The sequence below is a fragment of the Trachypithecus francoisi genome, unplaced genomic scaffold, assembly GCF_009764315.1.
Source record: "Trachypithecus francoisi isolate TF-2019V2 unplaced genomic scaffold, Tfra_2.0 Lachesis_group12, whole genome shotgun sequence".
NCBI classification, from domain to species: Eukaryota; Metazoa; Chordata; class Mammalia; order Primates; family Cercopithecidae; genus Trachypithecus; species Trachypithecus francoisi.
This window is the reverse complement of record NW_022681457.1, coordinates 10834923-10903243: the sequence shown is the minus strand read 5'-3', so window position 1 is coordinate 10903243 and position 68321 is coordinate 10834923. Positions and strand designations below refer to the sequence as shown.

General features: G+C 56.1%; 5 protein-coding genes across 8 annotated transcripts in view; 2 read left to right on the top strand and 3 right to left on the bottom strand.

Moving 5' to 3' along the window:
- The window catches only part of SBK2 (SH3 domain binding kinase family member 2), a 9004-nt gene extending 6496 nt beyond the window's left edge, over window positions 1-2508 (top strand). Inside the window, exons 3-4 of the mRNA XM_033224491.1 lie at window positions 510-712; window positions 1523-2508. Coding sequence (XP_033080382.1) covers window positions 510-712; window positions 1523-2113 — 794 coding nt within the window. The 3' untranslated portion in view covers window positions 2114-2508. The remainder of the gene's footprint in view (window positions 1-509; window positions 713-1522) is intronic.
- A 10822-nt stretch (window positions 2509-13330) lies between these two features.
- SSC5D (scavenger receptor cysteine rich family member with 5 domains) lies at window positions 13331-40184 on the bottom strand. 3 transcript variants are annotated; one of them, XM_033224485.1, is made up of 14 exons: window positions 39994-40183; window positions 39420-39446; window positions 38789-39097; window positions 38455-38595; window positions 38098-38208; window positions 37453-37761; window positions 34612-34929; window positions 33749-33922; window positions 29373-29690; window positions 27156-27752; window positions 26764-27078; window positions 26364-26531; window positions 18477-18638; window positions 13331-15127 (listed from the first exon to the last, which is right to left on the bottom strand). In XM_033224485.1, exons 1-14 carry the CDS (start codon window positions 40016-40018, stop codon window positions 13425-13427), a joined length of 4677 nt encoding a protein of 1558 aa, XP_033080376.1. In that variant the 5' UTR covers window positions 40019-40183; the 3' UTR covers window positions 13331-13424. The 3 variants fall into 3 exon arrangements, with proteins under 3 accessions (XP_033080376.1, XP_033080378.1, XP_033080377.1); XM_033224486.1 differs by having other exon boundaries at window positions 13425-15127; window positions 38455-38568; XM_033224487.1 differs by lacking the exon at window positions 29373-29690 and having other exon boundaries at window positions 13346-15127; window positions 39994-40184.
- An 838-nt stretch (window positions 40185-41022) lies between these two features.
- NAT14 (N-acetyltransferase 14 (putative)) lies at window positions 41023-43929 on the bottom strand. The gene is made up of 3 exons (XM_033224490.1): window positions 43361-43929; window positions 42835-42954; window positions 41023-42182 (listed from the first exon to the last, which is right to left on the bottom strand). The coding sequence occupies exons 1-3, from the start codon at window positions 43826-43828 to the stop codon at window positions 41634-41636; spliced, it is 1137 nt and encodes a 378-aa protein (XP_033080381.1). The 5' UTR covers window positions 43829-43929; the 3' UTR covers window positions 41023-41633.
- Window positions 43930-44076: 147 nt separating this feature from the next.
- On the bottom strand, window positions 44077-51716 carry ZNF628 (zinc finger protein 628; the record flags this gene model as incomplete). Its single annotated transcript, XM_033224489.1, has 2 exons — window positions 44077-47376; window positions 51554-51716. Coding segments are annotated over 2 exons (3348 nt in total), but the record flags the coding sequence as incomplete, so codon positions are not given.
- A 13025-nt stretch (window positions 51717-64741) lies between these two features.
- ISOC2 (isochorismatase domain containing 2) overlaps window positions 64742-68321 on the top strand; it is a 10217-nt gene continuing 6637 nt past the window's right edge. The window contains exon 1 of one of the 2 annotated variants that reach the window (XM_033224484.1): window positions 64742-64964. The gene's annotated coding sequence lies outside the window, so the exon portion shown is untranslated. Of the gene's footprint in view, window positions 64965-65282; window positions 65560-68321 lie in introns of those variants that run through there. The other variant, XM_033224483.1, reaches the window with a different exon arrangement.

The window sequence follows — 68321 nt, the reverse complement described above, 5'->3', positions numbered from 1 at the left end:
TACAGGCACGCGCCACCACAACTAGTTTTTTGTGTTTTTAGTAGAGAAGGGGTTTCACCATGTTGACCAGGCTGGTCTCGAACTCCTGACCTCAAGCAATCCACCCGCCTCAGTCTCCCAAAGTGCTGGGATTACAGGCGTGAGCCACAGTGCCCGGCCTTTTTAAAACTTTTTTTTAGAGATAGGGTCTCACTGTGTTGTCCGGGCTGGTCTTAAACTCCTGGCCTCAAAGGATCCTCCCGCCTCGGTCTCTGAAAGCATTGGGATTTCAGGCCTGAGCCCCCGGCTGGGCCCCAGTGTGCTGTAACTATTGGCACTGCTGGTGATGCTTGGGTGGCTGTGCTGTTAGGGTGGGCTCTGGAGGGAGGTGGGAGTTGGAGGGGGTGGAGATGGCCTATGGGAAACAGTCCAAGCTGAGGGGCCATCGGGGGGACCAGAGGGGAACAGAGCAGCTGGCCCAGGTGGCCCTTGGCTTCTGCACGCCTCCCACACTTGTCCCTCTGTCCCAGGCACACCCCTGGCACTGAAGCAGCTCCCGAAACCCCGCACGTCCCTCCGCGGCTTCCTGTACGAGTTCTGTGTGGGGCTCTCGCTCGGCGTGCACTCAGCCATCGTGACAGCCTACGGCATTGGCATCGAGTCAGCACAATCCTACAGCTTCCTGACGGAGCCCGTCCTGCACGGGGACCTCATGGCCTTCATCCAGCCCAAGGTGTGTAGGCAGACCCCCAAGCCGCCTTCGAGTGCCTCTCCTGCCTCACAGGAACATCCTGAGCAGCCTGGGCCGCAGGAACCACAGCCACTGCGATGGGCTTCCCCTCCCCTCCCCTACCCCCTGGAGGCTCCTCATGGGGCCCACAGGACTCGTGGAGTTGTTAGGCCTCTTTGGAGTTCATAGACATCACAGAACCCACACGATACACTATGGAGACTCACCAGGCAGCATCAGGTCACACTGGACCCCAATCAAGTCACAGGCCCTACAGGGTCACCCCAGGCCCCACTGAACCCACAGGCCCCATGGGGTCACCCCAGGCCCCAATAAACCTACAGGCCCCATAGAGTCACACTAGGCCCCAATAAACCTACAGGCCCCATAGAGTCACACTAGGCCCCAATAAACCTACAGGCCCCATAGAGTCACACTAGGCCTTATGGGGTCACTCTAGGCCCCCTAAACCCACAGGCCTCATGGGGTCACCCCAGGCCCCACTAAATGCACAGGCCTCATGGGGTCACACTAGGCCCCAATAAACTTACAGGCCTCACACGTCACACTAGGCCTCACCTGGTCACCCTAGGGCCCCATTACACCCACAGGCCCCATGGGGTCACAGTAGGCCTTATGGGGTCACCCTAGGCCTCCTAAACCCACAGGCCTCACAGGTCACACTCGGCCTCACCGGGCTATTCACCGTCTTCCTTACCGGCCTCCTTAGTGTCCTGGGCCTGCTTCCTGGGCAGGGGTCTCGGTTGCCTTCCGTGGCCTCAGGGCACTGGGCCGTGACCCCTCTCCCCGCAGGTGGGCCTCCCACAGGCCGCAGTGCACCGCTGCGCCGCCCAGCTGGCCTCCGCCCTGGAGCACATCCACGCCCGCGGCCTGGTGTACCGCGACCTGAAGCCGGAGAACGTCCTGGTGTGCGACCCGGACTGCCGGCACTTCAAGCTGACCGACTTCGGCCACACGAGGCCTCGCGGGACCCTGCTGCGCCTGGCCGGGCCGCCCATCCCCTACACGGCCCCCGAGCTCTGCGCGCCCCCGCCCCTCCCCGAGGGCCTGCCCATTCAGCCCGCCCTGGACGCCTGGGCGTTGGGCGTCCTGGTCTTCTGCCTCCTCACGGGCTACTTCCCCTGGGACCAGCCCCTGGCCGAGGCCGACCCCTTCTACGAGGACTTCCTCATCTGGCAGGCGTCGGGCCAGCCCCAGGACCGTCCTCAGCCCTGGTTCGGCCTGGCCCCCGCGGCCGACGCGCTTCTGTGGGGGCTGCTGGACCCTCACCCCCGAAGGAGGAGCGCTGTGAGCTCCATCAGGGAGCACCTGGGGCGCCCCTGGAGGCAGCGGGAGGGTGAGGCTGAAGAAGTGGGAGCGGTGGAAGAGGAGGCTGGGCAGTGAGGAGGCCCGGGGGGATGCAGAAAGGGAAGCTGCCCCATCGAGGCCTCCAACCCCGAAGGCTTTTGGTTTCTCCTCTGTGTGTTTTCATCCATGGGGCTTGGGATTCCCCTCTGCGTCCTCCTCCTCCCTCCTCTCTGCAGGCTGCATGCCTTCCTGGGTCCATGGGGGCCCCAGACCTCTGCATGTCCCTCCATACCTGCCACCACCTTCGCCAGGGTCTCAGACCTCCACGTGTCTCTCGGTACCTGCCGCCACCTTCCTCAGGGCCTCTGCACTCGCTGTTTGCTTGGGACACTTTAGGCTCATCCCCTCATCCCTGCGTTTTCATTTTCTTTTTGAGACAGGGTCTCGCTCTGTCTCCCAGGCTGGAGTGCAGTGGTGCGATCTCTGCTCACTGCCGTCTCGAAATCTACAGCTCAAACAATCCTCCTGCCTCAGCCTCCTGAGTAGCTGAGACTACAGGCATGTGCCCCCACTCAGGCTATTTTTAACTTTTTTTTTTTTTTTTTTTTTTTTTGAGACGGAGTCTCGCTCTGTCGCCCAGGCTGGAGTGCAGTGGCCGGATCTCAGCTCACTGCAAGCTCCGCCTCCCGGGTTTACGCCATTCTCCTGCCTCAGCCTCCCGAGTAGCTGGGACTACAGGCGCCCACCACCTCGCCCGGCTAGTTTTTTGTATTTTTTAGTAGAGACGGGGTTTCACCGTGTTAGTCAGGATGGTCTCGATCTCCTGACCTCGTGATCCGCCCGTCTCGGCCTCCCAAAGTGCTGGGATTACAGGCTTGAGCCACCGCGCCCGGCCTTAACTTTTTTTTTAGAGATGGAGGGATCTTGCTATGTTGCCCAGGTGGGTCTCAACTCCTGGCCTCAAACAATCCTCCTGCCTCAGCCTCCTGAGTAGCTGGGACTACAGGCGTGCGCCACCATGCTCGGCTAATTTTTAAAATTTTTTTTAGAGATGTTGGGGGGTGAGTCTTCCTATGTGGCTCAGGCTAGTATCAAACTCCTGGCCTCAAGTGAGTCTCCCACCTCGGCCTCCCACAGTGCTGGGGTTACAGCTGTGCATCCTAAACGCTAACTGCCTGCCTCCTCATCCCCCCACTCTATTATTTCTCTAGAACATGCATCCTCTTCTCATTGCATGGCTTACTTTTTATGGTTATTTTGTGAGTTCCTGGAGTTGAGGGTCTTTGCCACCTCCCATTTGCTGACGGACTCATGGACTCAGCCATGGCCTGCAGCAGGGGTCAGGAAATGTCTGTTAAATAAATGAACCCGTCTGGTGTGGCGCGGCCTCCCCTCCGTCCCTGTCCTCCTGCCGTCCTCTCTCCTTCTCTCTGGCTGGGTCTCCCTCCCACGTGGCACCACCCTCTCTGTGATGTGTTTTGCCTTCTCTCGCCCCAGCCACTCTGCAAATAAACTCCGTCTGGCACTCAGATCCCAGTGCTGCTGCGAGTCTGTCTGCTCGGGAACGAGAAGGGGAGTTTGCATCAGAGGGCAGGTGGAGGGGGTGGGAGGTGCAGAGGTGGAGAGACAGAGACACAGAGAGCAGGGAGAGATGGAGAGAGACAGAGACACATACACAGAGAAACAGAAATGGAGAGAAAAAGAAGGAGAGATGCAGATAGAGAAACACACACACAGAAAAAGAAACAGGTGGAGGAAGAGAGAGAGAGAGTGTCAGAGAAACAGAGAGACACAGACACATACAGAGATAGAGAAACAGGGGGAGAGAGAGAGAAACAGAGAGATGGAGAGAGACAAACACACAGAGAGATGCAGACAGAGAGAGAAAGAGAGGAAGGGGGAGAGAGAGACGGAGGGGCGAGGATGAGCCGCCTGAGCTCATGGTGCTGCCTGAGCCTCCCCGCTGTCCTGTAGGGTATCCTGGCCGCAGAGCTGTGGGCAGGAGGGAGTGAGCCACTTGCTTCTAAGAATCCCTTTCCTTTACCAAACCAGTTTGTGTGCTAACAATGGAATGAAAAATACGGTCCTCAAAGCTTCCATCAAGGAACTCTATATGCATGTGTGGATAAGTGTGTGAGTGCGTGTGTGTGTGTGCATGTGTGAGTGTGAGAGTGCGTGTGTGTGGGAGTGTGCGTGTGCATATGTGAGTGTGCACATATGTGCAAGTGTGAATGCCATGGGAGCATGAGTATGTGTGCACCAGTGTGTGTGCATGTGTCCGTGTGTGTGTGTGTGCAAGTGAGTGTGCATGAGTGTGCACATGTGCGAGTGTGATTGTCCTGTGGGTGCATGAAGTGTGTGCATGTGTGTGAGTGTATGTGTGTGCATATATGAGTACAAGTGTGCACATGTGTGCAAGTGTGTGTGAGAGTGTATGCATGTGCATGTGTGAGTACAAGTGTGCACGTGTGCAAGTGTGAAGGTCATGTGTGAGCACGAGTATGTGTGCACCAGTGTGAGTGTGCATGTGTCACCAAGTGTGTATGTGTGCATGTGAGTACGTGTGCATATGTGTGCAAGTGTGACTGTCATGTGTGAGCATGACTATGTGTGTGCCAGTGAGTGCCTGTGTCTCCACGAGTGTATGTGTGCACATGTATGAGTGTGTGCATGTGTGCAAGTGTGAATGTCGTGGATGAGCGTGTGTGTGCGCGCACATGTGTGCAAGTGTGTCATGTGTGAGCATGAGTACGTGTACACCAGTGTAAGTGTTCATGTGTGAGCATGAGTATGTGCGCGTGTGTGAGTGCATATGCATGTAAAGGAGGGAGGATAGGGTTGTGTCTCACTGCGCATGGATGATAATACAGGTTTGTGCCTGTTGTGTGTCCATGAGCATCTGAGTTTGTGTGTGCTGACGTACTTGTGTGTATGTGGGGTGAATGTGACTCGAAATGTGTGGACATCGGATCCGTGTGTGTGCGCGCACATGTCTGTCAATGTGTAGCCAGGGTGGGAAGGTCACGCAGGCGCCGCGGGCGGGCGCCGCCTGGGCCCTCTCTCCTTCGCACCTTCCTCCTCTCTCCCCGGCCCCTGCTTGGCAGCTGCCCTGTTTGCAAACACTCTGTCTTCCTCTCGGCACCCTCCTTGGCCTCAGGCCCAGAGCAAGGCTACAACTCGGAGCTGGATCGTGTGTCACGCACTGCCTGGCCCCTGCATACCCCGCAGGGCCCCTGCTGTGGCCACCGAGGTGTTGCCTGGAGCAGGACTGACAGCAGGTGTTCTCCTGTGGAGTGACCCCAAGGAGCCTCTGAATCCAGGTTCGAGCCATAGCGCTGGGCTCTGACCTGGACAATCCGGGTGAGCTTCCTGGAGTAGGGATCATTGGAGAGAAGAAGACAGGTGTCAACAACGGGAGTGGGGGAGTGGGGGGTGGGGGTGAAATATTTCAAGACCTCCTGCCCCTTTATCTGTGAATGTGAAATAACCTGAGCTGTTAGGCCAAGAATGTGTCCCAGAAAGCTGGAGGTGGCTGGGATGTGGCATGCTGGGTGGGAGTGGAGACTGGGCAGGGGGCAGCGGGGGACGGGGTGTTGATTGCTGGCGGCAGCTGAGGATTATCTGGAAGGCGATAATGACCAGCTTGTCACCCGGTAAAGCGCAGGGGAGGGACATAAACTTCCCAGGAAGGGCCTGACACTGACAGGCAGGCAGGGATGACACTAATTAAGTAATGGTTGGTGCTGGCCGGAGGCTGAACCCCAACCAGGGATCTCAGAGGTCACACCTGCTCCCCGACCTGTCCCCAAGATGGTGACGGGGGTCCCTGGGCTCACCCCACGGGGCAGCCAGGTTCCTGCCACGCCCACACACCAGGCCGGGGGCAAGGCCCGGAGTCCAACCCAGCTGGTCTCCCATGCATGGTCCCTGCTGTTAACCTGCAGGGATGTCCTGCTGCACTCAGCGGGAGGAGGGGCTTGGGGGCGTGGGGGTGAGGGTGTGTGTGCGGGTGAGTGTGTGTGAGCGTGAGGGAGCTGTATGTGTGGGGGTGAACATAAACGTTTCAGATGGAGTATGGGTGTAGGTGTAACTGTGAGGGTGTGTGAGATTGTGAGATTAGTGTGTGTGAGAGAGACCAAGACACTGTATGAGAAAGCATGCATGTGTGTGAAAGAATATAAAAGCACGGGCAGGCGCGGTGGCACATGCCTCGAATCCCAGCACTTTGGGAGGACAAGGCAGTCAGATCACAAGGTCAGGAGATTAAGACCACCCTGGCTAACATGAAGAAACCCTGTCTCTACTTAAAAAAAAAAAAAATACAAAAAATTAGCCAGGCATGGTGGTGAGCACCTGTAGCTACTTGGGAGGCCGAGGCAGGAGAATGGCGTGAACCCAGGAGGCGGAGGTTGCAGTGAGCTAAGATCGCTCCACTGCACTCCAGCCTGGACGACAGAGCGAGACTCCGTCTCAAACAAACAAACAAAAATAATAGAATATAAAAGCATGGGCCGGGCACGGTGGCTCACGCCTCGAATCCCAGCACCTTGGGAGGCTGAGGTGGGAAGATGGCTTGAGGTCAGGAGTTTGAGACTAGCCTGGGCAACTAGTTTATTGAAAGTTTGTATTATCTTTTTTTCTTTTCTTTCTTTGTTTTTGTTTTGTTTTGTTGTTTTTTTTTTTTTTTTTTGAGACGGAGTCTCCTCTGTCACCCAGGCTGGAGTGCAGTGGCCGGATCTCGGCTCACTGCAAGCTCCGCCTCCCGGGTTCATGCCATTCTCCTGCCTCAGCCTCCCGAGTAGCTGGGACTACAGGCACCCGCCACCACGCCCGGCTAATTTTTGTATTTTTAGTAGAGACGGGGTTTCACCATGTTAGCCAGGATGGTCTCGATCTCCTGACCTCCTGATCCGCTCGCCTCGGCCTCCCAAAGTGCTGGGATTACAGGCATGAGCCACCACGCCCGGCCTGTTTGTTTGTTTTTGAGACAGAATTTTGTTTTTGTCACCCAGGCTGGAGTGCAGTGGCGCAATCTTGGCTCACTTCACCCTCCGCCTCCCGGGTTCAAGTGATTCTCCTGCTTCAGCCTCCCAAGTAACTGGGACTACAGGTGCCCAACACCACGCCCAGCTAATTTTTGCATTTTTAGTAAAGACAGGGTTTCACCATGTTGGCCAGGCCGGTCTTGAACTCCTGATGTCAAGTGATCCTCCTGCCTCGGCCCCTCAAAGTGCTGATATTACAGGCGTGAGCCACTGCACCTGGCCTTAGTGATTTTGCTTTTAAGTATCATTATTTAGGAAACACATTTTGTAAGGCTATAGGTGCCATACATAGTGATTCCTCTGATGGATCTGGGCAAAGTCAATTGAAAACCTCCTGGAAAGGATTCATCATTCTAGATGTCATCATGAAGGACATTCGTGACTCAGAAAAGGAAGTCAAAATGTCAACATTAACAGGAGTTTGGAAGAAGCTGATTCCAACCCTTATGGATGACTTTGAGAGGTTCAAGACTTCAGTAGGAAGTCACTTCGGATGTGGTGGAAATAGCAACAAAACTAGAATTAGAAGCGGAGCCTGAAGATAGGATTACATTCCTGCCATCTCATGACAACACTTGAACAGACAAGGAGTGCTTCTCATGAATGAGCACCAAAAAAAGCAGTTTCTTGAGAGGGAAAGTACTTCTGGTGAAGATCCTGTGAATGTTGTTTAAATGACAATAGGCCGGGCGCGGTGGCTCAAGCCTGTAATCCCAGCACTTTGGGAGGCCGAGACGGGCGGATCACGAGGTCAGGAGATCGAGACCATCCTGGCTAACATGGTGAAACCCCATCTCTACTAAAAAATACAAAAAACTAGCCAGGCGACATGGCGGGCGCCTGTAGTCCCAGCTGCTTGGGAGGCTGAGGCAGGAGAATGGCGTGAACCCAGGAGGCGGAGCTTGCAGTGAGCTGAGACCCGGCCACTGCACTCCAGCCTGGGCGGCAGAGTGAGACTCCGTCTCAAAAAAAAAAAAAAAAAAAAAAAAATAAATGACAATAAAGGATTTAGAATGTTAATAAACTTAACTTGATAAAGTAGAGGCTGGGTTGGAGAAGATTAACTCCAACTTTTTAATTTTTTTAGAGTCAGGGTCTTGCTCCATTGTCCCGGCTGGAGCACAGTGGCGCAATCATAGCTCACTGCAGCCTCCATCTCCTGGGCTAAGTGATCCTTCCATCTCAGCTTCCCAGGTAGCTGGGACTATAGGTGCACTCCACCACACCTGGCTAATTGTTTGTTTGTTTGTTTGTTTGTTTTTGAAATGGAGTCTCACTCCGTCGCCCAGGCTGGAGTGCAGTGGTGCGATCTCGGCTCACTGCAAGCTCTGCCTCCCGGGTTCACACCATTTTCCTGCCTCAGCCTCCTGAGTAACTACAGACGCCTGCCACCATGCCTGACTAATTTTGTTGTATTTTTAGTAGAAATGGGGCTTCATCGCGTTAACCAGGATGGTCTCGATCTCCTGACCTCGTGATCCTCCCGCCTCGGCCTCCCAAAGTGCTGGGATTACAGGCGTGAGCCACTGTGCCTGGCCAGCTAATTTTTAATTTCTTCCTACAGACAGGGTCTTGCTATGTTGCCCACGTTGGTCTCAAACTCCTGGGCTCAAGTAATCCTCCTGCCTCAGTCTCCCAAAGTGCTGGGATTACAAGCGTGAGCCACTATGCCCAGCCTGACTCCAATTTTGAAAGAAATTTTTACTGTGGACTAAATGTTATCAAATAGCATTGCATGCTACAGAGAAATCTTTCATGAAAGAAAGAGTCAATTGATGCAGCAAACTTCATTATTGTCTTATTTTAAGAAATTGCCACCCCAGGCTCCAGTAACCATCACCCTGATCAGTCAGCAGCCATCAACATCAAGGCAAGATCCTCCACCAGCAAAAAGATTACGACTTGCCAAAGACTCAGGAGGTTATTAGCATGTTTAACAATAAAGTATTTTTAATTAAAGTATGTAATTAAATACTTTTTTTTTCTTTTTCAGATAGAGTCTCGCCCTGTCACACAGGCTGGAGTGCAATGGCATCAGCTTGGCTCATGCAACCTTCGCCTCCCAGGTTCAAGCAATTCTCCTGCCTCAGCCTCCCTCGTGGGATTACAGGCGCACACCGCCATGCCCAGATTAAATACTTTTTTTAGACATGATGCTATTGTACACTGAATAGTCTATTGTATGGGCTGAGGCAGCAGCTCACGCCTGTAATCCCAGGACCTTGGGAAGCCGAGGCGGGCAGATCACCTGAGGCTGGGAGTTTGCGACCAGCCTAGCCAACATGGTGAAACCCCATATCTACAAAATTACAAAAACTACCCGGGTGTGGTAGTGTGCATTTGTAGTCCCAGCTACTCAGGAGGCTGAGGTGGGAGAATCGCTTGAGCCCAGGAGGTCAAGCCTGCAGTCAGCGGTGATTATATCACTGCCAGGCTGGGCAACAGAGCGAGACACTGTCTCAAAAAAAAAAAAAAAAAAAAAAGGCCAGGTGTGGTGGCTGACACCTGTAATCCCAGCACTTGGGGAGATCAAGGTCAGCCTGGTCAACATGGTGAAACCTGCCTCTATTAAAAATACAAAAATTAGCTGGGCGTGGTGGCGGGCGCCTGTAATCCCACCCACTGGGGAGGCTGAGGCAGGAGAATTGCTTGAACCCGGGAGGGGGAGGTTGTAGTGAGCTGAGATCACGCCACTGCACTCCAGCCTGGGCAACAGAGCAAGACTTTGTCTCCAAAAAAAAAAAAAATATATATATATATATAGTTTAAAAAAAGGCAGAATTTGCTTTGGTGGCTCTGGGCAGAGCATGAGATTCCAGGTTTATGAACAGCTTCCACGTGAGGCCAATGCTGCAGGCCCGTGGGTCACATTTTGAGGTGCCAGGAATATGAGAAGATGACTTTAGAGTATGGATCCAGCATCGGACCCAGCTCTCACTCACACAAACCGCTTACCTGCTGCGTTCTTCGGACCCTCCTGTGTCAGCGCTCATAGGAGACCATGTCCAATGCCCAGGGAAAATCAAAGATATGTGTCTTCCTTCATACCCCTTAGCTCATGAAGGAAGTCCTCTCTGCTCCAGCTTTGTTCTGTGTGTGTGTGTGTGTGTGTGTGTGTGTGTGTGTGTACCATAACCGCTGTTGAATTTCATCAAATGTTTTCTGCGGTTCTCTGTGTCTGTGTGTGTGTGTCTGTGTGTGTGTGTGTGTAGCATGTACCATAATGGCTGTTGAATTTCATCATATGTTTTTCTCTGTGTCAACTGAGCTTGCTGGGCCTGTGCAGCTACTGTTTTGGGTTCATTGCAAGCTGGCAGGCAGAGGATCAAGCTCAGCTGTCCCGTGGGAGGTGTCCGGAGCCAGGGCCAGCAGTGGGCGGGGGCTGGCCACCCATTCTGGCTGTGGGCCCTGGGGCCAGATGTTTGGGCTTAACTGCCTGGCCAAGCAGGGATAGAGTGACTGGGTAATTAAGCACTACCTTCTACAGAGCTGGCAGAAGGTGGCAGGGGGCGGAGGGGCCTAAGACCAGAGTGCCCCACAGCACCCCCCTCCACCTCTGGCCTGCAGAGAGGGGCCGGGAGCCCGAACCCCAGGCTGGACCCTCTGTTACTTTTGATGGGGGTGACCCAAAGCCAGGGTTCATCTGCTCCCACCTGGACATGGAAAAGGAGCCGCTTTCTTCCACGTTGGGGTGCTGCCCTGTGACCCCCCGACTACCTAGGGCAGAAGCTCTCCCCTCAGGCTCCCCAGGGAACCAGTCAGCAGTTATTTAAGTCTCGGGGCTTAATGAGATCTGGGGAACAGAATTCTCAGCGTGCTCCTTCACCCGCTGGCAGGAGCACACAGTCCATCCATCAGGACCCCCCGACATTATCCGCCCCCCTCCCCCCGCCACGCAAGTAACTGGACCCTGTTGGCCTTTGCACGTCTGCGGGGGCGCCAGCCTCCATCACCTTCCACGACCTCTGAGCCGAGAGAGGAGGAGGAGGAGGAAATGGTTTCCTGCCTGAGGCTGCAGGAGCCAGAATCAGAGCAGCGGATCTTCCAAGAGGGCCCCCAATTTACAAACCAGCCAGCTGAGGCACAGAGATGGGAAGGAGCCCACCCACGGCTGCTTGGAGTGGGGCAGTCATGGAAGCCCTTATCTGGAAGCCCAGGCCACGGTCAAAGCACGGAAATTCAGATCACCGTATTCAGGGTTGGAGTCCCTGGCTCTGCTGTGTGCCCTTTGGCAAGGGGCCTGCCCTCTCTGAGCCTCAGAGTCCTGTCTGAAACGGGGATCAAAGTTCCTCCCTCAAAGGGCTGTGGTGAGGACTGGATGTAGTATATTAAAAGTCCCTGCAGTGTTAGCACAGAAAAGTGCAGGCAGGCGTGGTCGCAAGCACTGTCGTTAACCGAGCACATTCTACTACGCCACGTTGTCCTTATCCGCACGGCCACATTTAATCCTCACAACCCCATGAGGCAGGTGGTATTGCTCTCCCCATTTTACAGGTGAAAAAACTGAGGCTCAGAGAAGGGAGGGAAACTGCCAGAGTTCCACAGGCGGGACATGGTTAAGCCAGGACTTGAACCCAGGTCAGTCTGACACAGCTGTGGAATATTTTCTCTCTTTCTTTCTTAATAAAGATGGGGTCTCACTATGTTTCTGGTCTGGAACTCCTGGCCTCAAGCCATCCTCCCACCTCGGCCTCCCAAAGTGCTGGGATTATAGACATGAGCCACTACGGCCAGCCGAAATATTATTTTAAAAGCAAGGGCCCTGCGTGCCAAGCATGGTCCACCACGTGTTCCCTGAGTGATCCGGGGCGCATGACCAAACCTTTCTGTGCCTGGATGCCCAGATCTGCAGAATGGGGATAAATACAATAATTGCTTTCACACGACGGGCGCTTGCCAAGAGCCAGCGTAAGCACTCTCCTAGGTATTAACTTATTCAATCATTACAGCAACCCCATGAGGTATGTGCACTATTATTATCCCTGTTTTATAGTTGGAGAAGATCAGACCCAGAGGTTAAGTAACGGGTGTATGTTTACTCCCAGCAAGGACTCAGACTCAGGAATCCAGGCTGCAATACTCACCTCCTCATCTGCTGAGCCGTGGTAACAGTACCCTCCTCAGCAGGCACTCGTTAAGACAAAGTGACATCACCATCCATGCAAAGCCCTTAAAACAGAGCCTGACACATAGGAAGTGCCCAAGAAATATTAGTCAGGATGATGACGATGATGATGCACTCTTTCATTCAAAAGATAATCATTATTGAGTGTGTACTCTGCATCGGCTTCTTTCCTAGAAACTGGGCTTCCATCCATGAACAAGGCCAAGTTTTTGCTCACATGAAGCTTCATCATGGTCACAGCCATCACCACGATCATCACCACCGGGATCATCTTTACCACCATAATCACCAACATCATCACCATCACCATCATCATCATTACCATCATTGCCTCATCACCATGGCTGTTCCTTCACAGTCATCACCACCATGATCACCTTTCACACCATCATTGCCATCATTATCACCACCACTACCACCATCACCATCACCATCACCATCAATGTGACCATCATCACCATAATCACCCTTATCGCCATCATCCACCACCACCACCACCACCATCACCATCACCATCAATCCTCATCACCATGACCACTCCTTCATGACCAGCACCATCATCATCACTGTGATCATCACCATCATCACCACCACCATCATCATCATGGTCATTGCCTCATCACCATGACAATTCTCTCACGATCATCACTGTCAGCATCACCATCATTTCACCATCTTCATCATCATCATCAACATTCCCACCATCACCACCACCACCACCATCATCATTACCATCATTCCCTCATCCCCATGACCACTCCCTCATGACCAGCACCATCATCATCACTGTGATCATCACCATCATCATCACCACCACCACCACCATTTCACCATCTTCATCATCATCATCACCACCATCACCACCACCACCATCATTATAGTCACTGCCTCAACACCATGACCATTGCCTCATGATCATCAGCATTATTTCACCATCTTCACCACCACCACCATCTTACCATTCTCATTATCATGATCCTCACCACAGTGATCGTCATCCTATCACGATCACCATCAAGATCATCACCATCACCACCACCCTCATAATCATCCCCATCGTCAACACCACCTTGCATGGCACCTGGGCTATTCACATATCAAGATCAATCTTTTGATTCTATCTCTCTAGAATTTCCCAAAAACACCATCCACACTTTGTTTTAATTAGACACTTTGGTTTTTTTTGTTTGTTTGTTTTCATCGGGAGTGTCTTATGCCCCTCAAATCCTGGAGAGGGTCACACGTCTCCCCTCAGAGGCCTTTCTTCTTCCTCTGGGGTAGTGGTGGTTGGTGCAGGCATGCTGGTGGTCCAGGCCATCTCTGCCAGTCTCTTCACGGCTTCACCCAGCTGCCCCAGACCCTGGGCAGCCTCTACCAGCTGGGTCAGCCCCAGCAGCAGGGCTTGGCGCTCCTGCCGGTCCTGTTCCACGACCTGGGTCAGTCTCTGCAGCTGACCACCCACATCCCTCACGGCAGCCACCAGTTCCACCAGGGCAGGTGGCTCACAAGCCATGACCCTTACAGGTGGTGTTGGGGCCACACATGGACCATGGGGGCCTGGGCTCTGACCAGGGGTTGGCCCTAGGGTGAGGGGGTCAAGGGGAGGATGATCCAAGGGGTGGGCTATGGGGCAGAGGTGGAGGTCAGGAGACATAGTGAGGTCAGAGGCTGAGTGTGGGGTATGGGTGGGTGGAGGGGTTAGGTTGGGGCTCTGGCTTCTGGGTGGCTTGAATTCCTCAGTGGACAGTGGGTCCATGCTTGTGGCTGTGGAGGACCTGGAGGGGCTGGACTCCAAGGCTGGAGAGGGCTCTAAGGTGGGCATCTGGGATGTGGAGGTGTGAGGGGCAGGTGCTGTGAAGGTCAACTGGGGGTGCAGACTGGGCTTGACTGTTGGTGCTAGAGTGGGAGAGGAGAGTTCTGTCCCCAAGGAGGTTGGAAGGGACTTAGTAGTGATGATAGGGGTTGAGGAAGGGTCAGGAGTCGTGGTGGGGTGAGGAGTCGTGGTGGGGTCAGGAGTCATGGTGGGGTGAGGGGTCGTGGTGGGGTCAGGAGTCGTGATGGGGTGAGGGGTTGTGGTGGGGTGAGGGGTTGTGGTGGGGTAAGGAGTTGTGGTGAGGTGAGGGATCATGGTGGGCTGCATGGTGGTGAAGGGTTGAGGGGTTGTGGTGGGGTCAGGAATCATGGTGGAGTGAGTGGTGGTGGTGGGATGAGGGGTTGTGGTGGGGTGAGGGGTTGTGGGGTGAGGGGTTGTGGTGGGCTGCATGGTGGTGAAGGGTTGAGGGGTTGTGGTAGGGTCAGGAATCATGGTGGAGTGAGTGATGGTGGTGGGTTGAGGGGTCGTGGTGGGGTGAGTGGTAGTAAGGAAGTGAGGGGTCACAGTAGGGTTAGGGGTTGTGGTGTGGTCAGGGGTCATGGTGGGATCAGGGATGGTAGTGGGGTGAGGGCTTGGGGAGGGGTCTGGGGATCTGGAATATTCCGAGACTGTACTGGAGTATGGAGTTGTGTCCAAGTCTGGGGTTGTGTCAGATTCTGGGATCTGCTCTGAGGTAGGGGAAAGGCTGGTCACCTCTGACGGTGTAGAAGGGTCAGAGGTCAGCTCTTTGGGCAAGGTGGGTAAGGGCGTGGGCAAGGGCTCCGGGGTCAACGCTGGAACCACACTGGAGTCAGGGGTGGACAAAGCAAAGTCAGGGCTTGTCAAGATGAGGTCGGGGTTCGTCCGGGAGGTCGGGTCTGGGGTGGGTGGTGAAGTGTCTGGAGGGTCAGAGGTCGCCTCGGGCGTCAAGGCTGGGTGGGGCGTGAGCTCTGGACTGCAGTCAGAGGTCAGCGCTGGGCCTGGGGGTCCCGGAGGGGCGGAGGGACCTGGGGACGGGGTTGGAGGCGCTGTCCTGGTCGCAGCGGGCCGCGGTGGCCGGCGCTCTGGCCACGGTTTCCTCGGGGAACCTGGAGGAGGAGGAAAGACAGACGGACGGTCTGAGGTCAGCCGACTCCGCCCACTACGCGTCCCGCCCCGCCCCTCGAGGAGTCGACCAATGGAGAGGCGCAGAGCCTCGAGACGTCATGGGTCACCGGCAGACTTCACCCGGCCCTAGGGCCCCTCCTCCCTGCCTCCTCCGATGTCTCCAGGCGCCACCTGGTGTCCTCCGCTGCGGAGGGGCACGCGGGTCGAGGGAGTAGGTGCAGGAGGGTGAGGTGAGGAAGGGATGCGGGGGGTGCTGGGGCGCAGGAGGGGGCGGGAGTGCTCAGAAGCGTGCAGCATACGAGAGGATTCCGAGACAGCGGAGGACTGGGAGATGTGGGGAGCCGGAGGACGCAGGGAGACCAAAGATGCTCCGAAGGGTAATTTTAGTAATCAAAATAAATACTTTTATGGAATTTTTTTATTTTTTAAAGATAAAGTCTGGCTGTGTCGCCCAGGCTGGAGTGCGGTGGCAAGATCATAGCTCACTATAACGTCGAACTCCTGGGCTCAAGCGTTTTTATGCAATATTTTTAAACAATCAAAACTAATCCAAAAGATTGACAGTTAACCAAAGTCAACATTTTAACCAAAGACAGGATCCAACAGGGCCAGGATTAGGGTGAGCCCAGTGAGGCGGATAGGATCTTGTCTTCAGTTACATTTGTGATGCTGAGTTCATCATGGGTTTTTTTTATTTGGCATTCATTTTCATTTTCAAAAATATTGTATTATGATATTATGTATCTTGACTTTGGCGTTTTTGGCACCCTCTTAAATTTTGGGCCTGAGTAGCAGGAGGAGCCTGACCCTCTTCTGGGGCTGGCTTCCAAGCGAGTGCCAATTTTATCCCCATTTTACAAATGGAGGAAATTAGGGCAAGAGAGCAGGTGACTCACCCAAGGTCACACAGACACAGTTTGCAAGTTGCAGGGCTAAGACTTGAACCCAAATTGTTTGCACATAGAGTCTAGGCAATGAAATCCCACGTCCGCAGTGATGGGAATGTGCTGTGATCTACAGTGCCGATACAGCAGCCACTGGCCACATGTGGCTACTGAGCCCTTGACATGCAGCCAGTGTGAATGAGAAACTGAATGTTTCACTTTCTTTTCTTTTTTTTTTTTTTGCTCCACCTCCCAGGTTCATGCCATTCTCCTGCCTCAGCCTCCCCAGTAGCTGGGACTACAGGCGCCTGCCACCATGCCCAGCTAATTTTTTGTATTTTTAGTAGAGACAGGGTTTCACCGTGTTAGCTAGGATGGTCTCCATCTCCTGACCTCGTGATCCGCCCGCCTCGGCCTCCCAAAGTGCTGGGATTACAGGTGTGAGCCACTGTGCCCGGCCATTTAACTTTAAACAGTCACTTGTGTTGATAGCTACCGTATTGAACCACACATATCTACAGATTCCCACTTGTTCCTGCAGGGTCTTTCTGGCGCATCCCTTCCCCACCTTGTCCTTTCTTTGCAGGATTGGAGAAGCAGTTAAGTAAAGGGCTTGTGCTCAAGGCAGGCTGTCCGAGTTTAAACCCCAGCTGCACGGCTTCCTAGCTGGGTGACCATGGCCAAGTTCTTTCACTGCTTGAATCTCAGTTTCCTCCCCACCTATAGACTGTGGATGATCAACGTATCTCCCTTGCAGAGTTGTCAAAAGGACTCAGGGAGATCGTGGTTGTGCAAAGCACTTAGCGTAATGTCTAGCATGGAATAAGCACTCTCATAATTATTGATGTCAGAGTCACTGACGTCTGTGCCCCAATTTCACTCACCTGAGAAATGGGCAAAATTATAGATCTACGTCATGGAGCTCATGCAGATTTCCTTCCTTCCTTCCTTCCTCACTTCCTCCCTTCCTCCCTTCTTCTCTCTCTTTCTCTTTTTTTTTTTTTTTAACAGAGTCTTTCTCTGTTGCCCAGGCTGGAGTGCAGTGGTGTGATCTCAGCTCACTGCAACCTCTGCCTCCCAGGTTCAAGCAGTTCTCCTGCCTCAGCCTCCCATGTAGCTGGGATTACAGGCGCCTGCCACCACACCTGGCTAATATTATTATTATTATTATTATTTTTGAGACGGAGTCTTGCTCTGTTGCCCAGGCTGGAGTGCAGTGGCGCAATCTCGGCTCACGGCAAGCTCCGCCTCCCAGGTTCACGCCATTCTCCTGCCTCAGCCTCCTGAGTAGCTGGGACTACAGGCACCTGCCACCGCGCCCAGCTAATTTTTTGTATATTTAGTAGAGACGGGGTTTCACCGTGTTAGCCAGGATGGTCTCCATCTCCTGACCTCGTGATCCGCCCACCTTAGCCTCCCAAAGTGCTGTGATTACAGGCGTGAGCCACCGTGCCTGGCCTAATCATGCTTAGCTTTACTAAATACTGCTGGACCGTCTTTATCAAACAGCTCTGTCCAGTGGGGTTGCCTATCTCCCCACATCGTCACTCACACTTGATAATACACTTGATAATACCCACCTTTCTCATTCTCCTCCGTACTTGCCATTGTTTTAATTTGTATTTTCTGGTTCCTGGTGAGTTGTGGGCATTTCTAAACACACTCAGCCATTTGGGCTTCCCTTTCTGGGAATCACCTGTTTGTATCTTTCCCTCTTTCTCATCTAGGGCTTCCTATCATTTTTCTATTTGTCACAGTGACTTACGCCATCTAGGCTGGCGTTTCTCAGCCTCAGTACCGTTGTCATTTAGGGCTGGGTGCTTCTTTGTTATGGAGAAATGTCCTGTGCATTGTGGGATGTTTAACAGCATTCCTGGCCTCTACCGATTAGGTCCCAATGGGTAACCTCTCACTTCCTGCCATGACAATCCAAAATATCTTCAGATATTGTTAAATGCCCCTTGGGGGCAAAATCGACCCTAGTTGGTGACCAGTGGTCTAGATAATAACCCCTTGCTTCTGTTTGTTTTGTTATGTTTTGTTTTGTTTATGACAAGGTCTCGGTCTGGCACCCAGGCTGGAATGGAGTGGCACGACCACAGCCTGGAGCACCCAGGCTCAAGGGATCCTCCTGCCTCAGCCTCCCAACCAGCTGGGACCACAGGTGCGTACCACCACACCCAGCTAATGTTCATATCTTGGGGGGTTCACCGTGTTGCCTAGGCTGGTCTCAAACTCCTGAGCTTAAGCAATCCTCCCACCTCGGCCTCCCAAAGTGCTGTGATTACAGGCGTGAGCCCCCATGCTCAGCCGATAACCCCTTATTTTAGGATATTTTTCTGCTGAGTCTTTCTGGGGTAAGGGTTCCACCAGGGAGTCTGGAATCTGTCTCTTTACCCCACGACACATACCGCCCCAGTCCCCTGACCCTGGCCAGGTGCCTCACCTGTGTCTCCATGGACTCTCCAAGTCGGAGGACTGCCTGGGCTCCTGGTGGTGCCAGCCCCAAGAGTGGGTCCTAGTTTGCCTGCTGTAGGGGTCCCCTCAGCCAGGCCCCTTCCTGATGGTGTGTCCCACGTCCAGGGAAGCTTGTAACCATCTCTGCCACCTAGAGAGATATGAGGAAGACGATTGAGTCTTCAACTCCCCTTTCAGTTTGACTCCCCATCTGTCTTCTCCTGGGCCTAGCCCCAGTTCAGGCATCGTCCCGTCTCAACTGCACCACCACTGCAGCCCTCCCTGAGCTTGTGGAGACCTTCTCCATTCAGCTGGGATGCTTCTGGTTACCAAGAACGGAAACTGTCACTAAACTAGCACATAAAATAAGGGCATTTGGGCCGGGCGCAGTGGCTCAAGCCTGTAATCCCAGCACTTTGGGAGGCTGAGGCCGGCGGATCACTTGAAGTCAGGAGTTCAAGACCAGCCTGGCCAACAGGGAGAAACCCCGTCTCTACTAAATATACAAAAAATTAGCTGGGCGTGGTGGCACACGCCTGTAATCCCAGCTACTCGGGAGGCTGAGGCAGGAGAATCACTTGAACCCGGGAGGCGGAGGTTGCAGTGAGCCAAGATTGTGCCATTGCACTCCAGCCTGGGCAACAGAGCGAGACACCATCTCAAAAAAAAAAAAAAAAAAAAGGAATTTGTTATTTTAATTCCCTGAGGCTCCTGCCCTAGGGGAAAAAAAACATAATATCTTTATTAATTAACTGCCTGGAACATCTCTATAATACTATTTTTCCTATTTATTTTTTTTTTTTGGCCGAATGCACTTAATCTCTATACAATAGCAATTTTATATAACATATAAATGTATTTTATATATATACATATATGTATGCCATTTTATTTAGGGAGAATAGAAAGATAATTCAGTCCCAGCTTGGTTGATTAAAAAACTTATATGGTCCGGGCGTGGTGGCTCAAGCCTGTAATCCCAGCACTTTGGGAGGCCAAGAGGGCAGATCACGAGGTCAGGATCGAGACCATCCTGGCTAACACGTTGAAACCCCTTCTCTACTAAAAAAAAATACAAAAAACTAGCTGGGAGAGGTGGTGGGCGCCTGTAGTCCCAGCTACTCAGGAGGCTGAGGCAGGAGAATGGCGTGAACCCTGGAGGCAGAGCTTGCAGTGAGCTGAGATCATGCCACTGCACTCCAGCCTGGGGGACAGAGCAAGACTCCATCTGAAAAAAATAAATAAATAAATAAATAAAAATAAAAATAAAAACAAAAAAGAAAAATTAGTCCAGGGAAAAAACCCATTAGCAGTGAATCACTAAAGATGTATTTTCAGCTGGGCACAGTGGCTCACACCTGTAATCCAGCATTTTAGGAGGCTGAGGCAGGCGGATCATGAGGTCAGGAGTTTGAGACCAGCCTGACCAACATGGTGAACCCCGTCTCTACTAAATATACAAAAAATTAGCTGGGCGTGGTGGCACACGCCTGTAATCCCAGCTACTCGGGAGGCTGAGGCAGGAGAATCACTTGAACCCGGGAGGCGGAGGTTGCAGTGAGCCAGATTGTGCCATTGCACTCCAGCCTGGGCAACAGAGCGAGACACCATCTCAAAAAAAAAAAAAAAAAAAAAGGAATTTGTTATTTTAATTCCCTGAGGCTCCTGCCCTAGGGGAAAAAAAACATAATATCTTTATTAATTAACTGCCTGAACATCTCTATAATACTATTTTTCCTATTTATTTTTTTTTTTTGGCCGAATGCACTTAATCTCTATACAATAGCAATTTTATATAACATATAAATGTATTTTATATATATACATATATGTATGCCATTTTATTTAGGGAGAATAGAAAGATAATTCAGTCCCAGCTTGGTTGATTAAAAAACTTATATGGTCCGGGCGTGGTGGCTCAAGCCTGTAATCCCAGCACTTTGGGAGGCCAAGATGGGCAGATCACGAGGTCAGGAGATCGAGACCATCCTGGCTAACACGTTGAAACCCCTTCTCTACTAAAAAAAAAATACAAAAAACTAGCTGGAGAGGTGGTGGGCGCCTGTAGTCCCAGCTACTCAGGAGGCTGAGGCAGGAGAATGGCGTGAACCCTGGAGGCAGAGCTTGCAGTGAGCTGAGATCATGCCACTGCACTCCAGCCTGGGGGACAGAGCAAGACTCCATCTGAAAAAAATAAATAAATAAATAAATAAAAATAAAAACAAAAAAGAAAAATTAGTCCAGGGAAAAAACCCATTAGCAGTGAATCACTAAAGATGTATTTTCAGCTGGGCACAGTGGCTCACACCTGTAATCCCAGCATTTTAGGAGGCTGAGGCAGGCGGATCATGAGGTCAGGAGTTTGAGAATAGCCTGACCAACATGGTGAAACCCCGTCTCTACTAAACATACACTAGCCAGGCATGGTGGAATGTGCCTGTCATCCCAGCTACTCAGGAGGCTGAGGCAAGAAAATCACCTGAACCTGGGAGGCGGAGGCTGCAGTGAGCCAAGATCACGCCACTGCACTCCAGCCTGGGCAACAAGAACAAAATTCCATCAAAAAAAAAAAAAAAAGATGTATTTTCAAGATGCTGGGTTTTAGGAAGACTCCATTAAGAACACAAATCAGATAGACCTAATGTAAATGATGAGTTAATGGGTGCAGCACACTAACATGGCACATGTATACATATGTAACAAACCTGCTCATTATGCACATGTACCCTAGAACTTAAAGTATAATAATTTAAAGAAAAGGAACACAAATCAAGCTGGGCTTGGTGACTCACACCTGTAATCCCAGCATTTTGGGAGGCTGAGGCAGGTGGATCACTTGAGCCCAGGAGTTCAGAACCAGCCTGGCCAACATGTTGGCCAAATAAAATCAGAGAACCTTCCAAGCCACAGTGAGAGAGAAAAATACGAAGGCAGAGGAAAGGTCAGAGAGATGCAATGTTGCTGGCTTTGATGATGGGGGATGAAGCCACAAGCCAAGGAATGCAGGTGGCCTCTAGGAGCTGGAAAACACAGGGGAACGGATTCTCCCCTAGAGTCTTTCAAAGGGAACCATCCTGCTGACACCTTAACTGTGACTCGCTTAAGAGACTCGCTTAGCCCACTAAGCGAGTCTGACTTCTGACCTACAAAACTGCAAATAGTAAGTCTGTGTTGTTTTAAACCACTAAATGTGTGGGGATGTGTTATGGCAGCAATGGGAATAGATACAGATCTTTCACAGAGCTTCAAGTCTAGCAGAGATGGATAACCGATGCAAATTTCTGGCAATGCAAATTTCTGGCAATGCAAATTTCTCCCACCCTTTGCTCCTCTGAGAATTCATTTCTCCTTGTGGTCTGCTGATGAAATAATACCATATCCCCTGTGAGGTTCCCTTGATTTCTCTACTACAATAATCACTCCGTCCCTGGAATCCTGCAGCTGTTGTTCATTTTCAGCAAATAACCCTAACAAGCAATATTCTGCGGTTTTAAACGATTTCACACACATTCTGCTCATTGAATTGGGGCCTGAGGTCACCCAACTAGTTCTAATCCAGGTTGGAACCATGATTGGAACCCAGTAGGAGAGTCGGACTCCAGACTCGTGCTTCTATTTTAGCATACATGGTTCCCAATCCAAGGAGCAAAACGTGTGAAATCACTTAAAACAGATTATAATCATGGCTCTTAAGTTAAACTTCTCTGAGTCTCACTTTTTTCTCCATCTGAAACATAGGTGTAGCAACAGTTCCTAGGACCTGCAGTTGGAGTCATGCATGCCCAGCACAGACCAGGTGAGCTCTTCTTCCGCCTTTCCAACAACCCTGGAGCCCCCTTTTTTCCCCCAGAGAAAGAAATGGGTGGCCGGGCACGGTGGCTCACACCTGTGACCTCAGCACTTTGGGAGGCTGAGGCGGGTGGATCATGAGGTCAGGGGTTTGAGACCAGCCTGGCCAACATGGTGAAACCCTGTCTCTACTAAAAATACAAAAATTCCCCAGTCATGGTGGCGGACGCCTGTAGTCCCAGCTATTCGGGAGGCTGCGGCAGGAGAATTGCTTGAACCCAGGAGGTGGAGGTTGCAGTCAGCCGAGATCGCGCCACTGCACTCCAGCCTGGGTGACAGAGTGAGACTCCGTCTCAATCAATCAGTAAATAAAATAAAATAAAATATTCAATATAAATAAGAAACGGGGGCCGAGCGCGGTGGCTCATGCCTGTAAGCCCAGCACTTTGGGAGGCTGAGGCGGGCAAATCACGAGGTCAGGAGATCGAGACCATCCTGGCTAACATGGTGAAACCCCATCTCTATTAAAAACAAAAAAATTAGCCGGGCGTGGTGGCGGACACCTGGAGTCCCAGCTACTCAGGAGGGACTCAAAGAGACGAAATCACTTTTTCAAGGTTATGTTGCTCCTGAAGCTAAGAATGCCTGCCTGCCACCCCGCACACACCTCCAAGCCTTCCTATTGGTAAGGCTGCATACATGGCTGTCTTTTCATTTCCCCGGGGCAGTTTGTAATTCTGCATTTCTTTCTTTTTTTTTTTTTTTTGAGACAGAGTCTCACTCCGTCGCCCAGGCTGGAGTGCAGTGGCGCGATCTCGGCTCACTGCAAGCTCCGCCTCCCGGGTTCACGCCATTCTCCTGCCTCAGCCTCCCGAGTAGCTGGGACTACAGGCGCCCACCACCACGCTCAGCTAATTTTCTGTATTTTTAGTAGAGACGGGGTTTCACCATGTTAGCCAGGATGGTCTCGATCTCCTGACCTCGTGATCCGCCCGCCTCGGCCTCCCAAAGTGCTGGGATTACAGGCGTGAGCCACCGCGCCCGGCCAATTCTGCATTTATTTCTGCTCACTGGCTGGCTGCCTCCCTCCCCTATGGGAGGAGGGGTACCGAGGCCGGACCGGCTGTCTCCGCAGCTGCCGGGCCGGCACGTGCCCGCCTCCACCACGAGGGGGCGCTATGGGCTAGGGAGGCGCTGCAACCCTGGCAGTCCCTGAACGAGGAGCATGAACTCTCGGAGCTCCCGCTTCCGGCTCTGGAAACGGAATGATAGCTCTAGCTCACAACTGGAGCCCACTCACCCCCAAGTCAAGGCGCCTCCAGGGCCTGCTTCCTCCCTCCCTTTCCCCACCGCAAGACCCGCTTCTTGGGGCCTGGTTGCCCTTCGCTCAGCTATTGTTACCGCTGGCCGATGCGCCAGCTGGCCAATCAGGAGGCGCAGCGCGCCTGTGACGTCATGAGGTGCGAGGCAGATTAAACTCCTGCCCCTCCAATCCCTCCACTCCCGGACCTACTGCGGTGCGCATGCGTGCTGCGCGCCAGAAAAAAAAAAGGCGGGAAAGCACGCGTGCGGCGAGACTCTCCTACGGCAGCGGGAGGCTTGGGCCTCTCAGGAGGGCACAGGTACGGGGCGCGGGCAACAGAGGCAGAAGCCCGGGCAGTCCCGGAGGGCGTGCAGGACGGGAGAGTGGAATGGAGGGAGAAGACGGAGAAACAGCGACTGCGACGGGCACAGAGGGAGGGCAGAAACGCTGCCCCTCAGGTGGTGAGTGAAACCTCCCGTGAGGGAGCGGCGAGGGCGGCGGGGACGGTACGAAACGGACAGAGGAGCCCGCGGGAGACAGAAACGGAGGGAAGGGGGCCGACCATAAGAGAAACGATGGGGAGAGAGAAGACAGCACGCGAGAGACTGGCGGGAAAGCACGGGAGATGGAGACTGAGAAAACGGTAAGAGACAAAGGAAAAAATACCACAGCCCTGGGGAGGAACCGCAGTGAGAAATGGCGGTTATGAGAGTGTGAGGTGATCATGGAAAACCCGACCGTGAAAAATGGAGGGAGAAGCAGGTGGCGAAGCGGAGAACTGAAAGTGAAAGACAAGAGGACAGAAGATAGAGAAACAGGTTGGGCCCGGGGGCTCCCACCTGCAATTCCAGCACTTTGGGAGGCCACAGCCAGCTGATAACTTGAGCCCAGGAGTTTGAGACCAGTCTGGGCAACACAGTGAGAACCCATCTCTACAAAAAATTTAAAAATCAGGCCGGGAGTGGTGGCTCACGCCTGTAATCTCAGCACTTTGGGAGGCTGAGGCAGGCGGATCACGAGGTCAGGAGTTGGAGACCAGTCTGGCCAACATGGTGAAACCCGTCTCTACTAAAAATATAAAAAATTAGCCGGGCGTGGTGGCAAGTGCCTGTAATCCCAGCTACTCAGGAGGCTGATGCAGGAGAATCGCTTGAACCCAGGAGGCGGAGGTTGCAGTCACCTGAGACCACGCCACTGCACTCCATCCTGAGCAACAGAGCAAGACTCCATCTCAAAAAAAAAAAAACATTAGCCAGCCATGGTGGTGTGCATCTGTAATCCCAGCTATTCAGGAGGCTGAGGTGGGAGGATCACCTGAGCCTGGGAGTTCAAGGCTGCAGTGAGCTAAGATCACACCACTGCACTTCAGCCCGGGCAACAGAGCAAGACCCTGTCTCAAAAAAAGAGAAATTTACCATGAAAAATGGTGCGAGAAACAGAGGTGGTAAAGGTGAGATCTGAAAGAAAAGAGAAAGCCTGATGGGGAAAGACATAAATTGACCAGGAAAAACTAGGTGAGAAACAGAAATGATGAGAATGTGAGACTGATAATGAAAGAAAAAGACAGAAGGACAAGGGAGAAAAAAATAAAGAGAAACTGACCACGAAAACTGGAGTGAGAAACAGGTAATAATGGTGACAAATTGAAAAAGAAAGACGTAGGGAAAAAGAAATGGGAATATGAAACTGACAACAAAAGAAAAAAACGAGAAAGATGGTGATAGAGAGAGCAAGAGAAATGACCATGGGGAAAAATACGGCATAAAGATGAGCGTGAGAATTGAAAATGAAAGGAAAAAAGAGACTGGCACAGAGAAGAAAAGATAGAGAAATTGACCATGGAAAATGGAGTGAGGCCAGGCATGGTGGTTCACGCCTATAAGGCCAGCATAAGCCCAGCACTTTGGAAGAGCAGGACAGGAGGATCGTCTGAGCTCAGGAGTTTGAGACCAGCCTGGGCAACATAGTGAACCTGTCTCTACAAAAAATAAAAATGAGCCGGGTGTGGTGGCGCACATCTGTAGTCCCAAATTCTCAGGAGGCTGAGGCGGGAGGATCGCTTGGGCCCAGGTAGTCAAGACTGCAGTGAGCCGAGATCACACCACTGCACTCCATCCTGGGCAACACAAAGATAGAGATGACGAGGGTGAGAAATGGATAATGAAAGAAAAGAGACCAATAGCAAGTGAGAAACAGGAGCAGAGATGGATTCAGAGGGACCCTGAGAGATGGGGATACAAGGAAGACAGGCAAAGAAAAGAGGCCACAGAGCAGAGGGGGACAGAGCTGTGTCCCTGGAAGCTGATTCTGCAGGCCAGAGGGAGGGGATGGCCAGGGTAGGGAGAGAAGCTATACTCCAGGAGTCCCCACCTCTGTCTGAGCCATACCAGACCCGGACCAGAGCATGAGCTTCAAGAATGGGTAAGGTTTCGCTTGCTTTGGGGGAGCTGGGGTGGGGACGATTATGTGATGACAGAGTGGCCCTTGGTTGTGGGTTTGACTGAGGGGCCCAGGCTCTCGTATTGTGTGGTTTACAGGAGGGCCATGGACTCAGGATTGCTGAGCTTAGCCTGATCTCTCAGATGGTGTCCTCGGCTCTCGAGAAGTGTCACCATTGAGCCCAAGGAGATAATGCGTTTAGAGTCTCAGGAGCCGGGGAAAACCTTTCCGGGGTGCCCCGAGACCTCAGTGAGCTCACTGAGAAGGGTCTTTCTGGACATCCTGCAGGGAAGCGAATGGAGGTTTATGGAGGCCCCCCATGGCCACCCCAATCACGCCCCTCACCTGTGTCTGGCAGGCGCCATGTTGCTGGAGAGGAGATCCCCATGCGCCTGGTGGTGCCCCAGGGGAGAGTCTGTCCGGGTACCCGTGCCGTGGTGGTCCCCTTGGCCAGGTCCTCTGTTGAGGTGGGGTCCCAGGTCCAGGGGGGATAATCGTCATAGTCTGTGTAGCCTTTGGAGAAATTGGGGCAATGGTTGACCCCATCCTCTTTCTCAGAGGTCCTTGCTGCTGCTCTTCCCTCCCCTTTTGGAATCTTCCAGAGCAACTCTGGGATCTCCCCACCCCGACCCCTCAAGCCCAGTTCTTTAGAGTCTACCATGGTGCGGTCACCTGGCCCCACCTTGACTCCATTCTCCTGACCACCCCCCATAACCCGCCAACCACCGCCACCATGCCCTGGTACCAGTGCAGGTGAGCCCCACGTCTTCCTCGTGGTCACAGTTGTGCTTCCCCCATGCCCCCGAGGGGCAGTCGCTCAGTGAGGCCTCGCTTCCCTTACAGCCCATGTCATCCAGCCAGATGGGCCCAGTCCCAGGGCCGTAATGGGTTTTGCCTACTCGGGGCCGGACCTTTCCACAGCCCAGTTCCCAGCAGGCCACAGTGGCATCCCGCAGGTCCCAGTTGTCATCACACACTGTTCCCCAGCGTCCGGCATGCCACACTTCCAGCCGGCCGGCACAGCGGTTGGGCCCATCGGCCAGACGAACCCGGAACAGGCCTGCGTGGAAGGCCCTGAGGTTAGGAGGGAGGGTCAGCCTCTCCCATTCTCTCCCCACACCCCTCATGGCCACTCACCTGATTCCCCGGTGGTGCCAGCACTGGGAGAGGGGGCTGGGTCTTTGGGTGACTCTGGAGACCCTTCTGGTATCTCAGCAGATGGCTCCAGGGAGGCCTGAGGGATTCTCTTGATAGTGGCCTCAGAGGTCATTTCTTGGGGGCCTTGAGTGGTCAGCATTGCCATGGTCTTAGTGGTCCGTTCTTGGGGTGCCTGAGGGGTCAGCGTGGTGGTGGTGTGAGAGGTCCATCTCCGCGGGGCCTCCGTGGTCGGCCTTCTGGTAAACTCAGCAGTGGGTCTTCGGGAGGCCTCAGTGGTCAGGGCTGTCGTGGTCTGTGAGGTTAGGTCTGGGGGGCTTTGGGCCCTGGAGTGTTTTGTGGTTGGCGTCAGTGGAAGTTGAGTGGTTGGTCTCTTTGCGTATTTTGTCACCCACTTCTTAGTACTCTTAGGCATTTTCCCTGGGGCCTTCGTGGTTGTTTTCTCCAGAACACTGGCAGTCACACTTGCAGAGGGTTTGGTGGCCAGCTCTCCCGGGAGCCAGGCATCCCGATCTCTCCCCAGTCCAGGAATCCAGCTCCAGCTGAAGGGGTCTGAGATGGAGTCCAGGCCTGGGGGCCCTGGAAGGTGTGTGGGGCAGGAAGAGAAGACAGAGATGCCATGATGACAAGATCATCTACCCAGACTCCTCCTCTCCAGTCACTTGCCCAGTTCCCATTCATTCATCATTCATTCATTTATTGTCACAAATATTTATCGAGCACCTCCTATGAGCCACACACTATGTTAGACCCTTGGGGAGCCTGTGGTAAGCCAAACCTGACACCGCCCCCTGCCTTCTTGGCATTTACAATCTGGACATGACTGACCCCCTCACCCCTTCACATCTGACGCCCCCCCTCCATCTCCTCAGCTTCTGCTCTGAGTCAGGGCCTCATTTCCTGTACCTTCTGATGGGTTTTCCTACCTCCCTGTCAGTTCTTACCACCAGAGGGGTACCCAGGTCCGACAGGCCACTCCTGAACTCAGAATCCTTCTGTGGTGCCCCCATGGCCCTCAGGAAGATGGGGACAGAGGGAAGAGCCGTAGCTTCCAGCAGAGGTGATACCTCCATCCTTTGAGGCATCACTCTCCATCTTCCATCCTTCTGATTAGCACACGTGTGCAGTAAAGGATTAACCTTGCCCAAAGAAAGGTTTGGCCCTTTCCCCGGCTCCTGGGAGATGGCTTCGAAGCCTTTGGAACACCTTGCCTGATAAGAGATTGTTTCCCTGGGGGACTTGGGCCATGCCGGATCGCCTATGCTAACCGTGTGATTTATGGTCAGCCACATGTACATGGCCGAGCCCCAATGAACACTCTGGACGCCACGGCTCGGGGGAACTTCCCTAGTTGGCGGTTGGTTCCTCATGTGTGTTGTCCCACTTCGTCGCTGGGATAATGAAGTGCTGTCAGCACAACTCCACTGGGACAAGACAGTTGGAAGCTCACACCTGCTCTCTCCTGAGCCTTGCCTCAGGCGCCTCTTCCCTTGGCTGATTTTAATCTGTATCCTTTCACTATGATAAACGATAACCCTGAGTGTAACAGATTCTTTGGTTCTATGAGATCTTCTAGCAAATTATTGACTCTGAGAGTGGTCTTGGTGACCCCAGACTATAACGAGTCACACAGGTTTGCAATGATTTGTTAGAGTATTTCTTTCTCTCCATGAGCTGTGAGCTATTCAAAGACCAAGACTATGTTTATTCCATTCATGAGCCCAGTATGAGGACCCTGCACCTAGCTCAGCCTCTGCCATGTAATAACAGGCATTGTCTGAATTTATATTAACTGGCTCTCGCTTTGGCTTCTCTCCATCTCCCAGTGCCCTGCCTGCTTCCTTTCATCTTAGGAAAGCTAAAGCTGCCTTCTTAGTGGGAGATTTCCTTGATTCCTGGAAGGAAGAGGAAGCAGCAGCTTCTCTGAGTGGGAATCCCAGGTCTACCAGTTAGTTGTTGCTGTGTGATCTTGAGCAAGTTACCTAACCTCTCTGTACCTCAGCTTATTTATCAGTAAAATGGGCATAACACATACCACCTTAGACTTATTATGTGATTTCAATGTGGTCATATGTGCAAAAACACCCAGCACAGGGCTGGGGCTTAGGAAGCGCTCAATCGATGTTAGTGCCCATGTTAGTTACTGTTCCCCCTCCAGGAAGCCCTCCTGGAGTCAACAGATAGCTAGGGCCTCCTTACCAGTGCAGGTGACCCCAACATCCTCATTGTGAGCGCAGTTGTGCTTTCCCCAGGGAGCAGCAGGGCAGTCGGCCAGCGAAGCCTCGGTCCCCACACAGGCCACATCATCTAGCCAGATGGGACCCGCACCCCAGCCAAAGCGGCCAGCAGCAGGGTCTGGCTGCTGAGGTCCACCACAGCCCAGCTCCCGGCAGACCACGGCTGAGTCCCGCATGTCCCAGCTGTCATCACACACGGTCCCCCAGCGCTGGTCATGCCACACCTCCAGTCGACCTGAGCACTTGCTGGGCCCAGCCACCAGGCGCAGCTGGGGGGACCCTGGGGTAGAAGAGACCCAAAGAATTCAGAGTCAGGGAAGCCGCCCAGCCTCCTGACTCTTCATCTACCTTTCTCTCCCTCCATCTTCCTTTCCATGCATCCATCCGTTCATCCATCTAGGCCTCCCCTCCATTCAACCATCCTTTCCTCCAGGCAGCAAGTATTTAATGAGGCCTTTTTTGTGCCATTTTCTGCATTAGGCACGAGGGGTAATGAGCCAGGCAGAGTTTGGAGGATCCTCAAAAAGCTACACGTCGAATTACCATATAATCTAGAAAGTCTATAGTAGGGATATACCCAAAATAAACTGAAAACAGGTATTCAGACAGACGCCGGTATGTGAATGTTCATAGCAGCACCATTCACAGTAGCCAAATCGTAGTGGTTGTACCACATTTTCAATGTATAAATACCACTTGAGTTGTATACTTAAATTGGTTAACTTTATATTACATGAATTTCACCTCAATTAAAATAAAAGTTTTTTCCCTACAATTGTTCACCACCCTTAATTTTCTCTCATTATTATTGGTTTAATAAGGGTTTTTTTTTCTTCTTTTTTAGATTTTATTTTCCTAACAACTAGACCACCAGGGATAATAAGGTGTTTTGTTGTTGTTTGAGTCAGGCACAGCCTCTGCTTTGAAAAACTCTTGGTCTTTAGAGAAGGTAGCATGTGCACACTTCATTACAACTCAGCGAGCTAAAGGGAGTAGTGGAAGTACCAAAAAGGCAAGGCAGACACACAACAAGGAGAAGGTGAGAAAAATTCTGCCTGAGGAAGCTGGAGAAGCCTTCTCAGAGGAAGGCCTTTAAAAGACAGGGAGCAGCAGGCCAGGCACGGTGGCTCACGCCTGTAATTCCAGCACTGTGGGAGGCTGAGGCGGGCAGATTACCTGAGATCAGGAGCTCGAGACCAGCCTCGCCAACATGGAGAAACGCTGTCTCTACTAAAAATACAAAAATTAGCAGGCATGGGCCAGGCACGGTGGCTCACGCCTGTAATCCCAGCTACTCAGGAGGCTGAGGCAGGAGAATCGCTTCAACCTGGGAGGCGGAGGTTGCAGTGAGCAGCCACTGCACTTGAGCCTTGGTGACAGAGAGAGACCCTGTTTTTTTTGTTGTTGTTGTTGTTGTTTTTTAAAAAAAGAGGCTGGTTGCCGGGCGTGGTGGCTCAAGCCTGTAATCCTAGCACTTTGGGAGGCCGAGACGGGCGGATCACGAGGTCAGGAGATCGAGACCATCCTGACTAACACGGTGAAACCCCGTCTCTACTAAAAACTACAAAAAACTAGCCGGGTGAGGTGGCGGCGCCTGTAGTCCCAGCTACTCGGGAGGCTGAGGCAGGAGAATGGCGTGAACCCGGGAGGCGGAGCTTGCAGTGAGCTGAGATCCGGCCACAGCACTCCAGCCTGGGTGACAGCACGAGACTCCGTCTCAAAAAAAAAAAAAAAAAAAAAAAAAAAAAAAAAAAAGAGGCTGGTAAAAATGGTAAATTTTATGTCATGTATGTTTTATCACAATTTTTTTTTTTTTTTTTTTTTTTTGAGACGGAGTCTTGCTCTGTCGCCGGGCTGGAGTGCAGTGGCCGGATCTCAGCTCACTGCAAGCTCCGCCTCCGGGTTCACGCCATTCTCCTGCCTCAGCCTCCCGAGTAGCTGGGACTACAGACGCCCGCCACCTCGCCCGGCTAGTTTTTTGTATTTTTTAGTAGAGACGGGGTTTCACAGTGTTCGCCAGGATGGTCTCGATCTCCTGACCTCGTGATCCGCCCGTCTCGGCCTCCCAAAGTGCTGGGATTACAGGCTTGAGCCACCGCGCCCGGCCCACAATTTTTTTAAAAGAACGTGAGCCCTGGAACAAGTGTTTTTGCTTGAATCCTGGCTCTCCCATTTCTCAGCTGCGCTGCCTCATCTGTAACATGAAGACCTGTCAATACCCACACCGTAGTGGCTGCAAGCGTCACCTGGACTGAGACATGGAGAGAACTGGGAACAGCATCAGTGACCAGGAGCCAGCGCATGCTCCATCAGTGTTAGATGACGTTATTATTCAGGAAAAGGGGAAAGAGGCCTCTGGGAATGGTGACCATGGTGAAAACAAGTTGCTGCTTTTGTTCGGCCTTTTCCCATCTTGAGGAGACAGCTGTGTTAACCACGCCTTCTTATTTTCTGTATTTCTGATGCTTTGACATCTTGGAGCATTCCTGATCCTGAGGGACTGCCCCTCCCAGGGTTAGCTAATTCCTAGAGATGGTAAATGGCTTGAGCATGCCTTCTGTGTGCAAACCACCCTCTCCACTGGGCTCTCACACCCTGGGCCACTCTGCACCTGTCCTCACTGCCCCAGGGCCAAGTACCAGCCGACTGAAGACAACCCTTCTGAGCCACCCCCACCCCCCGCTGAAATTGTTCAAAACAGCCAATTCTAAGCCTGCTTACCCTGTCTCACCTATTCCTTCCTGCAAAAAACACAAGAAAGACCCCTGCACCTGGCCGGGCATGGTGGCTCACGCCTGTAATCCCAGCACTTAGGGAGACCAAGACAGGAGGATCACTTGAGGCCAGGAATTTGAGACCAACCTGGACAATAGTGAGGACCTGTCTCTACAGAAAAAAAAACTTAGCTGGGCACGGTGGCATGCAGCTGTAGTCTTAGTTACCCAGGAGGCGGAGGTGGGAGGATCACTTGAGCCCAGGCGTTTGAGGCTGCAGGGAGCTGTGACTACACCACTGCACTCCAGCCTGGGCAACCAAGTGAGACCCTGTCTCTAAATAAATATATAGATAAAGATTCTTTTCTTTTTTTCTTTTTTTTTTTTTTTTTTTGAGACGGAGTCTTGCTCTGCCACCCAGGCTGGAGTGCAGTGGCCGGATCTCAGCTCACTGCAAGCTCCGCCTCCCGGGTTTACGCCATTCTCCTGCCTCAGCCTCCCGAGTAGCTGGGACTACAGGCACCCACCACCTCGCCCGGCTAGTTTTTTGTATTTTTAGTAGAGACGGGGTTTCACCGTGTTAGCCAGGATGGTCTCGATCTCCTGACCTTGTGATCCGCCCGTCTCGGCCTCCCAAAGTGCTGGGATTACAGGCTTGAGCCACCACGCCCGGCCTAGATAAAGATTCCTGCCATGCCTCCTTCTCACTTCCTCTACCTCCTGCCTGGCCCTGGTGCTTCCCTGTGTGGCCCCGTGTGCACGCCGTCCTCTCAAGAACCGTGAGTCACAATCTTTTTAGTGGCTGTCATCTCCTGATCTCCTGGCCTCACCACACCTGGGTAATAATAACACCTATATTTTAAAACAACAATCCTTTCAATACTCATGAAAGAGGCCAGGCGCGATGGCTCACACCTCCAATCCCAGCACTTCGGGAGGCCGAGGCGGGCAGACGGTTTGAGCTCAGGAGTTCGAGACCAGCCTGGGCAACATGGCAAAACCCCATCTCTGCAAAAAATACAAAAAATTAGTAGTCCCAGCTACTCAGGAAGCTGAGGTGGGAGGATCTCTTGAGCCTGCAGGTTGAGGCTTCAGTGAGCCATGATCACGTCACTGCACTCCAGCCTGAGTGACAGAATGAAATCCTGTCTCAAAAAAAGAAAACAAAACAAAACAAAATAAAAACTGGTGGAAAGGAGGCAGGCAGAACCATTGATCATATTTGCTAAAGAACTAGAGACTCTGGAAAGTAAAGGTAATGTTCGAACAGGGCTGTTCCTTGAAGCTGACCCGAGTACCCCATGATGGATCCTACAGCCACACCGTGCAGCTCGGGAATAGAGCAGACTCTCAGCCCACCATCCTTTCTCTTATCCAGGACTGGTTACAGAATTTTGGGGGCTCAGTAAATGATGAAAGTCAGGACCCCTTGTTCAAAAATTATCACACGCTTCCAGACGTGACAGCAGAGCATTGAACCCAGCTCAATGTCCTGGGCGAGGCCTCTGTGCTCCTCTTCTCCACCTTTCTCTTTGCGAGAGGCCCCCCATGAGACAGTCTCAGAGCTGAGGGAAGGAAACAGAAGGAAGGACCTTGCTTTCTTGGGGAGCATGGAGGGACTCACCGGCTTCCGGTCCAGGCTCCCAAAGGACAGTAGGGGAGGCTGGAGGAGTTGAAACGCCTGCCGTCCCTGGAGCCTGGCTCGTCATGGTGGACGAGGGCCTGGAGGCAGCCTCCCTGGGCGTAGAGTTGTTGCTGTTGGTGGGGGCCGTGGGAGGGACATAGCCCAGGGGCATGCCTGTGGAGCAGGGGATGACTGATTGCCACCCACACGCCCCATCCGGGAGCTGGAGCCGGCATCCCCACCTCCCGCATCATCCTTCCTCAGTCCTCTCAGCTGCACGTGGAGATCTCTTCCTGCCGAACCTCCTCCCTAGACACAGCCCACGCTTTCCACGTCCCTGACCTGGGGAGAGGGGGTGTGAATGGGGGGCAAGAGAGCAGAGAGAGCAGAGGGCATGGTAGCTTAGGGGTGACAGAGAAGCGGGAGGTGACTTTATGCAGAGGAGAAGGCTGACTTCCGCCAGGAGCCAGGAGGCAGGGCCAGCCAGGGCTGTCACAGGGCTGAGGTTCATCCTCAGCTCTGTTTCTGTTTGGGGCTGGATTGTTCTCGGCTGTGGGGGCGTCCTGTGCACTGCAGGATGTTGAGCAACACCCCTGGCCTCCAACCCCTGGATGCCAGGAGCACCCCCACCCCCAGCTGTGACCATCAAAAATGTTTCCAACACTGTCCAATGTCCCCTTGGGGGCAAAGCCACCCCCAGCTGAGAACCACTGACGCAGGGTGAGGATTCAGAGGGGAAGAAGATGGGGGAGTGGAAAGTCCGGACAGAGGGCAGGAAGGGTGTGTAGGGACCCCCCCGTCTTGTCCCTCTGCTCCAAGCACCACCACGCCCACCTCCCAGTCCTCCTCCATAGCCCCCTCACCGTCACACACGGCCCCGGCGTCCTCGCGGTGGTGACAGTCATGCTGGCCCCAGGGCCGAGCTGGGCAGAATCGTAAGGCCGTCTCGTTTCCCCGACACCGAAGGTCGTCCAGGACGATGGGTCCAGACCCCTCCCCGAAGAAGGCGCCCCCGGGGGCGGCCAGCGCCCCCCCGCAGCCCAGCTCCCGGCAGGCCACAGCGGCATCTCGCAGGTCCCAGGCGTCATCACACACCGACCCCCAGCGCCCCCCGTGCCAGACCTCCAGGCGGCCAGCGCACCCGTGGGGGCCATCGGCCAGGCGCAGCCGAGGTGCTGGGCCTGGAAAGTGGGAGAGGGAACACAGGGCCAGGAAACGAGGGTGGATGAGCCGGGACTAAGTTATGCTCGGGCAGGCTGCAACCCCAAGATGACTCTGGGGAGCAAATATTCCATTTTCACTATCCAAGTGAGGAAAAGGTTCCAAGACAGGAAGTCATTGGCCCGGAGTCCAGCTCCAGCGCATACCCCATGTCCCTTGCCTCGGGGTGGTGGGGGTTGGGGATGCTGGGAGCTCTGGCTCTGGTCCCCTGGATCCACCTCCCATGCCTGGCCCCCCAGATCCTAGAGAGCGGGATTTCCAAGTCTCAGCACCACTGGCACTGGGCATCCTCCTTTATCATGGGGACTGTCCTGTGCTGCATCCTCTACCCACCACATGCCAGTAGCAACCCCTCCCCTAACTGTGACAACCAAAAACGTCTCCAGACATTGCCTCATGTCCTTTGGGGAGGAAGAGGATGAGAAAGCTTTCACTCCGTCGCCAGCTGAGAGCCACTAGTCTAGATACTAACCTCTTGCTGGCCTTGGGGTGCATAAGGTACATTTCATTTTTTTATTTTTGAGGGGAGGGGATCTGTGTCACCCAGGCTGGAGTGCAATGGTGCAATCTTGGCTCACTGCAGCCTCAACCTCCTGGACTCAAGTGATCCTCCCCGCCTCAGCCTCTCCCAAGTAGCTGGGACCACAGGCATGCGCCACCATGCCCTGCTATTTTATTTATATATATAGTAGGGAAAGAGTTTCACTGTGTTGCCCAGACTGGTCTTGAACTCCTGGCCTCAAGAAATCCTCCCAAAGCACGTGGGTTACAGGTGTGAACCTGTAACCATGCCTGACTCTTAGGGTACATTTCTGTTGAGGTAAGAGTTGACGCGTCATTAGAGGATTCTGGAGTCCCTCTTTCTGTCCCCCAACGTAGGGGGTGTGGAATCGCCCCCAGTCACTGTTCTAGAGAAGAGCACAGAACTAGGGAGGGTTCTAACACACCTGTCTGCTTTTCCTCATCTGCAGACAGGGAAGGGGAGCGTCTTCCTCGCGGGGTTGCCATGAGAATTAAATCAGATGCTGGCGAAGCTCCCAGCTTCACCCGGCGCCTTAGTTCCTTTTGTTTCCTCTCTTGGCACCTTCACCCTCTCCTCTCTGGAGCCTTAACTTCCCTCCAATGAACTCTGCCCTGAAGGTCCCACTTCTGCCCCCACAGCTTGTACACGAAGGCACCACCTCCACCCCACACAAGCCTTCTCTGCCCCTCACTCCCACTCTGACCTCCGCGTCCTGGTCTCCATCCCCACCACGTCCCTACGGCCGAGTGTGCGGTGGGAGAGGCGTGGGCCGTGGGTCTATACAGACCCAGAAGGGTCAGCGGCTGGGGCTGGGGCTTGCTAGGCACGTGGGTCTTGGGCCATTTACATCACCACTCTGAGCCTCGGCCCCACATCTGTGAAGAGGGATGAGAATCCACCCCGTCGGGGCTGCCGGAGGCTCAGAGCGGCCCCAGGTAAGGTGCACTGCGCAGGGCCCAGCACACAGCAGGGACTTGAGTCAGCCTCCTTCTCTCTTCTCTTCCCCCTGGACACCCACTGACGTCAGCGTTTCCCACCCCTCCTGGGCAGGCACCCAGCTTTGCCTGCAGCCCCGTGCTTCCCCCCGCCCAGCGCTGATGAAACGCCAGGTGGATGCCCTCCGCCTGCCGGCCTCCTACAGTCAATGGACCGCAAAGTCCAGCAGGGCGGGGACTGGCCTCTCTCCTCTGGTTTCCAGGCCCTGCCATGGTGCTGTGTAAAGATTTGTGGAAGGAAAGAAAGGAAAGAGAAAGGGAAGGAGAGGGAGGAAGGGAGGAGAGGAGGGAGGGAGCCCCTGAGCTCTCACCTAACACCCCGCCAGCAGGCGTTTGCTGGGTTCTATCCCACCTCCAAGGGGGATGGGAGAGGGGAGGGACCCCTGGGAGACAGCTAGACCCTGTGCTGAGGGGGCGTGTATGAGGGGAGGTAGAGGCTCACCCGTGGGTGTCCCCACCCTGCCTCAGTCTCCCTCCATGCCCCCAAGTCACCGCCCTCCCTCCCTCCTTCCCACCAGCTCCCTTGAGGATGGGGGAGGAGCAGAGGTTGACCACAGAGACAAGGGCTCTCCGAGAGGGTCCCCTGCTGTGGCCAGCCCAGTGGCAGAGGGCAGGCAGGGCTTCTTGCATTCCAGGACTTGGCTCAAGCCTGAGGCAGGCATTCTTAGCTCCATCGCTCCTTCAGGAAAACTGAGGCTTAAACAAACTGTCAACTGGCCTAGGGCCCGGGACAGGGCTGAGCGCTAGCTCAAGCCTCAAGCCTTCTCCTCCCGTTCCTGGCAAGGAGAACAGCAGGAGCTGCAGAAGGAGGGGCTGGAGAGCGTGGCGAGTGGGCGCTGGACCTGCAGAGAGCAGGCAGGCAGGAGGCAGAGCTGGGAGCAGGCCCTCTGCAGCTTCCTGGAGTGGGGAGAGGGAGCCGGGGTCTGAGGAAGGTGGGAGGGGGCTAGGCCCCAGCCCCGACGTACCAGTGCAGACCAGCCCAGCATCCTCGCTGTGGTCACAGTTGCTCCGGCCCCAGGGGCTTCGGGGGCAGTCTCGGAGGGCCTGTTCTCCTCCTCCACAGCCCACATCGTCCATCCACACGGGCCCTGCACCAGGCCCGAATCTGGCACCCCCGGGGGCAGCCAGCGCCCCCCCACAGCCCAGTTCCCGGCAGGCCACAGCAGCGTCACGCAGGTCCCAGCCGTCATCACACACGGTGCCCCAGCGCCCGCTGTGCCAGACCTCCAGGCGGCCAGCGCACCTGTGGGGGCCAGAGACCAGGCGCAGCCGCTCTGTGGGGTGAGCAGGGAGGGGACGGTGTGGCCAATGAGAAATGACTCAAACACCCCTTCCTCGATTTCCACCCGGGGAAAACAGGCCTGAGGGAGTGGTGGCCTGAGATCTGCCTGTCAGCAGCCCATTAAGAGGTGAGTCCACGACCTGAGTGGGCCAGAACACCTGGGCCTCCTGACAGGGCCGTCTAAATCTCCAGGGGAGGGACGCGGTGAACACTGGGATCCTTCCAGGACCCCGGCTAAGGAGAGGGCACCCGCAGGTCCTCCGTTTGTCTGGGCCCTGGGCCTCACAGCATCCAGGCTTGGGGTCGGGGGAGCCTGCAGGGAGCTTACCTTGGCGGGGGGCTCCAGTTGTCAGCAGAGGAGCCCGGGTGGACTTGGCCTGCTTGGGCCGGGGGCTCTTCTTCCGGGAGGCATTCTGGGGGTTCCCAGCTAGGCGGGGGACTGGGAGGGGAGATAGCCAGGGGTCAGGAGCTGAGCCCCTCATCCTTCCTCCCATCTGGGGGCCAGGCCTCTGTCTCGGAGGGTCTGAAGTGATGGAGGACTCCCTGGGCTCTGAAGGAGATGGGGTGGGGCGGAGAGGCGGGCAGTGTGTCCCCTGGGAGTTCTTAGTGCAGAGGTCCCTCTCCCCTCGGCGGGAGCAGGAGGGCGCACTGGGTGGGGGTGGGCAGGGCAGTCCCCTGGGCTCACCATGTGTCACCGGGGGCTCCTCCGTGCTGGGGCTCAGCTCCACCAACAGCCCTGGCCAGGGAGCCCCATACAGGGGAGACGTTGAATCGTCCCTGGAGTTAGCCACACGCTGACCTGCGGCGGGGGAGGCGGGGACGGAAGCTATGAGAAGAGTAGGGGAATCCAGGTCACTTGGGTCCCTGGAAGAGGGACTCAGACACCTGGCTTTGGAGGGGATGGGAGGTTGAGTGTCTCTGGACTGCTGCACACTCAGACTTTCTGGGGCTAAGGACTTGGGATTCCTGGGTCATCTCCAAAGGAACTCCCCCTGAAGGAGCAGCCAGGGTGTCCTCACCTGCGCAGACGACGCCCGCGTCCTCCTCGTGGGAGCAGATGTGGGCCTTCCATCCCCGGTGGTGGCAGAGGCCCAGCTGCCCTTCGTTGCCCCGGCAAGCCAGCTCGCTGAGCCACACAGGCCCTGCCCCCTCCCCGAAGAAGGCGCCTCCGGGGGCGGCCAGCGCCCCTCCACAGCCCAGTTCCCGGCAGGCCACAGCGGCATCACGCAGGTCCCAGCCGTCATCACACACGGTGCCCCAGCGCCCGCCATGCCAGACCTCCAGGCGGCCAGCGCACCCATGGGGGCCATCGGCCAGGCGCAGGCGCTCTGAGGGTTGGAGGAATGACTGTGACTGGGGAGGGGCATCCTTGGGGTCCCAGGGCCAGGGTGACTGGGGGCAGGGGGCCATCCTGCAGGTACTGTCGTTAGGCCAGTGGCCCTGCTCACTGGCCCCTGGGTCCAGACTCCTGGGTGCTCAGAGAGATGCTGCCAGACACTTGGGGGATCCCAGCGCAGAGCAGGGGCCAAGGTCACAGTGGAATTCGGGTGGGCCCGGGATCCAGTGGGGGTGAGGCCAGGCCTGGACGGGCAGAAAGGGGAGTCCTGGCGCTGGGTGGAGGGGGGAGATGGGAGGAGTCTGGGCACTTACCAACAGCCTGGATCCCCACCAGTGCCGCTGGAAGGGAGGGCAGAGGGTGGGGCAGAGTGAGGGGCAGGCGGGGGGTGGCCCTTTCTCCAGCGCAGGCCCCTCATCTTGAATACCCCAACACACACACACACACACGCACGCACGCACGCACGCGCACACACAGAGTCCTCATACCTCTGAACCAGAAACCCCACTGCTGGGAGGCAGGACTCTGGACAGAGGGACTGGCTGAGGCACAGGTCTCTGAGGCGGGTGGGGCTGCAGATGCCTGGCCCCTGAAGCCAGGGCTGGGGATCACGGCTTTGGTACTCTCACATGGGCTTGGCTAAAGGTCAGATGTCTGGGATATCCCCTGCAGGCTCAGGGCTGGGGGACGGGCAGGGGGCAGGTCCCTTGGGCTTCTGGGCTCGCAGAAGGCTGAGCAGATCAGGCAGGGATCCTTAGAAGGGATGCCAGGGTGTGCAGGAGCACCAGGGACCAGGCCCGGAAGTTTGAAACCCTAAACTGGATAAGCTAAGGGGTCAGAGGTGGGGGCCTAGGCCCCCTGAGTCCCCAAGGAGAACGGATCACTCACCAAGGAGGCAGGCCAAGACCCTCATGGTTGCAGCCAGGGCAGGGGATGGGGTGAAAGGGGAAGGAGAGCGGGAGAGAAGAGGAGGAGGCAGCTGGGGAGAGAAGGAGGGAGGGAAGCGCCTGCCGGAGGCGCCCAGGCCCGAGGAGAAGCAGGCAGGGCTGGACGCTTTGCCAGGAGGAAGAAAGAGGCTGCAGGGAGGCGGCAGGGGACAGGGGGGCGGGAGGGGGCTGGCCGGCGGCTGAGGCATGGGGGGGAGGGTGGTGGCGGGCGGGAGGGAGGGTGTCCAACTGCAGACACCCACACGGGAGACGGAGACGCCGGCCAGGCTGTAGCCAGCGAAGTGCTGTGCTCAGAGATGCTCGGGGTGGCTGGCTGCAGGAAGGCGCAGGACAGGGGTTGGGGGACGTGTGCGTGGGGGTGCAGCATGAGCAGGAGAGGGCGCCCACCTCTGTCTCCTCTCTTGTCTGGTCAGGGAAATCCAGTGAGACCACTGCTAGGGTTGGGGCTTGGGCAGACCTGGGGGCTCTTGGTGCAGCAGCAAGAAGATTTGCAGCCAGACACCAGGAGGGACTTCCTGGGTTAGGAAAAGAGACTGAAAGACCCGTCCCTCCAGTCCTCACCGTCACTGGTGGATCTGAGTGTGAAGCCCTCAGTCCCCAGCTGAGAGAGGAGTTTGAACTTCACCGTCCCAGAGGGAGCTGGGGTCGGGCGATCAGCAGCACAAGGGTCAAGGCTTGGGAATGGGAGGGGCTCCACACACTCCTCCACTCTCTCACACACACACACACACACACACCCCACTCCCTGCACACCAGGCAGCTGTGAGGTGGAAAAAATTCGGTAATAGGGAGCGTGACTCAGAGGGGCTGGCAGGGCCCGGGGCTGCCCCTGAGCTCACAGCTTCCCTTTCTCCCAGTCCAGCACCGCCCCCCAACAATTCATGTTAACTGGGGAAAGGAGGAGCCAGACAGAAATGGGCGGGGGGTGTCCGGAGACAGCCTGGGAAAGGCATCAGAGATGAGGCAGGCACACAGCGGTTTCGGGCTTTATTAACAAACGGTGTAAAAAACCAGACGGGTCTGGGGGAAGGGACAGCGCTGCCCATCTCAGCTCTCGACTGACCTTCCCGGGGAGGGGCCAGGCCTGGCAGCCCTGTGCACCGCGCCCGCTAAGGAGTCCACCTTGTCCCCTCCAAGCACAGGCATCTGACCCAATCCGGGTCCCAGGGAGGTGGAGTCGCAAACCCTAACTCTAGGGCATATTCTGCTGGGCCTCCTCTCCCCCTCCCCAAATAGCTCTCCCAGGCTTGGGGCACAGACAGCACAGGCTGTGCAGACATCCACCGGGGAGATTTCTCAGTGCAGACAGAGCTGAGGTAGGGGTTCTGGAGAGGCTGACCTCGAGAGGCCCCTGAGGGCCAGGAGGGAAAAGGAGTCATTTCACTCTTAGAAGCTCAAACACTACAGACCTCACACTGCTGACGGCCAGGCAGAGGCCAGGCTCCTCCCCTCGGCAGGCCTCTGTTTCTGGGCCCTGGGTGGCTGAGGACTCACCGAGGGAGAGCACGTAAAAGTACCTGCACACAGTAGGCGCTCTTCAGGTGCTGGCGCCCCTCCCTCCTTCCCTGCCCTGGCTGTCCGTCACAGGTCTTTGCTGAATTCCCTCACCAGCGTGTAGCCCAGGCAGCCCCAGCCTCCCTCGGCCTGGTAGCCGCAGCCCTCCAGCATCCCCGCCACCCCCCAGGCAGCCACAGCCACGGGGACCACGAGCCGGGCCCGGGGCTCCCCCATGCCCCCAGCCCAGGCCCGAGCCCGGGCCTCCGCGAAGGCCAGCAGCCTCCTGCCCACGCCCCGGCGGCGGTGCCAGCGAGAGACAGACAGGCGGGTGACGCGGGCCCCGTCCCCTGCGTTCGTGCCAGGGGCCAGGGCCAGGACCCCACACACGTCACCAGAGCCCCGCACGGCCACCCAGGGCCCCCCCAGGCCACCCGGTGGAGGCAGTGAGCCCCATCGGGCCCGCAGGCCCAGCTTCACGGCAGCCACAGCCAGGAACACCGGCAGGAGGAGGGCCAGGGCGAAGGAAGCCAGAACAAAGCGCAGGCCGCTGCTGGCCGCTGCCAGGAGGAGCAGGGCCGGTGGCCGTGTCAAGGCATGGAGGGCCACGCGGTTTTCCGTGTCCTTCACGCCGGCCTGTGGGCAGGAGGGGTGGCTCAGCCATCCAAAACGCTTAGGCCTCCTGGACAAAGAGAGATAGACCCTGCCGGGGCGGGGCGAGGGCTCCCAAATGGGAAGGGAAGGCAGTATAGTCCGATGGTCACCAGTGTAGCACGCTGGGTATGGAGTGAATGAACGAGAGTGAATGATGGATGGAAGAATGAGTCAGGAGCTGTGGGGGCACTCAATTCAGTAGCAATGCCGCAGTGGGGCGCCAGGGAAGTAAGGACAGGGAGCGTGCCTCAGGCTGGAGTGGAGGCTGGAGGGGGGCTGCTAGGCTAGACTGGGGGGCTGGCTGTGCTTTGAAGAGTTGGGGTAGGAGGCACAGAGCTGGCTGTTGCGCTGGAGTGCCGGGCCAACTGGAGATGGGAGACTAGGGAGGGCAATGGTGCTGGGGTCCCAATAGGGCTGGGGGGTGAGTCCCCAGCTGCCACACCTGCTGCGGTTTTCAGCAGCACCTGGAGCTGCCGAACACCTTCCCAGCCCCAGGGCGGCTGAGGATCAGGAAGAAAAGATCCCGCTCCAGGGGTTCAGGCTGGCTCAGGTGGGTGGGAGGGGGTGGCTGAATCCACTTGCAATGCCCCCCACTCCAGCCACTCCCAGGCCCCCTGGGGCCCCTGCCTCTCACCTTCAGCATCTCCAGCACCAGGGGCTTCTCATCCTCCCTCATCTCCCGCACTGACAGGTGGCTGGGGGCCATGGCAGCCCCCAGGCCCCCGCCCCCCAGAAGGGAGCTGGCGTCGTGCACCTGGTGAGAACACAAGCAGGTCAGCGCCAGGGGGGCACCTCTGTCCCCAAAGCCCCCCGAGGGGTGGGGAGCAGCAGCAGCAGCACTTCCCCGACCAGGACAATGAGGGCCCTCGGGACCCACAAGCGAGGATCTGGACAGGACAGGACAGGCGCCCCCCACAATACTCAGCGACCTTGCTAGTCTCCTGGGATCCCCCTCCCCCGTTTTACTCAGCGATCTACACTCCTAAACACGCTGTGGACGCCCACACTTTGCAGCACGGGGCTCCCTCCCAGGCACGGGGCCACGAGCCCCCTCCCCACATGCCAGAGAACGGACCACGCTCGCTCCGCCCCGGTCCCCAGCGCCCCCTCCCCGACAGTCGTCCCCGTCCCGCGCCACAAGAACAAGGACCCGCAAGCACCTGCACGGGTCGCCTTTGGTCCTTTGACAAGGTTTCGGGAGCGTGTCTGGAGGGGGTCGCCGGCGGAAGTGACGTCAGACCGCGCGCGCTGGGGACGGGGCGTTGCCCGCTGCCGGTCGTAGCAACCGTTGCTAAGCTCCCCGGAGGGCGGGCGGGGAGCAGTGACCCTGCGGCGGGCCGGGAGGTGACCTCTCCTGTCCCTAGAGAAGGAGCAACGGGGAAAGGGGACCTGGGGAAAAACGGGAGCGGGCGCCGGCAGGAGACGGACGGCGAGCTGGGGACCAGCGCGAGCTCCAGTCCCACGTTCCCTCGTTGCTGAGCAACCTGAGCGCCGGGCAGCGATGCCCGCGGGTGGATTCTCATGGGTGCCGCGCTCAGCATCCCCCAGCCCAGCGGCGCCCGACCCCCCCATCCCCAGGGACCCCATTCCACCCACGGGGCGCCCGGGCTCGCAGGGCCCTCCCGCATAAGGATCCCTCTATTTCTCAGACGAGGGGGGGCAGCAGGGCGACCTACAGTGAACAAGTGGCACTCCCTGGAGTCAGATGCCACCACCTCCCCACTATAATGACCCCTACGTCTTTTGGTTTCAGGACAGGGGAACTGAGCCCCACGTAGTGGCTGGCCCTAGGACGCAAGTGTTAAGACCACGCGCCCAGGCCGGGGCTAGGACCATGACTTTGCCCCCTTCCCTCCCCTCAGGAAAACAGAACACAGGCGGGGATACTCGGGTCTTTATTAGGCAAGCCCAGCCTGCAGCACCCCGCCGCGCCCTGCCTGGCAGTGAATCGGGGTCTCTGTGTGGGGCGGGAGGGGAATTACTGGCTCTTCTCAAAACGTGTGCACCAGCTGGACTGCGGGTAGAGTCTGGACAATCTGGATGGAGGGCAGGCCCTGCGGGGTCATAACACCAGGCCCAGCTCCTGCGGGGACCACTTGTACCATCTGGGAGGCTGCAGCCGCGGGGAGCCCCGCGGAGCCCGAGGCTGGGCCTGACGGCGGTGGGGCTAGGAGCTGCAGCGTGGCGGCGCCTCCTCCAGTATTGCTGCTGTCCAGCAGCTCAGTGGCTGGGGCGCTGCGGATGATGAGGAGTTTCTGTCCGGGTGCGCCGGTGGCAGGCGGCTCCGTCAGCCCAGGGGGAAGAGTTTCTACCTCCTGTACGCAGAGCCGGGTTTGCTCGCCATCGGCCCCGCTCAGCACCAGCACGCTCTGCAAGCCCTCGTCCGTCTGGAGTGTCTCAAAGAGGACATCCTGGACCACACCGGTGCTGGCCTCACCATCCCCCGCCTCCCCGGGGCCGGGGCCCGTGAGCAACTCCTCAGCTGCCCCGCTCTGAACAACCAGCAGGTTGGGCGCCTCAGTAGCCACAGCTCCCCCACTGGAATTGGAGAGCTGGCTGGCCACAGGCTGGAGCTGGACCGTGGTCACCTCCTGTGCTGGCTGGAGCTGGACCGTGGTCACTTCCTGTGCTGGCTGGAGCTGGACCGTGGTCACCTCCTGTGCTGGCTGGAGCTGGACCGTGGTTACTTCTGGGGCTGGCCGGAGGGACTGGAGCTGCACCCCACTCATTTCCTGTGGCCCTGCCTCCCCACCCCCTACATTCTGCAGAAGGATGAGGCTCTGCGCTGCCCCGCTGGTCCCTGCGCTGGCCGCTCCCTGCACCCCTAGACCCCCAGGGCCTGGCAGCCAGACCACTCCCGCCCCCTGGCCCGCTTTCCCCACTGCCCGCGGGCCCTGCCTTGCACGGCCGCTCCCAGCCCCAGCACTGGAGGAGGGCAGCAGGATGAGCTTGGGAGGTGCGGGAGGGGGCGGAGGTGTAGGGGGTTGCACGCTGCTAGGGATCAGCTGAAGGCCCTGGGCAGTTTGCACCAGGAGGAACGTCTGAGAGTTGGGCGCTGCTGGCCCCAAGCTCGGGGCCTGGGCCGTGCCCCCAGCCACCTCGAGGGAGAGCGTGGCCTGGAGGTGGGGCAGGACGTGGACATCTTGGGTGGCTGGCGGGGCCCGGGCGGCAGCCAGTGGAGCAGGGGGCTGGGAGCCGGCGGCGGGGGCTGTGGTGCTGGGAGCCGTGTTGGCCGGGGCGTGCGTCCTCAGGTGCCGCTGCAGGTAGGCGGCCATAACGAAGCCGCGACCGCAGATGGGGCAGGTGAAGGGGCGCTCGGCTGAGTGCGTGCGCTGGTGCAGCAGCAGGTTGGAGGAGTGGGTGAAGGTCTTGGGGCAGAGCGGACAGCGGAAGGGCCGTTCGCCCGTGTGCACACGCTGGTGCTGCCGCAGGTTGGAGGTCTGCGCGAAGCTCTTGCCGCAGACACCGCAGGCGTGGGGCCTCTCGCCAGTGTGCACGTGGCGGTGGCGACGCAGGCACGACGTGTTGCGGAAGGCCTTGCCACACTCCCCGCAGGCGTAGGGCCGCTCGCCCGAGTGCAGCCGCAGGTGGTACTGGTAGTGGGACGACCATTTGAAGGTGAGGCCACACTGTCCGCAGGTGAAGGCCCGCAGGCCGGTGTGCACGCGCTGGTGGATAGCCAGCAGGGAGGAGCGCTTGAAGGCCTTGCCGCACTCGCCGCACTGGTAGGGCCGCTCGCCCGTATGGTCCCGCAGGTGGTAGCGCAGCCCGGAGGAGCCCTTGAAGGCCTTGCCGCACTCGGCACATTTGTAGGGTCGCTCCGCAGACGCGGGGGCGGACGGGGGTGGTGGCGGGGCGGGGGCGGCAGGCGCCAGCGGTTCCTGGGGGCAGGTCACCTCCGCGGCCTCGGCCTGCGGAGGCGGGCGCCCGGCCGCCGCCTCTTCCACGTGGCACTGCTGATGAGCCAGGAGGCTGGCCAGCTGCGGGAAGGAGCCGTCGCAGCTGCCGCAGCGGAACGCTTGCCCGCCGGCAGTCCCGTGGCTGTGCTGGTGGCGGGAGAGCCCGGCCACCGTCCGGAAGGACTTGCCGCAGGGCAGACAGGCAAAGCCAGGGGCGGGGGCGGCGGCAGGAGGAGGGGGCTGCGGCAGAGGGGACGGTGGCTGGTCGGCCTTGGGTGCCTCGGCGGGTGCGTCCTGGGGCTGGGGCGCCGCCTCCGGCCCGGGACACGGCTGGTGCTCCAGGAGCAGCTCCTCGCTGCTGAATCCCTGCTCGCAGCCATCGCAGCGGTACACCAGCTCCACCGTGGTCTCCGCTGCCGCCAAAAAGAGCTCGGGCACCACGGGCGGGGGCGGCGGGGCGGGGGGCGCGGGCGGGCTGTGGGGCTGGAGGTGCCGCTGCAGGTAGGCGTCGCACACGAAGACCTTGCCGCCACCACCGCTGGGCTCCCGGGGCTGGGGGGGCGGGGCCGCGGGGGCGGCACCCGGGGCGGGGGCAGGGGCGGCGCCGTGGGTGCGCTGGTGCAGCAGCAGGTTGGAGGAGTGGGTGAAGGTCTTGGGGCAGAGCGGGCAGCGGAAGGGCCGCTCGCCCGTGTGCACGCGCTGGTGCTGCCGCAGGTTGGTGCTCTGCGTGAAGCTCTTGCCGCAGACGCCACAGGTGTAGGGCCGCTCGCCAGTGTGCACGTGGCGGTGGCGCCGCAGGCTGGACGAGTTCTTGAAGGCCTTGGGGCAGTCCGGGCACGGGTAGGGGCGCTCGCCTGTGTGCTGTCTTAGGTGGTACTGGTAGTGGGACGACCACTTGAAGGCCAGGCCGCACTGGCCGCAGATGAAGGCCCGCAGGCCGGTGTGCACGCTGCGGTGGATCTGCAGCAGGGAGGAGCGCTTGAAAGCCTTGGGGCAGTCGGGGCACTGGTAGGGCCGCTCGCCTGTGTGGCCTCGCTGGTGGTAGAGCAGGGCCGAGGAGCCCTTGAAGGCCTTGGGGCAGTCTGGGCACTTGTAGGGCCGCTCGCCTGTGTGCGTGCGCTGGTGGTGCAGAAGCCGGGACGACCACCGGAATGACTTGCCACACTCCCCACACTCGTACTGGGCCGCTGGGGCAGGGGCCGCAGGGCCTGGCTTCTCCCCGGCCCCCTCCGCAGTAGAGGCCGGGGCCATGTCCACGTGGGAGCCAACCATCACACCTGGGGGAGGGATTCCGGGTCAGAGGCTCACCCCCGCACTGGGTCATCTCAACCCCAAACCCACACACTACCTCCCCAGGTCACCCCCTTTGCAGGGGACTTTCCTTAGGATTAGGGTCTCCAGTGGTCCTAGTTTGCTTGGAACTTGAGCAGGTGCCAGCCATGCTGGACTTTCAGTACTGAAATGGAAACTCCCCAGCAAACTGGTGGTCACCCTCCTTAGGAGGCTGGCCAGGTCTGAGAAGGCGGGGCCCCGCCTTCAAGACAGCAAGCGCTGCCTTTAGGAGTCTGCTCACTCCCTCTACAGACAGGCAGGTCCCTGAAGACCACACACAGAGGGGCTCTCCTGGCTCTGCTCCTTGCTGCTCTCCCTCTAAGACTTTATCCTCCGCCTCGGCCTCCACACTCCTCCCACTGCCATACCCTAAACTTTTTCCTGCTAACTAAATCCTCCTCATGGGGCCAGACACGGTGGCTCACGCCTGTAATCAATCCTAGCACTTTGAGAGGCCAAGGCAGGCAGATCACCTGAGATCGGGAGTTTGAGACCAGCCTGGCCAGTGTGATGAAACCCTGTCTCTACTAAAAATACAAAAATGAGCCCAGCATGGTGGCGGGCGCCTGTAATCCCAGCTACTCAGGAGGCTGAGGCAGGATAACTGCTTGAATACAGGAGGTGGAGGTTACAGTGTGAGCTGAGATCATGCCATTGCACTCCAGCCTGGGCAATAGAGAGAGATTCCATCTCAAAAAAAAAAAACTGTCCTCATGGTCTGAGTCTGGAACAACCTACTTCCCACCACCACAAAGCCTTCTAGGTCACTCCCGCTTGGTGCTTCAACTCCCAAAATCCTTAGACTGTAGCCCATCCCCATCTACCACTCAGCCCGCCCTGCCTCCTCCAGCCAGCCCACATCCTCACTCCCGCCTGACCCTGCACAAATGCTGCAGGTGGCCATGACAGGCACCCCCTTGCCTGGCCTTGCCTTGCCTGGCCTCAGTCTCACTTTGCCTGGCCTAAGTCTCACTTTGCCTTCATGCCCATGAAATCTGCGGCCCCCTCACCATCGCCCTCCCTGGCTCACACTGCATGTCTCTGGTCCATGCACTCCGCAGGTGTGCTTCTTTCTCCTGAAACCTCCAGCCCCTCCTCTCCCCTCCTGTTCTTGGCAGGCAACCCTGTCCTTGATCATGCCTCTGTGAAAATAAAGGTTCGCACATTCTGACCACGACACCAGTGGTTCTCAACTGGGACAAATTGTGCGTCTGACCCAGGGGACATCTGGCAGTGCCTGGAGGCATTCTGGGTTATCTGTTAACTAGAGAGGAAAGTGCTCCCGGCAGCTGGTGGGCGGAGGCCAGGGATGCTGCTCAACACCCTACAATTCACAGGACGCCCCACAGCCAAGAACAATCCCAGCCACGATGTCAACAATGGGAGGTCCAGAAACCCTGCGTGGTCCTTTCCCACAGGCCTGACCCGGTGCCCATGGACTCTGCCTTCCCACCCACATCCTCCACTTTTCCTCCTCTCCTGGACCATTCCCATCTGCAGAACCAACAATCTATGTCTCCCATCTTTAAAAACCAAAAATCTCTTCACTCCACTTCCCTGTCCAGCTGCGAACTCATTTCTCCATTCCTTCATAGCAGAGCAACTCCAGTGTCAACCCGCTCTTTCCCCGCTCAAACCCCTTCAGTCCCACACTGGTGCCCCCACTCCACCACGGCCTCGGTGGTGCATGGCCCGCAATGGCTCACCTGTCACTGGGTCCGTGGCCCACCTCCCCTTGGCCTCCAGGATACCTCGCTCCCTCGCTGTACTCCACCTGTCACCCCATCTCAGTCCCCAGCCTGGTTCCTTCTCACCTCCCTGACCTCTAGATATGGGAGCACCGGGGGCTTGGGCACCCCTTGGTCCTCTTCTCTCTGTCCTCTCTCCCTGGGAGCCCCTACCCACTCTCAGGACTCCACCGTCTACAAACAATGACTCCAGGTCTCCAGCTCTATGAGACCTACCCTCTGAATGCCACACCACCTGCTAGACTGTGCCATCTGAACGACTCGTAGACACCTCAAACTTAACGTGCCCAAAATCTATAGTCTTTTGCTCCTTGCCCCCAACTTCTACTCCATCCATAGCTTCTCCATCTCTGAAAACGGCAGCAGTCTTCTACCTCAGGCCAGAGGCTCCTCGCCTCCTCTCATCACCTCTGTCAGCAGATTCCCCTTCCAGCCAGAACATATCCGGGATCCGGCCGCTTCTCACAGGCCTCCACCTTGATCTGAGGCACTACTGTCTCTCTCCCAGGCAGCTGCAACAGCCTCCCCACGGATCTCCGTGTTTCCACCCGTGCCCTGCCCACCCTTCTGTTCCCAATACAGCAGCTGAAGTGAACCAGTCAACAGGGAGGGCTGGGCATTGCATTCCTGTGCTCAGAAATCTGCCACAGCTCTGGTCTTCGAGCCTGCTGACTTCCTGCAGGCTGCGGCCTGTCCCCTCCCTGACTTGTCCTCCTGCTATCCTCACTGGCCACCTACCCCTGGTCACTCTGGTCACCCAGGATGGCCAGGCAGGCCTGCTCCCACTTCAGGGCACCTGCCTAGAACCGCCCTTCCTTTCCACCTGTGCCTGCTGCTCTCTTTCGCCTCCGAGTCTTCACTGAAATCCACTCTGTGAGAGCTTCCCCGACAGCCTTATTGAAACCTACAATCCCTTCCAACTCCCCATTCCTTTTTCCTGCCTTATTTTTTCCCCCACAGCGATTATCACCTTCACAGCCAGGGATTCTCAGCCTCAGAATGGTCTGTGGGGCCAGACCTGTCCTGTGCACTGTAGGGTGTTGAGCAGCATCCCTGGCCCCTGGCCTTGACCCACTGGACGCCTGACACTGGCCTATGAAGCTCTCCTCTACACTGTCCACAAAGCGCACTCCTGCACCTCCAAGTCTTAGCCGCAATGTCGCCCCAGGGGAGCACCGCTGCCCCCAGATGAGAACCGCTACTGTATGACCAGTGTGTTTTCTGTTTTATTCTGTCTCACCATGCTAGAATGTCAACGCCGTGAAAATAGGGGCTTCTGTCTGGTTCACTGTTGTATGCCATCCCAGTGCCTTCAATAATGTCTGGCAGAGTGTGTGCTCAGTAAACAAGTTTTAAATGAACGAAGCCTGGGCATCCCCTTCGGACAAGCTGTAAGAACTTCTTGGTTTTTTGGTTTTGTTTTGTTTTTTGAGACAGGATCTCACTCTGTCACCGAGGCTGGAGTGCAGTGGCGCGATTTCGGCTCACTGCAACCTCCGCCTCCCGGGTTCAAGCGATTCTCCTGCCTCAGCCTCCCGAGTAGCTGGGATGACAGGTGCGTGCCACCACGCCCGGCTAATTTTTGTATTTTTACTAGAGACGGGGTTTCACCATGTTGCCGGGCTGGTCTTGAACTCCTGGTCTCAAGTGATCCGCCCGCCTTGGCCTCCTAAAGTCCTGGCACTACAGGCGTGAGCCACCGCGCCCAGCCAATAACTTCCTTTTTAAAAGATAAGCGTACCCTTTAATATATAAGCAGGTTAGATTGCGCCATTGCACTCCAGCCTGGGCAACAGACTCCGTCTCCAAAAAAAGAAAACAAGGAAAAAAAAGAACCTACTGATCCTAAGAAGCTGCACGTGCCTTTGAGAAGGCCGAGCATCTCCTTAAACGAGATATCCGTGCCCTGAAACAGCGGGGTCCCATTTAGCAAGAAGAGGGCATCCCCTTTAAAAGGCCGCGCCACACCCTTTCAGCAGGCTGGACTTCCCCTTTAAGGGGATGCTGCCACTGCAGACCCATCTCCACCTTTGTTGAGCTAAACTAGGGATCGTTTTGAAGCAACCAGGACTCAGGAGTTTTTGCTTCAATGTTTGGGAAACGGCCACTGGCCTTTAATGAGATAACCGCCTTTTAAGGGAAAAAATTTGTTTTAAGTCAGAAAGCCTCTGTAAAAATGCAAAGCCTGATCCGCCCTGTCAATGCAGCCCCTTGCCCTTTAAGAGGGCGGAGCCGGCCCAGCGGGCAAAAGTCGGCGGTGAAATAGCGACCTCCCCTTTAAGGTACCCCTTCCGGTTTCACGCTCCCCCCCCCCCACCCCCAACGTCTCCGCCCTCCGGTCCCTCCCCCCACCCCCACCCCTCCGGTCTCTCACCTGCGGCCCCAATCGGGGGAACGAGGGTGGCAGCCCCAGGACCTTCTCGCGGGGGTCGACGGGAAGGTGGGGCCCCGGCAGCGGCGGTGCAGCTGTGGGGGCCGGGGAGGGGGGGCGGGGGCGCACTCCCTCCCAACGGCCCCCGGCGCGAGGCACCCAACCTTTATCGGCGGCCTCTCGCGCACACAAACCCCGACGTCGCCGTCGGCGCGTCACGACGCACGTACGCCGAGTTCCCGCCCCCGGACCCTCCCATTGGCTGCCCGAGTCCTCGCCGAGGTCGGGCGCAGGCGGTGCGCGGCATCCTGGGAGTTGTAGTTCTCCCAGTTGTGGTCCCCGACTCCAGCTGTCAGGTCTTGGGGGCCCAGGCCCCGGTGAACCCAAGGCCGGGGACGACCAGCTCGAGACGCGCGGTCGCAAGTTCCCCTTTATTAGTCCCGATTCCCTCTCATCTGCAGAAAAATCCTTCCATGCACCACAGTTGTACAAAACTCCCTCCCATGAAGCGGGCCCCGCCCCCAGGGTGTAATCGCTCCTGCGGGAAACCGAGGCCTGGAGCGCTTCCCGTCCCTCAGTAGAGCCACGTGCTCAGGATTTTCGGGCGTGTGCTTCGTGCACGCTCATCCAGACGCTGCAGAAACCTGGTGCCTGCTGGGCAAAGGTCCTCTCAGGGAGCCTGGAATCCAGAGACTCCTTACGGGGCCTAGGGTTTTCGTGGGAGACCGAGCTGCTCCAGAACCCTTTTCCACGCTCAACCCCCGCCCAACCCAGCGTTCCAGCCACCCAGGCTTTTCTGAGGGTCATTCAACGCAGTTTCTCAGCCACAGCAGTAGTGCCATTTGGGATGGACTCATTGCCGTGGGGACTGTCCTATGCACTGTAGGGTGGTGAGCAGTATCCCTGGCCTCCACCCACTAGATGCGGGTAGCATTCCCCAGCCCCGCTCCACACACCCCTTAGGAGAGCTCAGAATATCTCCAGATGGAGATCTTCGCGGTGGCTCACACCTGAAATCCCAGCACTTTGGGAGGCTGAGGCAGGCAGATCACTTGAGGTCAAGAGTTCGAGACCAGCCTGGCCCACATGGTGAAACCCTGACTCTACTAAAAGTACAAAAATTAGCCGGGCACGGTGGCAGGTGCCTGTAATCCCAGCTACTTAGGAGGCTGAGGCAAGAGAATTGCTTAAGCCCAGGAGTTGGAGGTTGCAGTGAGCCAAGATTGTGCCACTGCACTCCAGCCTGGTGACAGAGTGAGACTCCGTGTCAAAAAAAAAAAAAAAAACAACAACAACAAAAAAGAATAGCTCCAGACATTGCCAAATGTGCACTAGTTGAGAGCCACTGCTCAAAGGCAGTCCCCTCGGTCTGAAGGCCATTTCGTATGCTGTTTCTCAGGCCAGAAGGCCCTCCTGCCCTTAACCTATCCCTGCCCAGCAAGATCCCGCTGGAAAGCCTCCTGTGCTAGGTGGTGTCCCTCTTACATACTCAGCGACATTTATCTATGTCCCATGACAGCGGGGACCTTTCACGTCTTTGCTGCCCACGTATTCCAGACAACCAGCATGGGCCCTGATGGAGAAGCAGACGGTACTTGTTTATTGAATGAGTGGATTTTTCCAGCCTCCCACACCGTTTCCCAAGTCCACAAGCAGGCTGGAACTGAGGGCTGATCTGCGCTGATGTGGACCCACCCCTACCTTACAGGGTCTTCATGGTGATGTCTCCGTGCATTCGTGCGTGTAAAAACCCCTGGCATCCAGCTCAGCCCAAACATTCCTTTCACGTCAGCATTAACCACACAAAGCGGCTGCCATGCGGGGTGGGGACACAGATGGGAATGCGCTGCCCAGCCGGCTGCCAGGCCAGGAAAGCCCAGAGGTGCGGATCTCACCTCCATCCCCTTTGCCTCAGGCCATTTGGGTCTCTGCAATAGTGAAACAGGTCCCCAGCTCAGGCCCCCTCATTTACCTGCCCACCCAGAGGCATTACAAAAGGGATGGGACACCCAGCCTGGGCAGTATAGCAAGACCTCATCTCTACAAAAAATTAGTGGCTGGGCGCGGTGGCTCACGCCTGTAATCCCAGCACTTTGGGAGGCTGAGGCAGATGAATCACAAGGTCAGGAGATCGAGACCATCCTGGCTAACATGGTGAAACCCCGTCTCTACTAAAAATACAAAAAATTAACTGGGCATGGTGGCGGGCGCCTGTAGTCCCAACTACTCGGGAGGCTGAGGCAGGAGAATGGCGTGAACCTGGGAGGTGGAGCTTGCAGTGAGCCGAGATTGTGCCACTGCACTCCAGCCTGGGCGACAGAGCGAGACTCCGTCTAAAAAACAAACAAAGAAAAATTAGCTTCATGTGATAGTACATGCCTGTAGTCCCAGCTACTCAGGAAGCTGAGGTGAGAGGATCGCTTGAGCCTGGGAGGTTAAGGCTGCAGTGAACTGAGATTGCACCACTGCACTCCAGCCTGGGCAATAGAGCGAGACCTTCTCTCAAAAAAAAAAAAAAAAAAAGAGAGAGAGATGGGCGTGGCTAAGACTGGCGCTTACTCTCCATACCATTCTCTACTTTGCAGCCAGAAGGTGAACAAAGGTTTTGAAGTCAATGGTCTCGGGCAACCTGCTGTCCCTGAAAAGGCGGTGTGGATTTAACTGGTTTGTTTTCAGAACAGCCTAGCAGCCCCTTGGAGACAGTGACGGGAGGAAACTCAGGCCAGCCTTGTGTCCAGCACTTTCCAGTCTAAGGAGGAGTCTCAGGGACCCAGATGGGGAGGTGGAGTTTTCCCCCAACCCCCCAGATCCTCTGTGTAGCCCTTCAAGGGATGTCATCAGGTCCCTCATGCTGACAAGTAAACAGAATCAGCAGGGTACAGTGGCTCACACCTGTAATCCCAGGCCTTTGGGAGGCCGAGGTAGGCGGATCACAAGGTCAGGAGTTCGAGACCAGCCTGGCCAGCATGGTGAAACCCCCTCTGTACTAAAAACACAAAAATCAGCCGGGCATGGTGGCACGTGCCTGTAGTCCCAGCTACTCAGGAAGCTGAGGCAGGAGAATTGCTTGAACCCAGGAGGCGGAGGTTTGCAGTGAGCCAAGATTGTGCCACTGCACTCCAGCCTGGGTAGCAGAGCGAGACTCCGTCTCGAACAAACAAACAAAAACAGAATCAAATAGCCAAAGACATGGATAAGATCACACAGAATCCTCAGCTGCAGCTGTTCCAGGCCCAGCAGCGCTCCCACCCACAGTCCAGACTGGGGCTCCACCCCAGGTCCTGTCCTGGGAGCTGGGGTCATAGCAATGTGGAGGGGAAAAGCCAGTAAAAAACCTCACCGTCTCAGTGAGCTCACAAAACCTCCCAGGGCATGCAGTGGGAATCAAGAAGACAGACTACCCACTGCACAGTGCTGTGGAGAAAGGCCAAGCAGGAGATATAGCTTCAGGGCAGTGAGGGGACCTCCAGAGCCTCAAATGCACAACCAAGCAGATGCCCAGATGCGCACCCCTGCAGGCCCCAGATGTTTCTGTTTCTAGCCAACAACACCAGGTGTTTTGGGGGCATGGTTTCCCCCACCCCAACTAGATCAGGCTCCTTGTCCAGCCTCAGACTCTGAGCCCTGCCGCCTGCCAGCCAGGTAAACCATTCAGCCTTTCTAGGTACCCACCCTTTCCTGGGGACTGGGCTGTCACTCCTGCCCAGAGGCCCTGCACTTGGGAGATTCTTCTCCATCCACCCCGATCCCAGGAGGATCAGCCGAAGGCTTTAGAAGGAACCTGCCACTCCCCTTCCCTCCCTCTCTAGAAAGTGGGGTCAGGGGCTAGAGAAGGTATCTGGAGTAATGACTGGATTCCCAGGGCCAGAGACTAAAAATAAAACGTCCTTTTTCAAACAAGTTGAGTAAGGAACCAGAGATGCATTTTAGACCAAAGGCAGAGTGGATGGGCCAAGAGAGTCACTGGTTGTCGGCCATCCCCAGGGACAGGGGACCCAGGGGGCAGGCCCATGCCTCCCACAGGCTTAGGATGCTCCCTTCTTTTTCTTTTTTTTTGGAAACGGAGTCCCACTCTATTGCTCAGGCTGGAGAACAATGGCACGATCTTGGCTCACTGCAACCTCGGCCTCCCAGGTTCAAATGATTCTCCTGCCTCAGCCTCCTGAGTAGCTCAGATTACAGGCATTTGCCACCATACCCAGCTAATCTGGCTGGTCTTGAACGCCTGACCTCAGGTGATCCACCTGCCTCGGCCTCCCAAAGTGTTCGGATTACAGGCGCGGGCCACGGTGCCCGGCCAGGATGCTCGTCCCTTCTGACGTCTCTTAAGGCCCCTGTGAAGGCCCCAGCAGGCCCCGAGCTAATGGGCCTCTCCACTCAGAAGGGGTGCAATCCCCATTTCACAGCGGGGTAAGGCAAGGCCCTCTGAAGTCTCATGGCCAAACCACAGAACCAGGAAGTAATGTAGTGTCCGGTCACCAGGAAGTAATTCCTGCAACCCGGAAGTGGTTGGACCAGGAATGTGCCCAACCCCAGAGTCCACCCACTTCCAAGGCCTATTGAGCAGGTCTCACATGCACGGTCAGGCACTCATGGAGGCTGCCCAGGACATGGGAGCCAGGGGAGACTCCTCACGCAGCCTGGGGGAAGCCAGGGCAGACTCCCTGGAGGAAGTAACAATACACAGGGTTCCATCTGCAGAGGTAAAACATTCCTCTAAGTGCAAAAACAGAGACAGATCCATGCTAAATTTCCTCCCTAAGAGTGGCTGCCACCTTCTACGATGACCCCCAGAGACCCGTGCCTTTATGTGAGTGCCTTTGCATTATGTGGATGTGATGGTTATGCGATATGGTGAAGGCAAGGGGGGTCTTAGCACATGCAGTCAAGGATCCTGAGGCCAGGCACAGTGGCTCACGTCTGTAATCCCAGCACTTTGGGAGGCTGAGGCTGGTGGATGACCCGAGGTCAGGAGTTCGAGACCAGCTTGGCCAACATGGTGAAACCCTGTCTCTACTAAAAATACAAAAAATTAGCAGGGCGTGGTGGTGGGCACCTGTAATCCCAGCTACTCGGGAGGCTGAGGCAGGAAAATCGCTTGAACCCAGGAGGCGAAGGTTATATATATATATAGAGAGAGAGAGAGAGAGAGAGAGCTGGGCCTAGAGGTCAGAGATGGGAAGCGCAGAGATTCTTCTGCTGGCCCTGAACCCAGGACTCCATGCATTCTTCAGAGGCACTGAAATGAATGCCGCTGTGTCAACTTGGGAGCGGACCCCAACCTCAGATGAGACCCCAGCCCTGGCCCACTCCAGGACTGCAGCGACCCTGACCAAAGGACCAAGATAAACCATGGTGCCTAGACTCCTGGCCATGGAACTCTGAGATAATGAATGTATGTTGTTTAAAGCCATTGCATCAGTGGCTAGTTCTTACACAGTGTAGATAGCGAATACACTCATTATATATAGGAATCTGCTGGTTCTTACACAGTGTAGACAGCGAATACACTCATTATATATAGGAATCTGCTAGGACCCCCGTAACAAAGTTCCACACTGAGTGCTCCCAACAACAGAAACTTATTTTCTCCCGGTTCTGGAGACGGAAGTCTGCAGTCAAGGTGTCTGGAGGGCTGCTTTCCCCCGAGGCCTCTCTCCTTGGCTTGCAGACACTGTCGTCCTTGTGGGGCCTCCATGGTGGCCCCTCGGTGTGTGTCTGCGTCCTAATCTCTTCTGTAAGGACACCATCAGATTGCATTAGGGCAGACCCTGATGACCTTGTTTAACTTAGTTGCTTCCTTCCTCCCTCTCTCCCTCCCTTCCTTCCTTCCCTCCTTCCTTCTTTATCGAAACAGAGTTTCACTCTTGTTGCCCAGGCTGGAGTGCCATGGCGCGATCTCGGCTCACGAGAAACCTCCATCTCCCAGGTTCAAGCGATTCTCCTGCCGCAGCCTCCGGAGTAGCTGGGATGACAGGCATGCGCCACCACGCCCGGCTAATTTTGTATTTTTAGTAGAGACAGGGTTTCTCCATGTTGGTCAGACTGGTCTCAAACTCTTGACCTCAGGTGATCCTCCACCTGCCTCGGCCTCCCAAAGTGTTGGGATGGCAAGCGTGAGCCACCGTGCCCACGTTAATTGCTTCTTTAAAGACTTTATCCAAATACTGTCTCACTCTGGAGCATGGGGGTTACAACCTCAACATCAGAATCTGGGGAGACACGGGCAGCCACGGCCAGCCTTCTCTCAGAAGAAGAGTTGTGAACCAAACACGACAGGGTTGTCCCCTCTGCTTCTGGGTTGAGAACACCAGGGTGATACATTGTGACTCTGCCATCTGTACATTTTAATAATAAATTTTAAGGGGGCCCGGGGCAGTGGCTCACGCCTGTAATCCCAGCACTTTGGGACGCCAAGGTGGGTGGATCCCCTGAGGTCAGGAGTTCGAGACCAGCCTGGCCAACATGCTGAAACCCCGTCTCTACTAAAAAATACAAAAATTAGCCAGGTGTGGTGGTGCATGCCTATAATCCCAGCTACTTGGGAGGCTGAGGCAGGAGAATCTCTTGAACCCAGGAGGCAGAAGTTGCAGTGAGCCGAGATTGCACCATGCATTCCAGCCTAGGCGACAGAGAGAGACTCTGTCTCAAATAATAATAATAATAAAATAAATTAAGGGAAACAAGGTCCCACAATGACTGGATGAGAGGGAGCAGATAGCAGATGAGTGGATGGGGACAGAGAAGGACACACCGTGCATTGTCCCTGGCTTCCTGGCCTGGCCCTGACACGCACACCCAGATTGTAGGGGGATTAGGGGGTGGGGTCTCCACATTCCAGCTGTAGCAAGGCCTCCAAAGGAGGTTGGGGGCAGGGTCTACCCCTGCCCCAAACCCTCTGTGGTTCTCCATCACGCTCATGGCCCAACCCCTGCCTGGTTCACCTCCTCCATTGCTGGGTAAAGCAAGGTGCTCAACAAATGTTTGTTGAGTGACTAAATCCATCCCCAACACACACAGCATTTTAAGGGCTGGGATAGGAGAGAGAAGCCTGTAAGTGTAGGTTCTCAACAAACACCCCATGAAGCCCGCTTCTCGCTGTGGTTGATTGTTCTCAACGACAGGAGACAGGAGAGGGCCCCAAGTTCTGGGGCCACACCCCTTGAGCCGGGCCGCCCAGCACCGGCCAGGCGGGCGCCCCCTGGTGGACAGTGCCGAGGCCGCAGCCTGCCGGCGGCCCCCCTGTGCATTCCCCGCCGGCCTGAAAAGGACAGAGCTGGCCAGCGGAGCTTGCTCTTGGCCCCTGGGCTGTGGAACGCAAATTTTGAAATAAGAGCTACCAGATGTGAATACACACGATAAAGTGTGTATCAAGGTAGCAAAAGTCATGCCCCCCACGTGACGGGACCAGCCTGAGCCCCTTCCAGGCTGTCAGGGCCAATCCTCCCCTTCCCATCCTCCAGAGACCCAGGGGTCCTCTCCCTTCGGCCTCTTGCCAAGAGACCCTGGATCCTCCCCTCTGTGCCTGAGACCTGGAGCGGAACAGGACAGGAAACCTTCAGGCCACCCCCAACACCACAGGTGTGAACCAGACTCTCAGACCTCTTGAGGCAGGAGAATAGCAGAGGAATTCGGGGGGCAAAGGGGACCCTTGGACGTAGGTTAGCTTAAGCAGTAGCAGAAGCAAAACGTGTCAGATGGCAGAAGCAGGACATGCGAAATAAGGGAGGAAGCAGTGAGGTGGAACATGCAGGATAAGGAAAATAAGCCAGAAGGACTCGCAGTAGCAGTTTGGTCACGAAAAATAAAGCTGAAGATGAGTAATTTGGTCAGAAGAGATAAAGTAAGATTAGGCAAGGATGAGCAACTAACCTACAAGAGATAAAGTGAGGTTAAGCAAGAGACGAAAAACATATAAAAGGCCACGAAATGTACGGGCGGGCGCGGTGGCTCATGCCTGTAATCCTGGCACTTTGGGCGGCCAAGGCAGGCGGATCATTTGAGATCAGGAGTTCAAGACCAGTCTGGCCAACATGGTGAAACCCCGTCTCTATTCAAAACACACACAAGTTAGACAGGCATGGTGGTGCACGCCTGTAATCCCAGCTACTCTAGAGGCTGAAGCAGGAGAATCACTGGAATCTGGGAGGTGGAGGTTGCAGTAAGCCAAGATCGCACCACTGCACTCCAGCCTGGGTGACAGAGCAAGACTCCATCTCAAAAATAAAAAACAGGATGGCGCGGTGGCTCAGGCCTGTAATCCCAGCACTTTGGGAGGCCGAGGCGGGTGGATCACGAGGTCAGGAGATCGAGACCATCCTGGCTAACACGGTGAAACCCCGTCTCTACTAAAAATACAAAAATTAGCCAGGCGTGGTGGCGGGCGCCTGTGGTCCCAGCTACTCGGGAAGCTGAGGCAGGCGAATGGTATGAACCCAGGAGGCGGAGCTTGCAGTGAGCCGAGATTGTGCCACTGCACTCCAGCCTGGGTGATAGAGAGAGTCTCCGTCTCAAAAATAAATAAATAAATAAAAATAAAATAAAATAAAAATAAATGAATTTTTAAAAAGAATCCTTCAAAAAAAAGAAAGGCCATGAAATGTAACAAACCAGGGCTGATCTCATCTCGGAGGGCTCAGTCCGCTCTCCTGTCTGAGAGTGGAATACTGTGCTTCATAAATGTTTGCTCCTTTCCTTTGCTGTCTGTGCACGTCTCATCCAAGTCTTTGTTTTGGACACCAGGAGACTGGAACTGCACGGTACCATCCAGCAACAATCTGACACAGACACACACACACACACACACACACACACACACACACACACACACACACACACGACCTGCCCTGGGGAAGACAGAGAGACAGAAACAGAGAAGCTGAGAGACAGGCAGTGAAGAGCATTCAGAGCCTAAAACATAAACACTGAGAGAAACTCCAGAGACGGTGAAAGAGACAGAGACAGGGAGAGGAACTAGAACACAAATGCAGGAGATGAAGTCAGAGAGACAATACAGAGAGAGGCTGGACGCGGTGGCTCTCGCCTGTGACCCCAATGCTTTGGGAGGTCAAGGCAAGAGAATCACTGGAACCCAGAAGTTTGAGACCAGCCTGGGCAACATAGTGAGACCCCCATCTCTACAAAAGACAAATATTAGCCAAGCATGGTGGCAGGTGCCTGTAGTCCCAGCTTCTCAGGAAGCTGAGGTGGAAGGATCCCTTTAGCCCAAGAGGTCAAGGCTGCAGTGAGCCAGGATCACACCACTACAGTCCATCCTGGGTGGCAGAGCCAGACTCTGCCTCTAAAAATAGATATATACATACATACACACATACATCGATGATAGATCCATAGATAGGTAGGTGATAGATAGTTGATAGTGGAGAGAATTGAAGACAACCCAGGGATGGACAGAAAGCCAGGAGGAACAGAAGAGGAAAGAGCAAGGACAGGGGAGATGGAGAGAGAGCAATGGGGCTAGTGCGAGTCACAGACAGCTGGCAGGCAGAGGGACCAAGGGGCAGAGTACAAGAGGCTGTCTAGGAGGCTGCAGACCCTTGGAGACACCCGAGAGAAACAGGGGAGGCCCATGATGTCCCCGACACAGACACCGGCCACACCAGGCCCAGCAGCCCCACCTGTGCAGTGGTTCAGCACAGTGGCAGTGTCGAGCGTGGCAGAGGTGGCAGTCAACATGTACGTGCCATGGCTGGTGAGGGCACCGGGTGTCTGGCTGTCCTACTGCAGCTGGTCTCACCATGCTCTGCTGACAGGAAACTGGACCTCTGGCAACGTCACTGGCTGCACTCAGCCTCAGCTCCCAATATGTCCCCACCTGCCTGCTGGCCCCCACCCTAGGCCTGGTAGGACCTCAGCTGCTGACCCTGCCCATAGTACTGCTCAGTGAGTGGGCCTGGCAAGAAAACTCAAGACGTCAGGTTCAAATCCCTGCTTCAGGCAGGAGAATCAGCGTGTGCGGTTCTAGGTACTAAGCTGTGGTTATTTCTTACACCAACTTCGGGAAACATCCTGGCTTCCCAGCGCACACCCCTGAGGGTGGGGGTCTGAGCAGTGACTGAGGCTGTCACACCTGGCGCTCCCCCACCCAACCTGAGACCCAGGGTCCCCGCTCCGGCCAACACCCTTCCAGAAACAAGGGCACCCGGCCCATCCTCTGCCTCCCACAGACACCAGGGGTCCCAGTCCCTCCACAACACAGCCTGGGGGAGACTGCGCCCTGTTCTCTCGTCCCCTCCTGTCCTGCCTGACCCCTCCCCTCTCCTCCCTCACTCTGCTGCTCAGGATTCTATGAGCCCCAGGATTTCGGGGGCAACCCCCCAGGAGCCAACCCCTCCTGCTGTCTGGAGACCTCGGCCCGCACCAGCCCCTTTGGGAGCCTCAGTTTCCCCTCCTAAGGCCCTGGGCTGAGCAGAGGGAGGGAGGCACAGGTGTGTCTGGGGGTGGGTGGGCAGATGCAGCCCAGCTCCCCTCCCTCCCAGCCCCCTCCCCACGGCTCCAATTAAGGGTCCTCCAGGCTCAATCGCTGCATTTGACTCACTGGCAGCCTCACCTCCCGAACGACGCCTTTGTTCCCTTAATTGGCCATCTCCAGGCACTATTCTCTGTCCCCCGCTGGCGTGCGCCGGTCCCATATCCTAGGTCCAACTATGCGCTAATTGGGTACTTAGAGGGCCCTAGAAAGCCCCCTCCCCTCCCTGTTCCCTGCCTTCCTATATCAGCCCCCACCTGCCAGTCCCTCAGACTTCAGGTCAGGCTCCTGGGACGTGGGGACAGGGTTAGGATGCAGTAGGGAGGCCTTGGCCCAATCCCCAGCCCTGCCTCCTCCCCAGCCCGGGGTGCCTGGGCCTCCAGAGTCCCCTGCCCCTCCCTGCTCCCAGATTTGGAGGGTGCTTTGGTCAGCAGTATTGTGGGGAGTTACCTCAGCCCACCCCGGCCATGCACCCTGGGGTCCCCGAAGGCCCTGGGGTCTCCGAGCCCGGCCCCCAGGAGCTGTGTGCCTTCGTGAGCGGGGTGGCTGCCCACGTGCTGCGGGCCCTGCAGCCCCGGCGCACCCGGCCCCCCAAGAGGCGGCCCAACCACAGAAGATTTCTGCACAACCAGATCTGCAGGTGAGGGGCCGGTGGGAAGGTGGGAACAGGATGGGGAGGAGGACGAGCAACCAGCACCCTTGGCTGGGGGAGACCAGGCACAGACAGAGGAGTAGCCCCCAGGGCTGGATGCCAGCAACAGTCAACATGCATTTATTGAGTGCCTACTGTGTGCCAGGCCAGTTAGCAAAGCAGCTAAAGTTCCTTGCTGTCGTGGAGGTTGTGTTTTCATGGGGGTGGCAGACGGTCAGGACTCACCAAAATAAATAACTAGCATGGTGTGATGCGACCACATGGGTGAACCTTGCAAACATGATGCTGGCCGGGGGTGGTGGCTCAAGCCTGCAATCCCAGCACCTTGAAAAGCTGAGGCAGGAGGATCACTTGAGTTCAGGCGTTAAGAGACCAGCCTGCTCACATCTGTCTTTACAGGCAGTTCACCAAGATTGAGGCCGCCACCCAGCGCCTGGCCCTCTCCATCCTGTCCCAGGAGGCACCTCCCCAGAGACCATCGCTCCAAAAGCCACCCCCGCCGCCTCCATCCCCCTTCCTGGGAGTGGCCTGTGCTGTGGCCCCCACTGAGGCTCCCCACACCAGCGCCAGCCTGAGTCTCGCTGCCCTGGACACCTCTACCCTCGACCTCTTTGACAACATTGTGCTCACCCCAGAGTGTACCTTAGTGCCATGGGACCCCTCCTCTGGTCCTACTCCCCTGCCAGTGCCGGGTCTGTCCTATCGCGACCTGGGCCAGCCGGACCTGAGGCAGGTCCCACGTTTCTGCGGCCCCCTGCCCCTTCCCCAGCATGCCCTGGGGGAAGAGGCTGATCTTGTGGCTCCCAACTGGGGTTGGGTGGACTGGTGGGAGGTGCCTCATGCCTGGGATTCTCAGGGGATCCCTGAAGGTTGGGGGACCAGCTCCCCATAAGGCCAATCACAATCCAGCTCAGAACCCAGGACAAGCCAGAGGCCCCTCCATGACGGCTCTCCAGCCTCCTCCAGGAGCCCCCAACCTGTCCACTCCCTTCCTGGCAGCCCCTGGTAAGATAAACCAACCCAGACCCCCTCCTCAGACCACTGCCTCAGGGGTCTCCTCCAGGGCCCAGGGGCCCCACCTCCACCTCTTCTGGAGGCCCCATTCTTGCTTTCTCGCCTTCCCCCTTCCTTCTTCCTTGCCCCATCTTGGCATCCACCCCTCGCTCTCAGCCGGACTTACCTCTGCCTAATGTCTGCTGTCCTCTCATTTATTCCCAAAGATGTACGGAGCGCCTGCTAGGGGCCAGGCCAGGTCTAGGACTTGAGGATTCAGCAGTGATTCAGACAGGATCCCTGCCTCAGGGAGCTCCCTGTTCTGTGTGCATGTGTGTGTTTTGGCGGGGAACTGACAATAAAAGAGTATATCCATGCATTTTTCAAAAAGCAAGCTTCATTTCCAATTCAGATTGGAGTTAGTGGTGAAAAGAAAATAAAACACAAGGCCGGGTGCGGCGGCTCACACCTGTAATCCCAGCACTTTGGGAGGCCAAGGCAGGCGGATCACTTGAGCCCAGGAGTTCAAGACCAGCCTGGGCAACAGAGTGAGACCTCTGTCTTTACAACAAAATTAAAAAATTAGTCAGGTGTGGTGGCGCATACCAGTGGTCCCAGCTACTAGGGAGGCTGAGGTGGGAGGATCGCTTGAGCCCGGGAGGTTGAGGCTGCAGCGAGCTGTGATCTTACCAAGGTACTCCAGCCTGGTTGATAGAACAATTTTTTTTTTTTTTTGATGTTTCAAAAAAATTAAAAACAGCGATCTGATGGAGGGGCTACCTGACACCAGGTGGTCAGGAAAGGCTTTGAAAGCCTGGAAGGCTGGGCCATGGGAAGTCCTAGGATTCCAGGCTGAGGGAGCACACGTGCAAAGGCCCTGTGGTGGGACATTGAGGGAACAACAAGGGGAGACCCATGTGGCTGGAGCGGAGTGAGCAGGGGGAGTGGTGAGAGGCGAGGTCTGCGGGAAGCAGGAAGGCCAACCACGAACTGGGAGGAGTTTGGGTTTATTCCAAGTCAGTTAGGAAATTCCCTCTTTTTCTCAACCACCGTTTCTAAGCACAGAGTCTAAATTATTCTGAACACCACTCGAGGAGGCAGGTGCTGTACAGATGGGGAAACTGAGGCATCGCATAGCACAAAGGACAGGGGGGCGTCAAATTCCTCACTTGATCGTTCCCTCAGTCAGCCCCTTCCTGGAAAGTGCTTGGGTATCTTTGTAAGCCTCTGTTTCTTGACAAAGGGCCAGGATTCGAACCGCAGACATGCCTCTACTCTAGGTAAGACCCCTCTCTCTCTCTCCCCCGGCCTCGGCGACCTGTTCTGTGCAATGGGGTCGGCCCAGAAGCCCTCTCTCCAGGCAGGATCTGAGCCTTCGGAAACCACCGCGCGACTCTGCCCCGTCGGCCGCCACTCACGCCCTCTACGGCTCTCCATTGGCCGGACGCGCTGCTGCCCCGCCCCCACCGCGACTTTGCTAGCTAATCATTTTCTCGAGACTGACAGCCTTGCCGGCGTCCCTCCCCTGGGGCGGGAGCAAAGCAGCGGCATATGCGGATTGGTTGAGAAGCAGGGGGCGGGGAGAGCTGGTGAGCGCTGATTGCGGGCAGAGGCAGTGGCACATGCGGATTGGCCGGGGGGGGGGGGGGGGGCGAGGCAGCGCATGATGAGTGTCGATTGGACGGCTCGACCCAAGTGGGCGGAACAAGGACGGTGCAGGGAGTGGGCCACGTGTCCAGGCCTAACGAAACGGTAACCCGTCCCCAGAAGCCCGCAAAAGGCCTCAGCGGCGGCCCTCCGAGCGCCTAGAGGTGAGGGTGCCCCCGGCCTCACCTGCGGAGGGGCCGTTCCGGGCTCGAACCCGGCACCTTCCGGGTAAGTCCTCTCTCACTGCTGGCGCTATTTGGAGATCGACCTTCCCGCCTAACAGATGGGGAAACTGAGGCTCTGCCTGGTCGTCCCGGGTCAAGGTCACAGGACCAGAAGGAGGACTCCACCTGGCCCCGTCAGAATTGGCTGGCCAGAGACTCGAAGCGTCCCCGGGTCGCACCTGCCGCCTCTGTAACAGCGCTGCAGGGTGGGCGGGTTTAATCCCCATTTCTCTGACGAGAAAACTGAGGCTAAGACAAAGAGAAACTTGCCCAAGGTCACACAACCAGGAAGTCCCGGCTCCAAGGCCGGGTTTCCGAGACCGCGTGGGGAAATCCACAGCCCTACCCCGCCCCCTGTCGCCGCCCACCTCCAGCCACGCCCCCTTTGGCCTTGGGTACCCTCCACTCAGGCTGAATCTCTCCCCGTTCCCCGGGACACGCCCAACCCTCTCCAGCCCAGACCTCCCCTCCACATCTCTCTGGCTCACACACACATCCACTCTCACCCCAGTTTTTCATCTCCCAAAAACCAGTTCCCCTCCCCGGGATCTCCTATGAGTCTTCAGGTCATGCCCCTCGCTCGACCAGAAACGGGGGGCCTTTCTCACCGACTTTCCCCACCGTCCCAGCTGTCCCTTCCTGTCTCTCCCCTGTCCCACTGGGCCCCAGCCCCGACCTACTCCTCCCTGGCCTTTGCCTCCAGTTCAACCGCACAGCGGGGCCGTGAAGCCATCTTTGTATTTTGCATTTTGAACACTTTTTCTGGCATAATACCACATACGCAGAAAATCATACAGTTTGCAAATACACAGCTCAAATAAATATTTATAAAGGGAGCACCCTGGTGTAAACAAGTACCCAAAGAAAAAAGTCAAGCATGCGCCACATCCCAGGATCTCCGCCGTCGGGTTTCTGTCACAGGGGTCCAAGGGCAATCACTGTCCTGGCTTCTGACACCATAGATCAGTTTTGCTGGGTTTTGGCTTCATGTAAACCCTTTATTGTATATAGTATTGACTAGACAACCTGTTGCACATTGTCCAGAATTCAGAAGAAACAGAGTAGGACCTAGTGAAAAGGCTCCTACACGCTTCCCCAGTGCCTGGTTCACCCGTCTGAGTCTCCCGTTTCTTGCTCGTTTGCCAGAGATAGCAGATATAGATATATGCAACACAGACACACTTTCTCTCCCTTTTTCCTTTGGCACAAAAAGGAGCATTCCACACACACTGTTCTGCTGCTTTTTCACTTCTCTCAAACATGTTTTCGTATTGTTACTTAAAGAGCTTCCTCGTCATTTTTTCTGGCTGCAAGGAATAACAGAGTATAGTTACGGCATAACCAGACTGGTTATTACATAACCGGTATACCCTCATTGTGGACATTGATACTTACTTCTGCTCCTTTGCTCTGGGGAAGAGTCCGGTAATGAATAACCCTGTGTCTGTCACATGAATGTCTGTAGGATAAATGGTTAGGAGCAGCTTTAGAGGTCAGAGGGTTTGTGTATCCATCATTCTGAGAAGTGCAGCTGCTCGGCTGTCCCTAGGAGATGTTACAACCCACACTCCTGTCAGGCCAGAGGGGAGTTCCTGGGTGCTACAGATGCCTGTCCTAAGCTTTTGGACATGCTGGCCCCCAGATGCGCCCCTCCATGGCTCCCCACTGCCCTCAGCAGAGAGACTCCAGGGCCCTTGTGACCCGTACCTGTCAGCTCTCCAGCTCCTGGTTCCCTCAGAACCATCCCTTGGGGCCTGAGTGTCCCAGGTCCTGCCTCCTGCTCAGGGGAGGAAGAGTTAGCACATGAGTGGGTATGAGAGGGTCACTCCAGGGGGAGGAAACCACAAGGGCTGTTTGAGAGGAAGGAGTGTCTGGGCTGAGGCTGAGGGTCTTCAGAGTGGTGCCGGGGAAGGGGGGGAAGGGGCGTCTGTATCTTAGTCCTGAGGACAGAGAGAATCCACGGGGGTCAGGGGACAGTTTGAGATGGGGGAGTAATAGTCAGCTTTGTGTTTTCTGAAAAGATGGTTTTTCTGTCTTCACTGCCTCTGGGAGAACACTGCGGCCCCTGCCAAGCTGGATCTGGCTCCCTCCAAATCCCAGCACTTATCACTGTTGTAATTATGGGATTAATTCACTGGTATTGTTTCAGAGGGAGTTTCCATTCAATTTTATTTAATGAGATAAAATTTGCACAACATAAAATTCACTATTTTAACCACTAATTCATTTTTAAACTTGAGATATGATGCACATAGAAAACATTTGCGGCCGGGCGCGGTGGCTCAAGCCTGTAATCCCAGCACTTTGGGAGGCCGAGGCGGGCGGATCACGAGGTCAGGAGATCGAGACCATCCTGGCTAATATGGTGAAACCCCGTCTCTACTAAAAAATACAAAAAACTAGCCGGGCGACGAGGCGGGCGCCTGTAGTCCCAGCTACTCGGGAGGCTGAGACAGGAGAATGGCGTGAACCCGGGAGGCGGAGCTTGCAGTGAGCTGAGAGCCAGCCACTGCACTCCAGCCTGGGCAGCAGAGCAAGACTCCGTCTCAAAAAAAAAAAAAAAAAAAAAAAAAAAAAAAAAAAAAGAAAACATTTGCTATGGTGGATGGATTTTGTTCAAAGAATAATAGGCCAGGTGTGGTGGCTCATGCTTGCAATCCCAGCACGTTTTGAGGCTGAGGTGGGAGGATTGCTTAAACCCAGGAGTTGGAGACCAGCCTGGGCAACATAGCAAGACCCTGTCTCTAAAAATACAAAAATACAAAA

Bases quoted from the DNA above. Each gene is read 5' to 3' on its own strand.
- SSC5D (XM_033224485.1), bottom strand. From the start codon at position 40,018: ATGAGGGTCTTGGCCTGCCTCCTTG. The intron at 38,596-38,788 runs GTGAGGACACCC...CTCTTCTCATAG, and splicing joins CGCGGGCGTCGTCTGCGCAG to CTTCCGTCCCCGCCTCCCCC. The intron at 18,639-26,363 runs GTGAGGGGCGTG...ATATCTCTCTAG, and splicing joins ATGGCGCCTGCCAGACACAG to GTGGCAGAGATGGTTACAAG.
- NAT14 (XM_033224490.1), bottom strand. From the start codon at position 43,828: ATGCGGGAGGGCCCTGCGAGCCCGGGCGCCCCGTGGGTGGAATGGGGT. The intron at 42,955-43,360 runs GTGCTTGCGGGT...TGTTCTCACCAG, and splicing joins ACCAAAGGCGACCCGTGCAG to GTGCACGACGCCAGCTCCCT. The intron at 42,183-42,834 runs GTGAGAGGCAGG...TCCTGCCCACAG, and splicing joins TGGTGCTGGAGATGCTGAAG to GCCGGCGTGAAGGACACGGA.